Source organism: Ochotona curzoniae, unplaced genomic scaffold, assembly GCF_017591425.1.
Source record: "Ochotona curzoniae isolate NIBS_2020 unplaced genomic scaffold, NIBS_Ocur_1.0 scaffold_2587, whole genome shotgun sequence".
Lineage (NCBI taxonomy): Eukaryota > Metazoa > Chordata > Mammalia > Lagomorpha > Ochotonidae > Ochotona > Ochotona curzoniae.
This window is the reverse complement of record NW_024467096.1, coordinates 27766021-27824832: the sequence shown is the minus strand read 5'-3', so window position 1 is coordinate 27824832 and position 58812 is coordinate 27766021. Positions and strand designations below refer to the sequence as shown.

Sequence of the window (58812 nt, the reverse complement as noted above, 5' to 3'; positions counted from 1 at the left end):
GGGGAGTGGCCGGCTGCCCCGGCCTGACGCAAGGAAGGAAAGGAAGGCGGGAAGGGACCAGCGGGCCCGGGCCGGAGCCCTGCGGAACCTGTCCGCGCGCCTACCTGCAGGGCGAGGGGACCCCGGGCACCTGCGCGCCGACGGCCGGCTCTGGGGCGCAGCTGGCACAGCTGGAGGTTCGGGAACGGAGAGGGCGGGCCGCGACGCCGGCGCCCGGAACCGTGGCGCGGATTCGCCCGGGGCTGCGCGGGGGTGGAGCGAAGCGGTGCCGGGAGCCGGAGCTGGCTGGTTCGCTAGCTGGCGGGCGCACTCGGCCGCTGCGCCTCCCGCCTCGTTTCTCTGCCTTCCCTTGAGCTTCGTGGCTTAGTGGCTGCAAGCCCGGAGAAGGCTCTCCAGGCTGTGGGGGCTCCCGGCACTCTTGAGTCTCCGAGGGCCAGGCTTCTGCCCGGGGCTTTGGCTAAGGCTCGCCCAGGATGCCTTAGCTAAGTAGACGCCGTTCTCACCGGATTTCCAGAATCCTTAAAACTTTCTCTGGTGGGTGTTAACTGCCACGTTACAGGTGGGGAAATAAGCTCACAGCCGCCATCCCGGGGCGGCAGAGAAGGGAATACGCGTTTTGATATTGCCATAACTGGGTATAATTCAGACGTCTAAGCATCAGTTTTTTTAATCGGATTAAAAAATGGAAAAGTCCCATAGACGCCCATCGGGTTGTCCAAACGTTCATAGGTTCGTCCACTGGAAGTGTTAAGGGGAACGAGCCTCAGGTTACACAATCTTGCTTCGTGCCAAAGCCTCCCCGTGCACCGCGTGGGGCCCCAGCCAGCGGCCTGTGGGCGTCACCCCGCCTGGCCTGCTGACATAACGTCTTCCTGCACCCCTGGCGCGACATTAAACGAAAAATGCAGTATTCCCGGGCCAGAGGAGGGAGCGAGGGAGGAGTGAAATTACAGCCTGGAACTCTGCTTTCCTGTAACCTGCAGGTCGCGCAAGCTAGGTCGCACAAGCTCTCCCCAGATGGCATTTTTCTGCCCTGAACACGTCTTTGCCTCACGATGGGAGAGTCCCACAGCCGTCACTCTTTCCTTGCTGACAGGATCGAAGTCTTTGGAATCCTGGAAAACTGACAGATTTTGACCATTAAGCACACGGCCCTGTGTGCGCTCGGTCTTGCCCAAGAGGAGTTTGGCAAGTTCACCACAAGCGTGTCGTTACTGAAAGGCTGAATAATACTGTTCCTCCCCTTCTTTCTCAAGTTTTATTAGTCACAGATGATTTGGTACGTTTTATGCACACCAGTAACTGCACTCTTCCAGGCTTGTCCCAAGAAATTATTGCACTTCCAGTCTGAGAAGCAGCAGGCTGTACAGCTACATCCCCCACTCAGAAGTGATTGTGAAATCATTTGGCACGAGCTGCGACTGTGGGTCTTTCTATTAAGGATAATTAGGAGTGAGATTATGGAAGCGGCCTCACAATAGCGTCACGTCTGATTCCCTGGGATCACAGGGAAATGCCATCTTGGTGAATGCCTTATGGACCGCAAAACATGAATTCTAAAAGTGGAATAATTCAGATGCAATTATTTCTTTCACCGGAGAGACTATGATTGCTGTGCTTTTGTTTTGCCTAAGTCTTTCCACAATGACAAGAAATGTTATTTTACAACACCTCAATATGCTTTTAACCAGGTTACTAAATAATCTTGATTTTTTTATCATTTCCCTTGAATGACATACGTTCATTTTTTAAATTATTATATTAATAATTTGGACAGATACAAAGCTCTGGGGAAAACAGAAAAAAGCCCTCTATTTAAAGTTTCCTGAAGTTCCCACAAACACATGCAGTTAATTTTTGTATATATTTTTTAATTTTTTTCTTCTGTGCATAAAAGATTGCTACAAAGATTACATACTAAACAAACAGTTTAGACTTCTGCTCCTCTCACAAAATATGTACAGATTTGTTTTTATGTTAAATTTCATCTAAAATATAACTGTAGTGACTGAAGAATATTCCAGTTATTTCTCATTCACCTGTCGTGGACTTCTGGCTGTCTCCAGGCTTTTCTGCAGTTTTCACATCACGCTGTAATAAGCACAGTAGATACACCTTCTTTGTCGTGATCTGTGAATTCCTGTGATTGATTCCTAAAAGTGGGAATAGTGGATCAGCCTTTAATAAATATTTTAGAGGCTTTGTGTAGTACTGAAAGAAAACAACATTCATTTTTATCTTGCTTTTCATTTGAAAATGTAAAGGATTACTATCACACTTGTTTCAAGCAGCATCTCCTTGATAATCAGTAATGCTGTATCCTAATCTTCATCTTTGTTGCTTATTGATGCCATTTACTCAAAATAGCCTCCTCCTGCCCGCTACCTGCTTTCTGGTGGTGAAACTTGCGACCCTGTTTATTCCTTTACAGTAACACTTCCAGGAGCAACAGCCTTCTCAGCACATACATACCAGTGGATGCCCAGGGAATCTTCATGGTTCATTGTATCCATGCACTGCCATGCAACGCACCCCGATTACATCCGCCATTATTTGTGACAGTTTAATTTTCTTCTAGAAAATTGCCTCTGCCTCATGGGCATAGTCCCGGCAAGAGGACAGTCTCAGGTAGCACCTTTCGAAGCAGACGCTGGCTGTATGTTCTCATGGCCGCTCCATCTACCCTATACACCAGGTGGGCCAAATGGCAAGGAAGGAGGCAGCTACGGGTATAGGAGGTTGGTCTCAGTTGTGCCCCAGCAACAGCTCTGTGCTGACCAGGGTTACCAATCAGGGACTGTTCCCTTCTGTGTGGTTTTATTTTTTCCTAGTCTTTTGGTGGGCCCTTAGTTCCTGCTGTTTCCCTGCTACAGCTTGATTCTGTGAGCTCTGGCACCCTTCTCCTCTAGTGAGAGGCTGCGTGGATGCATCCCTCCTGGCTCCATCACTTTCCCACTTAGCCACCATTCATTTCATCCCTTCATTCACAAACAGCTGATTCTCAATGCCCTAATAAGTATTGAGTAGTGGTTCACTAATTATTTAGTGTCCTGATTAGCCACCATTCATTTCATGCATTTATTCACAACCACCCAATTATGAATGCTAATGCAATAACTGCCCCTGCCCCATGTTTCTTGGGTGACGTGGAATATAGGACATAGTTTTTTTCTTCAGCCAGCATAACAATGATCAGAACAGTGTAGCTAGTGAACCCACCATTTAAGAAAAAAGAAAAATGACACTGGCTGAGATAAAATTATGAAGGGGGGGGATGAGGAATAGAGTGTAATTGTATCCTCACCTCTTGCTTCTTTTGGACCTTTCATAAGTTTCTTAACTTCTCCCTCCAGTCAGTTTTTGGACTGCCTACCATGTGACAAGAAGACCCACTCTAATGCCAACACACCCAACTACAGCACCACAGGAGGCCTGGAGGGCCCCAAGAGCTGTTCCCAAGGAAGAATTTATATATCCATAGGTTCAAAGGCAACTGACTCTCCTTACCTGATCACTTATTTAAAATACCTCTACGTAGTGTCTTCTCTTTTATCAAACATTTTTATTTCAATCTACTTGGAAGGCAGAGTCATTGAAGAGAGAGGGAGAGAGATATCTTCTGCTGGTTCTTTCCTTGAATGTCCCCCGACAGCCAGGGCTGGGTCATGGCAAATCTGGGAACCTGAGATTCCAGCTGGGTGTCCCACATGGGTAGCAGGGACTGAAGCACTTGAGCCATCATCTGCCACCTCCTAGGATGCACTAATAGGAAGCTGTATGGAAAGTGAAATAGCCAGGACTCAGATTGGCACTCCAACATGGGATGTAGTATCTCCCGAAGCAGGTTCACTCACTGTGCTGTAGCACGTATTTCTATGGAGTATTTCAATGTTTACATGCCTTTTAGAATTGTACTCAATTTTAAGGATTTGAGCATTTGTACAAATCCAGTATAATCATTAAAAGAGCAAACATGCAAGCAAGTATTTTTAAAACGTATATTTGTTTAGAATAATCCAATTATAGTCTAATTGGTTGCTGTAGTTGTGTTAAAGGAACTGTAAAAGCAATTGCATTCAGTTTCCAAAGGAATCTGTAAAGTTGCTCTTTCAGCTGGAATCATCATCTTCCAGTAACTCACTAAGAAAATGATCACAAAGGAAAACAATACATGTTCTCCAGGCATATTAACAAACGTGGAGTTGCTGATGTGGCCCCACGCTTGTATATCTACAATGAAGTTGATATTGTAGACATCAAGGGCATGTATGATTTAAGAAATGCCCCATATGAATTACCAGGGCAAAAAGGGATGGGTCTACAGAGTTACCCAGCATGCTGTTGGTACTACTATAAACAAACTACGGGCAAGTTTTCTGTCAAACACATCAATATGCATATTGGGCCTGTTATCACTCTAAGGTCCAGGACTGAATCCTGAATGCTAAGAAGGAAAATGATCAGAAGGAAGCCAAGTAACAAGTCCTTGCATTCAACTGACGTGCCAGCCACCCAGAGAAGCCCACCTGCCAGAATCCATGCAGGGCAGCCCGAGCAGCTGGAAACCATTCCCTGTAAGTTCATGGCATTATTTTACAAGTCTAATTTAAAAATAATTTTTTAAAGGATCTGTAAATTATCCAGTAAAAAAAGCTACCTTCAAGGAAAGTTATTTGGCATGGTGATTAAGAAGCTGCTAGGGACACCTGCCTCCCACATCAAGACTGTCTGCTTCAAGACCCTGCTCTCCATTCCCGCTTCCTGGCCACGTGTATCCGGGAGGCAGCAGGTAATGGCAGAGTTGGGACCTTGCCTCCCATCCAGGCTGAGTTCACTGCTTCTGGCTTTGACCTTGTCCAACTCTAGCCTTTGTGGGCATTTGGGAGAGTGATCTGCAGGTAGGCTAGGGCTCGCTCACTCACTCTGTCTACTCTCTCAAACATTTTTAAAGACAGATTTAAACATCTGCTGATTCACCCCGCACCCTAAAAACCACAAGACCAGAGCTGGGACCATCCAGAGCCAAGAGCCAGGAGCTTCTTCCTCATCTCCAATGTGGGTACAGGGACCCAAGCTCATGAGCCATCTTTCCCTGTTTTCCCAGGTGTAATAGCCAGGAGTTGAATTGGAAGTGAAGGGGTCAGGACTCAAACTAGCATCTAGATGGGATGCTGGTAACACAGAAGCCTGTTTTACCCACTATGCATAGTACTGATTCTGCAAACAAATTTGTTTAAAGTTATCTCAAGAAAGCAATAATTCTATACTTCTCAAAATTTTTAAAAAACTTTTTCAGAGAAAATATTTTATATAAGCAGGGATATTGGTATTTTGTTTCAATTATTTTTTTAATTTAACATTTACAAATTTATACATATTGATGGACTACATATGCACACATACTATATAATATCCAGTCACAGTAAATATACTTGTTTCAGGCATTTAACATTTCTTTATAGTAAAAACATCCAGAATTCTATCTTCTATTTTCTTATTAATAGAGAAATATATAGTTAACTGCTACTACCTATGTTTTTTATATCCTAAATTACTTTAGTTATATAAGATGACCCAAGTTCGTGTGTTTCACAGTACATACTTAGAAGCAAGGTGATACTTGTCAACCCTACCACCCCCCTTTCTTCTTCTTTTGTAGATTTTTACAGTTGTACTTACTTCAAAATGTCACACTTAACACTCCATTAGGTATAGAACTTTCCATTAAGTAAAAAAACAAACAAACGAACAAACACACTGTGCCTCAAGAATAAAGGTAAAAGATGGGCCTGGCGCAGTGGCGCAAGTGGTTAAGTCCTCGCCTTGCACGCCCGGGATCCCATATGGGCGCCAGTTCTATCCCAGCAGCCCCGCTTCCCTTCCAGCTCCCTGCCTGTGGCCTGGGAAAGCAGTCAAGGACGGCCCAAAGCTTTGGGACCCTGCACCCGCATGGGAGACCCGGAAGAGGCTCCTGGCTTCAGATCGGCATAGCATTGGCCGTTGCTCTCACTTGGGGAGTGAATCATCGGACGGAAGATCTTCCTCTCTGTCTCTCCTCTCTGTATATCCGCCTTTCCAATAAAAACATAATAAAAATAAATCTTTTTTTAAAAAAAAGGAATAAAGGTAAAAGTTGTAAACAATAACCACATCTCCAAACATTAATTTTGCAAATATAAATTGCATCTTTTTATGTCTACCTGACTGGATAACACAACCCCCGATCTTTTTACTCCTTTTCAGCTGTAGCTTTGTACCGTTATGTTATCTACTCCATTCCCTCTATTTCTTCCCCAGCCACCATTAACCACCATAGCATTTTTAATTTCCGTGAGATTACGTGCTTTTCAAGACTTTGTATATGAATAAGAACGCTTAGCATTGGTCTTTCAATTGCCTTGTTTTATATGGCCTTATTATGTTGTGGTGTGTTCCTTCTGTACCTAATGGGATCAGAATTTTTATCATGAAGGGATGTTGTTTGCTATCAAATGGCATTTCTGAGTCTTTTGAGATGATCCTATGATTTCTATCTTTCCGTCTATCAATGTGGTATATCACATTTATTGATTTGTGTTGTTAAAACATTCTTTGCATTCCTGGGAATAATCACACCTCATAATATAACTGATCTCTTTAATGTGCAGTTGGATTTCCAGGCATTTGGGCATGTATGTGCCTCACTGTTTGGGCCTATATCTTCGTATTTTGCTGTGCTTGTTGTTGAGTCCTTGTCTGGTTTGGGCATCAAGATGATCTTCATAATATGAATTACGAAGAACATTCTCCTATTTTTTGAAATAATTTAGAATTGATTTTAATTCTTTTTTAGATATTTGATTGGATTCAACAGTAAAACCATCTTGTTCGGAGGAAGGGATGAAGTGAAAGTGATCTTCCTCTGTGGGTTCATTCTCCAAACAGCCAGAACAGCCAGGAAGCCAGGGGTTAGCCAAGTCAAAGCCAGCAGCCAAGAACTCCATTTTGGTCTCTGTCATGGATGGCAGGGTAGAGTACTTAAGCTGTCTCCTGATGCCTTTCCAGGCTGTGTTAGTAAGGGACTTCAAAAACCCCACTGTAATGATAGGGGACTCAAGCCAGCACTCTGATATGGGATACTAACATTGCAAGAGTGAGTTTAATCCTTTGTGCCACAATTCTGGCCCCTATTATTTTCTGCCTTCTATCTATTTTGGATTTATTTGCTCTTGGTTTTCTAGTTCCTTAAGGTACAGCAATTGTTGTTTATTTTTTTTTAAATCTTTCTTTTTTGTTTATTTTTTATGCAAGCACTGTTTGTTGCCAGCCACTGTCTTACCATTGCTTTCTCTGTATCCAAAAGGTTTGGGTATGCCTGTGGGAGACCCAGAAGAAGCTCCTGGCTTCTGACTACAGACCTGCTCAGCTCCAGCCATTGCAGTCAGATGATAAGTAAATCAGTAGATGGAAGATCTTTCTGTCTCGTTCTTCTTTCTGTAAATCTGATCTGTCTTTCCAATAAAAATAAATAAAATAATAAAAAGAACAAAGAAAAGGTTTTGGGTATGTTGTGATTTCATTTTTCATTTTCATTTGCTTCAAAAAATGTTCTATTCACTTCCTTGGTTTCTTCAACCTTTGATAGTTCAAGAATAAATGTTTAATTTCCTATATTTGTATACTTTGTTTTTTCTTGTTGATTTCAATGCTTACTACATTGTGGTCAGGAAAGATACTTGATATGATTTCTGTTGTTTGAAGTGTGTTGTGACTTTCAGTTGACCTCCCATATGATCTGTCCTGGAAAGTGTACCAAATGCTATTGAGAAGAATTTGTATTCTGCAGCCGTTGGCCAGTAAGTTCTTTGGATGCCTGTCAGATCCCACTGATCTAGGATGCAATTTATTTGTGCTGTTTTGGGGGGAACTTTCTCTTTGCATTATCTCTCTGTTGTAAACATCCCATACTTGTATAACATTATAGTTTGTCTCTCTGTTTAGGTCTGCTGCTATTTGTTTCCTGTATCTATGGGCTTTAGTATTATATGCCTATATATTTGTAAATGTTATTTCTTCTTATCAGGATGAACCCTCTTATCAGTACACAATGATTTTCTTGGTTTCTTTTTAAATCTATGGTACAATTACTCCCACTTTCTTTTGATTTCCCATTTGCATGGAATATCATGTTGCATCATTTTCCTCAGAAATAAGTGATTGTCGGCCCGGCGCGGTGGCGCAAGTGGTTAAAGGTCCTCGCCTTGCATGCCCAGGATCCCATATGGGCGCCGGTTCTAATCCCGGCAGCCCCGCTTCCCTTCCAGCTCCCTGCCTGTGGCCCAGGAAGGCAGTCGAGGAAAGCCCAATGCTTTGGGACCCTGCACCCGCGTGGGAGACCCCGAAGAGGCCCCTGGCTTCGGATCGGCATAGCATCGGCCGTTGCACTCACTTGGGGAGTGAATCATCGGACGGAAGATCTTCCTCTCTGTCTCTCCTCTCTGTATATCCGCCTTTCCAATAGAAAAATAATAAAAATAAATCTTTAAAAAAAAAGAAATAAGTGATTGTCTTGGAAGAATCATAGATCCGTGCTTTATAATCCATCTGATCCCTCCAAGGTTTTTGTTAGGAGAATATAGCCCACTGACATTTAAGGCAGTTATTGTAGGAAGTGTCTTAGTACTGCCATTCTGATACTTGCCTAATGTAGTTCCTTTCTTACCCATTTTCTTACAGGGAAAGAACTTAATTATGGTTAAGCGATTTTCTCCAGATGATTGCTTGCTTATTTCTGGTAAGTCTAAGTATAGGTTTTATTTTGTGATTTCCTTGAGGCTGAAAAAATACTTCTTTTGGCTATAGGCTCCATCTAGAGATGTTAACAACTTAACATTAAAAAGAAAAGAAACAAATAACAAAATGGAGAGGTAAGAAATCCTAGTATATTACTCTGCATTTGTGCTCCATTCCTCTCCACTTCTTAACTTCTGGAGTTACATCTGACCTCTTTCTATATTGCCTGTCTCTTAACATTTTAGTGTAGTAGTTATAGTTTTCTTTAGTCTCCACAGTAAAGATATAAATGATTTATTCACCTTGGTCATAATTGCTGTTCATTACTCAAACCAGTGAGTGTTCTACCTGGTGACGCTGTCTCTTTGTAAGCATCGTTGTTTCAATTTGAAGCATTTCTTGAACACTTCTTTTAAGACAGGTCTGATGGTGATAAATTGTCTCAGCTTTTATGTTTATGCAAACATTTATCTTTCTCCTTTACCTATGGGATAGCTTTGCTGGTTACTGCATTCTTACCTCAAAAGCAGAAACCCTCCCACTATTATTAAAATAACATTTTTATTTGAAAGGGATAACATTAATTTTTAAAAGTAATTTTACCATAGAACTAATCATGAAGAAGACAGAACATGGAACACTAGTTTTTTAATTAAACAGCAAAATGCAATTCCTTTAATTCTGAAAATTCTGGCACATTCGCAGTACATTCACACACTATGTAACAATGATACAAAGTATTTTCACAAAATCTCATCATTTCTGCAAAAACAGCCAAAAGTTTAAACATCTTGACTTTCTGGGACTGGTGAAATGGCTCAATTGGCTAAACCCCCCTTTTGTAAACACCAGCTTCCTCAGTGGGTGCCAGGATCCCATTTGGGCACTGGTTCATGTCCTGGCTGAATGTCCTTCTCATTCAGCTCCCTGCGTGTGGCCTGGAAAAACTGGAGGCTGAGCCTTGAGATCTGGCACCTCTGTGAGGGACTCAGAAAAAGCTCCTGGCTCTTAGCTGCAGATAAGATCAGCTCAGGTCTGGCCACTGATGCCATCGGGAAGTGAACCGTTGGATGGAAGATCTTACAGAAAGATCTTATCTCTGTAAATCTGCATTCCCAATAAAATAAATATATTTTTAAAATCTGAATTTTTTAATGCTGTCTATGTTCATTGATGTTCCATAAAGAAGCCAAACAAACTGGCTGATGCAATTATGTAGGCTGAGAGGTCCCATGATGTGGTGTGTGCAAGCCCAGGAAAGTTGGTCGTGTAGTTCCAGTCCATGTCAGATGGCTGGAGAACCCAGCCAACCAGTGGTTTACGTCCCACCCGAGGGCCAAGGTCTGAGCACGAGGAACACAGCTGACACAGCTGGTTAACAGTGGGAGAGGACGGCTATCCCAACTAAGAGCAAGTGCATGTCTCCTCGGCCATTTTGTACTTTTCAGGTCTGTTGTGGAGTGGGTGGTGCTCAAGTTGGTGAGAGTGACTTTTTTCTTCAGTCTACAGATTCAAGTGCTAATCTCATCCAGAACCAGCCTCACAGGCATGCCTGAGTGCAGTGGTTTATAGAGCATCGTGGTATCCTTTGGCCCAGTCCCGTTGACATCTGGAACGAAGCCTCACATTTTATCAGTGAGATCCTGTGGCAATAGGTCTACCTCTGGCTTCAATTTATTTGATTCAAGGTTTCTTGCTTTTAATAAAAACAATCTCTCTGCCTTTTTTGTTTTATTCTAGTCTAAGCAGCTGTTATAATAAAGTATTACAGGGACACAAATTTCCCATGCAGTGCTGTTTCATTATAGAAATTATCTTCCCTGGAATATGTTTTTCTTCCCTTTAGACCTGTCCTCACTCTATCAAGGCAATATACCCTTTTGATTGCTGTAAAACCCCCTTCATTCTCTTGAAATGAAATGAACTCAAAATTTCAAAAGTAAACAATAAATTAAGGAGAAATGAAAGTAAGCTACAATTAAATGGAACATCTTTCTCCGTACAAAAAATGTGTTAATAAGCCACAACATCAATAATAAGTGAATGCTTTTATTCAAGACAGGAAGTTTTATTTAATTATTGTGCATACTCTTTCTTCTCAGAGTCTGCTGGGCATATAAGTCACCCATATTTGGAACAGGGGTGATTCTAGCAAGATTGTGACTGATTACAGGGTTCTGGTCTGTGGGATACATTTTTAAGAGGGAAGGTAAGCACCATGTTCTGATTCATTTGCATGTGCCGATTACAACTATAGATCGTTGAAAGTATTGATGTGGGTAACATGATTCTCCAAAAAGCTTCAAATCAACTCAGACTTAGTTTTGTTGCCAAACCAGTTGTAAACAATCAGTTAGGACTGTTGATACCCAAGAGCTGGAGATGGGCATCTCTTAGCAGAACTCCAAACAAATAGCTTCCCTTCAGTTTGTATACTGGCTACCATTCTCCAAAAGTATAACATATATGATGAGTATACAAGCAATACTTCAGGTTTATATGTAAAGTGGAGTTAGGTTCTACGCCCAGAGAACTTGCAAGGTTTCCACTTGCAGGAATGTTTGGCAAGATGTTGGAAATTATGTGGGACAAGGGACAGTCATTCATTATGCAAGAGCTTCCCCCACTCAGTAGGACATCTAGCATTCCCTGTCTGCACTCACTAAATGCCAGCAAACTGCTCCCCAGTCGCTATGTAGATGGAGAAACTTTCCATTTTCAAAACATTCCCAAGGGGGCAGTATGGCCCCTGCTGATTGCCACTGCCTGAGTGAAATGTAAAAATTACTTCTAGGATATAATTAAAGTAGAGTGTAGCATTTGCACGGGCATTATTGAAACCTTTATTCTTACCAGCTGTGCAATGAGAGTTCCTCCCTGGGTAGTTTGTTCTACCACGTGTTTCTAAACCTGTCAGGTGATGGACACACCCAGAGTTTTCGTGTTTTCTTTTTTATTTATTTATTTTTTTATTATTTTTTTTTATTGGAAAGGCAGATATACAGAGAGGAGAGACAGAGAGAAGATCTTCCGTCCGATGATTCACTCCCCAAGTGAGAGCAACAGCCAGGCAATGCTATGCCGAGCTGAAGTCAGGAGCCTCTTCCACATGGGTGCAGGGTCCCAAAGCTTTGGGTCGTTCTGGACTGCTTTCCCAGGCCACAGGCAGGGAGCTGGAAGGGAAGCGGGGCTGCCGGGATAGAACCGGCGCCCATATGAGATCCCGGGCGTGCAAGGCGAGGACCTTAACCACTTGCGCCACTGCGCCAGGCCCAGTTTTTGTGTTTTCTTCCCACACTATTGTCCTTGCATTGATTGAATTGTTTTTAGTTCAGTAAGGAAAGCCTGAGGGAGGCTACCTGTGTCCATCAACATGTTTTATTAAAAATTCTTTCTTGTTTTTAAAAGTAGAAACAGTATTTTCACTCTGCAGACAACTGTGAGGTCGGTCTCTTTAATATTGGCTTCTAGACATTCTGATTTTATGAGTAACAAAGAAACAAGTTCTAATTAAAAAGCATATTGTTTGGTTGCTATAAAATTCCGTTAGAGCCAAGTCCTGTGAAAATAGATTCATTTAATATATGATGTATAGAATCTAGGAAATGGCTTCCTATACATTTGTTTTATTAAAAATGTCAGACCACCTTTAGGAGAAATCGACTTTTGCAGTGCAGAATGCGATTCAGGTTCACGCATCCATCTCCTTCTCCCCTTTGCCTTTTATCTGCACCCAGTTCGTCTGGCAGCACCCTACTTAGAGTGTGTGTGATAAGCAATGTAAGCTTGTAGCTTCACATCGATTCTGTGTATATCACCACAACCTGCATATAAATATTGAAGGCATCATATAAATAATGAGTTCCATGTGTTTAAAAATACAAAGAGGATAGAAGGGATGACCCTTGAACTGTCAAAGAAATCGTGTACCTATAGAGAAGATGTGAAGCTAGGGGGGTAGATAAGAGTGAAAAGAAAGAAAGATTAGAAAACAACTGTTGTTTTAGGAATCAGTTATAAACTACCTAGCCGGCTCCAGGCTGTGGATGATGCCTGGCCTGACAGCGTGACCGCATCCCCAGAACGTGCCTTGGGGCTCATTGGTGTGCTGTCCACCTCCCTGCAGTGAACACGCCTGCAAACTGCTCTTGGGGATTTCATTCTGATCCACAAGGAGGTCGGGTTGGTAAGACTGGAATGAGGAGAATCTTGGCAGAAGTGTAGATTTTTTTCTTAGTATTTACAGCTGCCCTTCAGCACCTGAGACGGAGAATGGCCGCTGCATTGGAATGTGGGGAGCTGGCATTGGGTGACTGAGTAATAAGTCAGCAGTTAATTGGCTTGAAGTGTTAATAAACAGCTCTGTGATGTGGAGTCATTTCCATACGGGACTAACTGTGCTTTGTGCTCTGTTACAAGCCTTGGTAGGCTGTGAGTTTCAGACCATAATCAAATTCCTTTTCCTTTTCTGTTTTGTTTTGTTCAATTCCAAACCAAGGGAGGGATGAGCATTAAAAGGGGTAGAGAAACTAAGCAGAGAAACTAAGCGAATCTAGATGATGGATCTCTCGGAGAGAAATAGGAAGAGAAAGGATGAAGTCGGTGTGCTCAGGCCTTTGCATGGGAGGGGAACTTGAACCTCCATTGGTGGGGTTCTTCAGCCTTCAAGCTAGGATTGCACCTGCACTGCTGGCATGGTACCCAAGAGGGCGTGTTGTGACTTGGAAGAACTTACACCATGTATTTACAAATTGGATCTCATTTTGTGGTCATTGTGATATACAAATATAATTACAAATTATGAATTGCAAATACATTGAAGTGACCACTTCCCGCTGTTGAACTGTGATTTAGTTATTTTATTGCTAAGGCAGATTTACAGAGAGAAGAGACAGAGAGAAAATTCTTCCACCCAATGGTTCACTCCCAAGTGACTGCAATGGCAAGAGCTGAACCGATCCGGAGCCAGGAGCCAGGAGTTTCTTCCAGATCTTCCACATGCAGGGTGCAGGGTCCCAAGGCTTTGGGCCGTCTTCGACTGCTTTCCCAGGCCACACAAGCAGGGAGCTGAATGGGAAGCAGAGCAGCCAGGAAAAGAATTGGTGCCCAAATATGATGCCAGCACTTGGAGGTAGTGGGTTAAACAGTTGAGTCATCCTGCTGGCCCCTGGACTGTGATTTTTTTTTTTCACCATGATTATGCAAAGCGAGCTTTGGCAGCCCTAAGATTGAAAGTGAGCCACTAACACCTGGAAAGCAGGTGCTAGGTACCATCCCGTCTCCCAGACTCCCTTCCTGGACTGACAGTGCTTTTGTCCTGCTTTTTAATTGCGGATCACCACTTGCTAAAAGAACCACACGGATGAAAGGAATGCTGCAGCTGGCCTACAAGGTCTCTAATTTGTTATCACAAGGTGATGCATTTCTCCAATATTTCTTTTCCAGGAACCCCAGGTACAGAGCTAACCACCTGTAGCCCACAAATAGAAGCTCACTTCACTATCATAAATTCCTTTAAGAATACAATATCAGGGCCCAGCAGTGTGGCCTAGCGGCTAAAGTCCTCACCTTGAATGCGCCAGGATCCCATATGGGCGCTGGTTCTAATCCCGGCGGCTCTACTTCCCATCCAGCTCCCTGCTTGTGGCCTGGGAAAGCAGTCAAGGATGGCCCAAAGTTTTGGGACCCTGAACCCGTGTGGGAGACCCTGAAGAATTTCCTGGCTCCTGGCTTTGGATTGGCATAGCATCAGCCATTGCACTCACTTGGGGAGTGAATTATCAGATGGAATATCTTTCTCTCTGTCTCTCCTCCTCTTTGTATATCTGATTTTCCAATAAATAAATAAATCTTTTTTAAAAAAATACAATATCACCAACCAATCTAAAGAGAGTCGTAAGCACTGTAGACCAACTAAGAACCTAGGCAAGACCTGACCATTCACATCTTGGTCCCAATTTCTAGCTCTAGGAACCCATCCCCTAGCCCCTGGGAAACCCCAAGAATTCAATGGCAGCTGTCCAGCTTTTTGCTCTATGCTTTCAAATAAATACCTCTTTAATCACTGCCATGGCAGTGACGGGCTTTTACCCATTAGAGGAGTCTACCCAATTTTGGACATTCCATGGTGATTCCTTCAGTGTTGGGAATGTTCTGTATAAATATTTATAAGAGTTGCATAATTTTGGTGAACAATCCACTCCAGTGGGGATTTCCACAAGAAATAAGGGGAAGACATGGCTGACTTAGTCATGCAAGTACCTCAAAAAGTGTAGAAAAATGGAATGAAAACTATGACTGCATTTTGATGTAGAAAATGAAATCCACTTTTCATTTGCACATTTTTACATTGAAATAAACTCATAGTTTTCATTCCATCTTTCCATAAACTTTTTGAAGCATGCATATAGTTTGTTGTTTAATTTTACAAAGGTATTAGAAAGGCTGTTGAGTGACTTTAGACGTTCTGACCTAGCATTTCTCGTCTAGTTGAAATAAAGCTTTGCTTACAACTTGCAGGAACAACGAAGAAAACCAATGAGCTATACAGCATTTCGGTTTTAAAAAAATGACAAATAAATAAAAGTGTGCCTCACTAGAAATTTTAAATTATAACAATAAAGCATAATCACTTTTTTTTACCAGTTAAATCTGAAACTTTTTTTACTTTTATGATAATGCCTGTGTTAGAAGTGATGAGGAAGGGGTAAGCAAGAAGCCATATTTACTGTCAGAGTTGGCAATATGTCCAAAAAATTTTTCTTCCCTTTGGTTTAAAATGATCAATTGTGAGGCTTTTTCACTGTAGGGCAATAATTTATTGATTAATAAAATAATTAAGAGTTTAGATATTATAGTAGTATTTGTATTATTCCCAAAATAGAAACCACATAGAATCCTATAATTATGTGATAAAAAAAGATGCTCAAAGTAATAAAATATTGCTAAAATGATATTTTTGAAAGATATTTACAAATGTGAAAAATAATCAAAATTTAAACTTGAACTTAGGATACAGCTGGGGGTTGCAAATCATTGTGTAAAATTAAAACTCTTCCTGAGAGAGATAGAAGTAGCTTTCTGAGAAAAAAATTTTTCTACCACATATCCATTAGGGACTCAAACACATAATGGATGTGTCCAGCAGACTTACAGGAGATCAAATGAAAGGGACAGCAGGAGGCCTATGGAAGAGAGCTGTGGAACCATGAGTGGATAATACATCAGAGAATGAAGAGGAGACATTGAGCTGGGCTTAGCAGCAGTTCAAGACACAGCTGGTGTTAGGATCCAGTTCGACATAACTACAACCATCTTGAACATAATTACTGTTCTGCCCTATAGGTCATGTTAATAGCCACGCCAAACCTTATGGTATAAACCAACTAATGCATCTGGGAAAGCTGCCCAAGATGGGCCAAGTGCTTCCCATGTGGGCCACTCAGAAGAAGCTCTAGTCTTAATGACTTCGGAGTGGCCCACCTCTGGCCATTGTGGCACTCTGGGAAGTGAACTAACAGATGGAAGATTCTTTCTCTCTCTGATTCTGCCTTTCAAATAAATAAGTATATGTTTTTTAAGCCATTAAGATAACCTGCAGGGCCTGTGTTACCAGGCAGGTTCCTGGAATGTCCCTCATCTCTTGCCTCTGATATTGTTTCTTCAGAAACTCCAGGCGTACTCAGATTAGTGGCAGGCCAACTTTGTCTAACTCACCATAGAAAACTCTGCCTGCTACCCAGAGGCATGGGGTCTGTTGTTCTTGGTCAACTAAGACCACCCTTCTATCAACTCCTCCCCACCCCACTATAGTATGTGGAAATATGTGCACCTGTTTCTTTGATCTCTGTACCTTCTTCCTTGTAGCCGGTTCTCATACACTAAGTTTTACTGATATATCATGAAAAGGTGATTCTATCTTTTAATCCTTAGTACTTCAGAGTACTAAGTACCAAGGACAATAAAAATCCACGGCAGCCTGGTGGCAAAGGTAGTGACATTGCAATCAAATGGTTTTTAAGCTTAGTGATTTTTTTCTTGGTAAGATTGATTGATTGATTGATTGATTGATTTTACTTGAAAGATTTCACAAAGAGAAAAGGAAAGATAGAGAGAGAAGGTGTGCCATCCCACGGGTTCACTGCCCCAAAAGCAACAATGGCCAGAGCTGAACTGATCCAAAGCCAAAAGCCAGGAGTTTCCTTTGGGTCTCCCACGTGGGTACAGGGCCCCAAAGTCTCAGGCTGTTCTCTGCTACTTTCCTAGGCCGTAAGTCGGATTGCAAGTGGAGCAGCTGGGACATGACTGGTGCTCGTATAAGGTGCCAGCACCACAGGGCTGAAGCTTGGCCTGCAGTGCCATTCTATTAGCCCTGATTTTTTTAAAAAGTCTTTTATTTATATAAAAGGAACAAATTTTATGCATTTTTTACTTAAAGTGTTAAGAGCATAGTAGTACTGCCCTCCCTAAGTTTGGTATGTTGTCTTAAATTTCAATTGCTATTTTACATTCAAATCTTTACTACATCTTAAATTCTTTTATTAGAAAGCTATTGCTGGGGCTTAAACTATGGCTTAGTACACTAAGCCTCAGCCTGCAGTGCCAGCATCCCATATAGGCGCTGGTTTGTGTCCCAGCTGCTTTGCTTCCAATCCAGATCCCAGCTTATGGCAGGGGAAAGCAGCAGAAGATGACTTAAGTTCTCGGGCTCGGTACCCACGGGGGAGACATAGAAGAGGCAGCTTGCTTACAACCATTTGAAGAATAAATCAGACCAAGGAAGATCTCTATCTCTCCTCCTCCCTGCAACTTTGCCTTTCAAATATAAATTAAAAATAAATACACCATTTTTTAAAAGCTTATAATTTTTTTTTAAGATTTATTTTTTTTTATTGGAAAGTCAGATATACAGAGAGGAGGAGAGACAGAGAGAAAGATCTTCCATCTGATGATTCACTCCCCAAGCAGCGGCAACAGCTGGAGCTGAGCCAATCCGAAGCCAGGAACCAGGAGCTTTCTCCAGGTTCCCCCACAGGTGCAGGGTCCCAAGGCTTTGGGCCATCATCAACTGCTTTCCCAGGCCACAAGCAGGGAGCTGGAAGGGAAGTAGAGCCGCTGGGATTAGAATCTGTGCCCATATGGGATCAGGCCGCATACAAGGCGAGGACTTTATCCGCTAGGCCACACTGCCAGGCCCAATAAATACACCTTTAACAAAGGATGCTATCATTTTTTTTACAAAGGAAGGAAGAAAGAAGGGAGGAAGGGAGGGAAGGAAGGAAGGAAGCTAATACTCCAGGCAGGCACCATGGTGTAGTAGGCTAAGCGTCCACCTATGGCACCAGTGCTCCATTGAGCGCTGGTTTGTGACCTGGCTGCTCTACTTCCAATCCAGCTCCCTGTTGACGTCCTGGGAAAGCAGCAGAGGATGGGTCAAGTCCTTGGGCCCCGGTATCCTCATGCGATACCCAGTGAAAGCTCCTGGCTCCTGCCTTTGGCTTGACCCAGTTCTGGCTATTACATCCACATCAGAGGGTGAAGCAGTGCGTGGAAGATCTCTCTTTGTAACTCTGCCTTTCAAATAAAAAAATCTTAAAAAAAAAATGAAAGCCAACGCTCCTCCTTTCCTTACTCTTACAGTAATTTGATGCACTGAGGGCCTCTCCTATCACATGTATCCAATTAGGGAAAACATTATGGTGAGTGAGTGCCAGCCTGAGTGTACTCAGGGTGGGAAGCTATGCGGCAGCCAGCAGAGCCCGCTGCTGCTGGGAGGCTGTGGGTTCAGACACTGAGCGACCAGCCTCCAGGGGGCTCAGTGCTTGAAGACCGAGAGTTGTGCCAGAGTGATTTCGCAGGTGAAGCCTTGGCAAGGCTGCGCAGATGGCCTGCCTTTGGAAGCGCCGGGAGCCACTCACGTTGGTAGAAACCACACAGCTGCCTTGGCAGAGCTTCAGGTGCTGGAATCAGAAAGCCTCCCCAGTGTTGGAACGGAGATGAGAGTAACTTCTCAGGGGTCTCAATCAAGTCAGTATACCACAGCTTTGATCTCAAGTTGATTCAGCTCTTCTTATGATGGTATTTAAGTCTGATAAAGAGAGAACTAGGTCAAGTAGAGACAAAACCTTGGTCATAGGGGTACATTTTTTTTCTTTTTCTTTTAAGACTTATTTATTTTTGTAGGAAAGGGAGATATACAGAGAAGAGACAGAGAGGAAGGAATTTCCATCTGCTGATTTACTCTCCCAAGTGGCCACAACACCCAGAGCTGAGCCAATCCGAAGCCAGGAGCCAGGAGCTTCTTCCAGGTCTCCCACGTGGGCGCAGGGGCCCAAGGATTTGGGCCATCCTGTATTGCTTTCCCAGGCCATTAAGCAGGGAGCAGGATGGGAAGTGGAACAGCCAGGACATGAACTATACATAGCCCATATGGGATCCTGGCACATGCAAGGTGAACATTGAGCCACTGAGCCATTGACTAGGCCCAGGGGTAGATTTTTGACTATTTTGATTATTTTGATTATTTTGCAGAAATAATGACTCAAGTACTTGGATATTATTGCCCAGGTGGGAAACTGGGTGGAGTTCTAGGCTCCTGGCGTCAGCCTGACCAGCCCTCGCTGTTGTGGGCAGTCACCTGTGTGTTTCTGTGTGTGTACCTATCAACTAAATGAAAGCAAAATAAACATTAAGAAAAAAATCTTGGCTTTCTAAGGAAGATGGTGTCATGCCCACTGGGCAGCCTAGACTGCTCTTGCTCCTGGCTCAATGCTGTTTGCTCTCACACAGGGAACTAGTCAGGATGCCATGCCACAATCATGTCTTTTAAGGACACTGGTAAGACTGCCATGGAGCCTGAGGTGGCCATTCACTGCATCAGGATAACCGTGGCCTGTCGCAATGTCAAGTCGCTGGAGAAGGTGTGTGCTGACTTGATCAGAGGAGTAAAGGAGAAGAATCTATCTGAAGCTGGAAGAACCAGTTCAAATGCCTACCAAGACATTGCAAATCACTACAAGAAAAACACTATATGGGGAAGGGTCTAAGACCTGGGATCACTTCCAGCTGAGAATCCACAAGCATCCTGTTGACCTGCACAGTCCTTCTGAGATTGTTAAGCAGACCACTTCCATCAGCATTGAACTGGGAGCAGAAGCTGAAGTCACCATTGCAGATGTCTAGGCCAACCAAGTATTTTAACAAACTGACTGTCAATTGTTAGAGAAAGAGGAAGGAAGAAAAAAAGAAAGAAAAAGAAAAAGAAATTTGGCCACAGAAGACAATTGGCTGGATGCTGTTGTCTGCTAGCTTCCATTGGAGACCAGCAACCCCCGGGGGTTGGGAGGCGGGGCTGCCTTGACAGCCGCCTCGTTACCTGGTGCAGGTGACAGCTGTGTTCCCCTCCTCTTGGGCTGCTCTTGGCTGTGTCAACTCTGGAGTTCACATCTCAGCCATCCTTGACTTCCTCTGACTGTTTCAAGAATAGTCACTCTACAAGCATACCCACAATGCATTTCTGTTTAACAATTAATTCTGCTGTGCTTAACCCTAATGTGTTAAAATTCTCCAACTTTTTTCTGGGGGAGAGGAAGACTGAGAATGAATAGTTGAGAGGATTACATAGTGACTACGGGGAGCTGGGACTGGGGTCAGGGTGGAGCAGACATGGAGAGAAAGCCAGCTAAACAGAAGTAAATAAAAGTTTTTATGTCGAGCCTTGGTGACAGTTTACATGATTAATTTTTACTTATATATGCATTTAAAATTTTATTGACAAATAGCTATGTATTACTTTCATAAACAAAACAAAGAGGAAAAATCACAATAAGACAGCAATCATTTAAGCCTGACAGACTGCTTCCATAGAGCCGGAGGGTTGCTCAGTCAGAAGAATGTGCCATGATGCTTCTGATGGTTTAATGATGTGGAACCCAAAATAACTGTATAAACAGAGCCAAAAGCTGCTTCTCATAGCATTCGCGTATCTACCTGGAACAAGGCCTTTCACAAGTGACCACAGAACCCCATGCAACCTCCCCCAAAATTAAACATTTGTATTAGTTATATTTGCAAATGGAAAATGGAGGAAAGTATGTGAATCAAGATTTAGAATAATTATGATAGAATTGAAAAGCAGCTTAAAACAGGACGCGGCACAGTACCCTAGTGGCTAAAGTCCTCACCTTGCACGTGCCAGGATCCCGGTGGGTGCCAGTTCTAATCCCAGCGGCCCCGCTTCCCATCCAGCTCTCTGCTGGTAGCCTGGGAAAACAGTTGGGAACAGATCAAAGCCTTGCAACCCTGCACCCAAGTGGGAGTCCTGGAAGACGTTCCTGGCTCCTGGCTTCGGATCAACATAGCTCTGGTCGTTGTGGCCGCTTGGGGAGTGAATCAGCAGAAAGAAGAATCTTCCTTTCTGTTTCTCTTCTCTGTATATCTGATTTTCCAATAAAAATAAAAGCAACTACCTTTGAAAGTAGGTTAAAATTACCAAGAAATTGAACAATAGCAAGCCTAAGTTTTGACAACTCTCCTTCACCTATACGCGATGGGATACGAGTTGGCTTAACAGAACATGACATAAAGGAAGACCCAACAGCAGTAGTTGATTACAAATTCAGCAGCATCTAAGGAGCGTGACTTGCCCCAGGCCATGTTATTTTCCTTTATTAATCTAGTTTGTGTTTTGTTTTCAAGATAACGAAAGAGAAAGAAATCTTAACATCTGCTGGTTCACACCCCGAATGCTCACAATAGCCAGGACGAGACCAGGCCAAAACTAAGAGCCCAGAACTCAACACAGGACTCCCTCGTGAGTGCAAAGACCCGAGGACGGGAGCCATCGTCTGTTGCCTCCCAGAGTACACCTTAGCAGGAAGCTGTACCTGCAGTGAAGGGGTCAGCACTGGAATCAGGTACAGCCACGGTTATTCAGGCCTTTCAAACAGGGACATGACCACTGTGCCCAACACCCACCTGCTAGCAGTATTAAGATGATCACACCTAGAACATATTAAATGATAATTTCTCATTCTCTAATGGCTTCATTGTTTGTATATTTGCACCTTCATTGGCCCTATTGGCAACAGTGTGTGGAGTGCCTCATCTGAGATTTTGGGACCACCTCTCAGTGCTGTGGCTAATGGCTTCCTTTGTGCTCAGAGGCTTGTCTAGACCCAATCTAGTACTTAGAGCCAAAGAATAGACCTTTAATGCATTTTTCCTATCCTGTAACTTCTTTCTTCCATTTGTGAAAAACATACCTCATAGAGGCTTTTAAAATTTGTTAGAATTGTACTGTTTTTCAGAAGTCTGCTCCACATTGATTTGACATGGAAGGATAAACATTTGCTATTTTCATTTTCTGAAATACAAATATGCTTGAGAGTATCTGAACATTTTCTGAAACATAAACAAGGATTTGAGAATATTCCTGTCATGACAGCGCCTCTAAGAGAGGTACGCTGGCCTACCAGGTTGCTCTGGTTTGACTGCTAAGGATCTCAAGATTCTTTCCCTGGTTTAGTCATCTCAAGAAATTTGCATTCTTTAGCTCTGAGTAATTATAAGCAAGAAGATGATAACAAATTTCTTCAAAGCAGAAAAACTGTGTTTTTGGATTCTTATTGTCTGCTCCCTTCCTCTCTACATTCTGTCCCTCTCTCCCTGCTCTTCTTTCTTTCCCTGTTCCCCACCCTCTTTCCTTCCTTCCTTCCTTCCTTCCATCTTTCTGTAATGTCAAGGGATGCTCAGTACATAGCTGGAGAGGTGACTGATAGTGATAATGCAAATCTTTCTGTAAGGGAAGGCCTCCAGGACAGCCTAAACTGTTGACGGTTGAGACAAATCTACAGCGTTTCCAGGGCCAGCTGATTTGAAGGAGGTTGAGGAGTCCCTCGGGGGAAGAAAACATCTCCCAAGGATGGAGAGTCAAGGCCAGTGGCTTTGTCCAGAGATAATGCACTAGACCATACTGGGACCCCCTGCCAAGGACAAGCAGCAGGAAGACAGTCACCTTGGCAGCGGTAGGAAGGCCTGTGCAGCTGGAAGATCCCAGGCCCCTGGGGGAGGCAGGAGACCTTGCATGTGACTAGGAAGGAGTCCGCACTTGCATACTTAGAGCGGATGAGAATGGTGCTACCTGGAGACCTAATGTTTTCAGATATTCTCCACTTTGGAGAATACCGACGTGCTTCCAAAGGGTATATTCCTCTGTCATTACTCATGAAGGCCTGCCAGTAGGAGGTAGCGCCCACCTTGTGTTTTGGAGCCTGTGTTTCCCGTGGTAACATTTGTTGCTGCCCAATGCTCTTTGCAGTTACTCCAATGTGAGTCTTAACAAGGAAAGTGTCTGCTCCCAGAAAGTACTTCAGACGTAAGGCTGCCACTCTCTCTTCTCTCTTTCTTTCTTTTTTTTTTTTTTTGTAAGATTTATTTATTAACCGGAAAGTCAGATATACAGAGAAGTGGAGAGACAGTGAGGAAGATCTTCCGCCCCATGATTCACTCCCCAAGTTACCGCAATAGCTGGTGCTGTGCCGGAGCCAGGAGCCAAGAATTTCCTCCAGGTCTCCCATGTGGGTGCAGGGTCCCAAGGCTTTGGGCTGTCCTCAACTGCTTTCCCAGGCCACAAGCAGGGAGCTGGATGGGAAATGGAGCTGCCAGGATACGAACTGGCACCCATATGCGATCCTGGCACATTCAAGGTTAGGACTTCAGCCGCTAGGCCACACCGCCAGGCCCGCCACTCTCTCTTCTAAGGAAACAGAGTACAAGCTGAAACAACTGTGTCTCCTAACAAACACAGTCACATCCCTGTTAGAAATACCATTTTTATTGGACAAAAAATACATGTACCCCTAGTAATGACTTGTCTAAGGCCATACCACTGTGAATGCGCCCAATCTTGTCTGATCTAGGAAGGTAATTGGGGTTGGGTCTGGTTAGCACTTGGATGAAAGAAACGTCTAATCTTGGGACCAGCATGGTGGGGAATCAGACTAGTCTGCCACCTGTGGTGCTGGCATCTTATATGGGTGCAAGTTCATGTTCTGCGGTTCCACTTCCCATCCAGCTCTGTGTTCACGGCCTGAGAAGGCAGCAGAGGATGGCCCAAGTCCCTGCGCTCCTGCTCCTGGCTTCAGATCAGTCTAGCTCTGGCCATTGCAGCTGTTTTAGGGAGTGAACCAGCACATACAAGAGCTATCTGTGTCCCCCCCTGTATTTCTACAACTCTGCCAAGTAAAATGAGTATTTTTAAAATGAGAAAACATTTTCCTTTTAAAAAAATTTTTATGCATTTTATTAGAGAGCATGTGTGCACATGCAAGCCTACTGGTTCACTCCTCAAATTGCTGGGAGCTGGGAAGACACCCCAACTTTCCCACCTGGGTGGCTGGGATCCAACCACTGGCGCATGACTGCTGCCTCCCAGCATGCACGTTAGCAGAAAGCTGGAGTTAGGAGCAGAGTCAGGGCTCAATCTCCTGCACTTGGTTATGGGACGTGGGCATCCCGAGCGGTGTCTGCCCCTGGAGCCGAACAGCCGCACCTGAAACAAACTCCAAGCAAGCATCTTCTCTAGCCTGGGATGGACAAGGAAAAGTTAAGCATGTTTTTAGAACATTGCTAGTAGCATAGATAAACACAAAATAAGTTCTATGTACCTTGTGAAGTCTAACATTTCTGGTTCTTTCATAGTGTGAGACTATCAGAGTTTCATTGGTGATCTGTAAGAATGCTGACAGCGCTCATCACTGGGTTTGTTGCTGTCACATCTGCACATATCTGTGCATATCTGTCACATATCCACGTGCATCTCAGGCCTCTTCTATTCTGACCCTGAAGTGGGAACTAAAAGTACAATTGAACATGGCTGTAAAATGCGTCGAGTTGCCTTTGCACGTTTTCTGGTTTTGCTCTTGGTTTTTTCGTTTTTTTTTTTTCCCCTAGTTCAAGGAAAAAGGAGAAAAGCTGAATTATTTGTGGTCTGGAATGACTGTGCTCTGGGGATGGCCACCTATGTGAAATGGGCACAGCCTTGCTTCTGCTACACAGAACAAGTTCCCAATGCAATATTTCCAAACTTTGTGATTGGGAAACACAGGATATTCAACATGTAGTGAGGCAAAGGGGGAGAATTTTGGCATTTATTTTGCCTTTGGCAAAAGAGTTTTGTCTCCCTGTTGGAATGACTTCGAAAAATGAGCTTTATTAAACTGTACTGGGAGTGATGTTTAAGTAGGGACAGGACCCATGTTTACCTCTGTGGAATTATGTAAAATATTCCACCAGGGAGACGGAACCAGACAGAAGAAGTTAGTAAAAAAAAAAATCTCCATGTAACCATACTTTTTTTAGTGCTTAATTTAGTGCAATGAAAAACAAGATGGCTAGTAGTCTAGGTATGCATGTACGCATGTCCATGCATATTCACGTGAGTGCGTGAGTGTGTGTGTGTGTGTGTGTGTGTGTGTGTGTGTGTGTGTGTGTGAATGCTAACTCGACTTTCCTAGTTCTTGCTTTTGCCTCTGCCCCTGGTCGAGAAGGAAGTGGCTTTGACCATGACTGCAGAAACTTCCTTAATGTTCACTAAATTTTTCTCCCTCTGTCATTCACCAATGTTTATTTACAAAATGAATTCTCTTTTAAAAAATAATCCCCCTACCCTGCTAGAAAACCCTGAAGTCGCTGGCATCCTACCCCTCAGCTGCAGCTCCAAGGACCTGCAGCAGCTTGAGCTGTTGCCCGTTGGAAAGCAGCGGGAAGTGTTATCCTGTTGAGGAAGAGACAACTGGGAGGAAAGGTGACGTGCACCTTGTTTTCACACTTGATCTTAGCCAAAAGGCCGAGAAACGATGTGCACCTTGTTTTTAAATTTCCTGGGTGAGTATGGAATGGAACATCTCAAAGGATGCTAAGCGGAAAGAATCTTCAGAAAAGATTAGTGCTGGAGAGAGAGCCTGGAAGAGCATTTTGCAAGAAAGTCAAACTTCAGTCAAATGCTTAGTTCTTTCCACCAGAGGCCAAAACTATCAAAACTGGAACTCTTTCATTAGGACAAGACTGAGGGGCTTTTGTGAAGGGGCTGGCAGCCAATTCTGCAAGAACTAGCTTTTCCCTTACACTTTGAGCTCTGTGATAGGATTAAGATGCTTCCACACGGGGCGTATTCATCCATTGGTCTTCCTGCAAAGCAAAAACAAAACAAACAGTACTGTTGCTGCTATCCTGGTCTCTTTACTGCTACTTTAAATAGTTACTGATAAATAACCAGAACTTCATAAGAAAAATAACTTATTAAACAACAAAACACTAAATATGCTTTCATTACATCCATCCAAAAAGATTGTGAACTCAGCATCAGATGGGCACAGCATATGCGACCTGTGGAACCTGGACACTTGTGTTTAGTTTTTACCAAATATATCCCGTTTTAAGGTGTCACACTTAATAGCTGAAATGCTTAACCTTTAAATCTCATGGGTTCATTGAAAATCTGTCTTCTTCCTAAATGATGTCTTGAAAGATGACCTCTTTCTCCCAGTAGTATCACTGCTCAAAACTTTGAACGACAGATCTAACTGAGGACTCATCTGTCACTAGATGGGGTCAAAGCATTTCTGTTGCCGGTTAACTTGGGAAAAGAAAAGTTCCAGAAGGTTTGCCTTTCTCCCTCGTGTATGTGGGAGTGTTAAACCCCAAATAGAACAGTGTTCAACTTTTTTCCCCCCATATTTTGTTTTTCCATAAACAAACTTTATCTGTGGCCTTGTAGCAGACGGTCATTTCCAGGAAACACACAGCTAACAGTGTCATTCCCCTTGTTTTGCACATCATATAAAAACAAAGTTTAAGTAAATATTTGAATGAGTACAATTTGAAACATTTAACTTTGCAGCAGCCTTTGCCGACCGTGGATCGATCACTGTTCTGGGGTTCTGTGACAGGACTCTGGGTTTTCCCTGCACTGTTTCCATGAAGCCAGTTCTGTGCAACGCCCAATGCATGAGTGAAGCATGCTCAGACAACTGGCGTGTACAGAATGGAACTCAAATTGGGAGGTTAAGCGCCTGTTGCTGCTTAAAGCTAGGCTATAAATAGCAGGACAGCAACACCTAGTGCTAAACACAGATATAGCACAAGGGTTGGTTGCATACAGCTTCTTAAATTTGAAGCAACCCTCCCACTGGATCGCTCTTCTGCCTGGTTCATCAACCATAGGGCTATTCTGTGACATGACTGGCTTGGACTAGCTGAGCTCTAAGGTCTTTTCTGGCTCTTTCTGCAATGCTCCAGTTGTACTAGCACTCTGTGCTTTTTCATTGTTGTCACACAGTCCTTTCAGTGAACTTGTCCTTTAGATAAAGGGGCCTTGCTTAGGCCCAGCTTTTATCTGTTGTGTCAATGATCTTTGTGTGGACTGTAAGGAAGAAATATGAGAGCTCAGGCACTGGGACCATGTGATATAGAAGCCCCACAACGTCATTTTTGCCCCTCTTGCCTCTCTAAAAGCAGCAAGATAAGAGCAAGGTCAATCTGCATACTAGAAAAAAGAAGAGAAGGTATGAGAGTTTATGTGCAAAAATAATACCACCTGTCTGCCATTCCTGGGTGGTGGGTACAATGGGTGGGCCGCCTCTGTCCTAAGGCTGTAGCTAGTTTTTCAGTTTTCCTCTGGCAGAGAATATCATGATAGCATCTGTATAAAAGTACAGCAGAGCCATAAGTTTGCATAGCCACATTCCCTCCAAGTAACAAATTTAGTATCTTTGCTATTTCCCTATTTTTTTTCTCTTACAGAATGGTAAGCATTTATTAACTATGGAAAGTAGTCAGATGAAGCAGACAAAACCTTTCACTTTGTAGAGAAGCATAAGGCGAGAAGAGAGATGGATGATTACAAACATAAATGGCTACACCAGTGGGTTTGGAAGGTGCCCATCAGTGGCTGGCATTTAACCTAGTGGCTGAGATGCTGATGAAGAGACTTACCATTCACATCAGGAATGTGTGGGTTCAGTATTCAGCACTCATTCCTGACTCGTCCTCCTGCCAGTACAATCCCTTGGAGACAGCAGGGGATGGGACAAGCAATTGGGTTCCTGGTACCCACCGGAGACCTGGATTCCAGGTTCCTGGCCTCAACCTGGCCCAGCCCTGGTCTGTGAACATCTGGAGAGGGAATCAACGAATAGCAGAGCATCTATCTGTTTCCTTTAAAAACTACACATATTGAAATGAAATCAGCATATTGAAGTTATCTATGCCCCCATGTTTACAGCAGCTTAATTCACAATAACCGAGACATGGAATCCGCCTAGATGCCCATCCATGGGTGACTGGCATAAGAAAGGGCAGCAGATATACACCATTCAATACTACTCAGCCATAAAAATATAGCAAAATCTCATTTGCAACTAAATGGATGCAATGCAATAGGAAAACATTAGGCTTAGTGAAATAAGCCAGTTCCACAAAGAAAAAGATCATATGTTTTCCCTAAACTGTGATAGTTAATACACAGAGCAAAAAATATAATCTATATGTGTGAGAGTAACATTCTAGAATGTCACTTTTGTGTACCGTCTTTGTTTTATACTCCAGAAAGAGTCGATTTTTTGCTTTTTTTTTTTTGTTTGCTTGGGCTTTTGTTGTTTGTTATTATTCTTTCCTACTTTCCAAGTATTGATACTGTTGCCTAGGAGTGTTAAACCTGTGAATAAATGAATGAATGATTAAATTTTCAAAATCTTATTTTTAGAAAACGTGCATATTAGTGCTCCCTCTGAGAGTCAGAAGTTCTCGCTGGACTCCCAGTGGGAATTTGTGACTTGTGTCTTCCCCTGTTTACCACAGTCATGTGGAGGGTGTCATGTGCCAGGATATCCGGCCACGATTATCCTAGCCACGGGTCACTTAAGTGCGCCTTTCTTGTCCAAAGCAGAGAGCTCAGAGTTAAATCTCTCCATGCTCTAGCTAATACTAGGTAATATGTATCTTTCTGAATCAATGTCTGACTGCTCAGGAAAAAAAAAAGAAAGGAAACTCTATTGTCTGTGTTTTCCAAGCAGCACTAGAAATACCAGCACCTGGTTTTTAACACATATAAAAAATCAAGTGAACCAAAGGTGGTTCAAACAATGTGGCTTATTTTCTGCCTGCACCACAGCTCTAAGTCCCTCCTCCCAGCCTGCTTCCCTCTCTCCTTCGCTTTAGCTTTTTTTGTTCATCGTGTTCTGACTTGATTCTTCATGGGTCTTAACTTACTTACTCTGGTGTATTCCCAGGTGTAGGCAAGTGCTTTATTCTGTTCACAGCTGCTTCCCAGAGCGAAAAACAACGCCAGGTCTATAGATGATGCTGAAATAGGGATGGATGAGCCACAAATGAATCAATGAGTGAGTTCAAGTTGCAGATGCACTCATGAGGTCACTGCTCATCCCCAACCCTAAACCATGTAGACTGTTACTTGAAATCCAATGCCTCAGGTCTTTTGTCAGAGCTATGGGCTAACTTGGTACCTTGAATCCCTCCAGTCTTCAATGGCATCCTAGTGAGATTTCCCAAGCTTGCTTACCCGGCTGTTACCTTGCCTTGTAACTATACCAGGTAGGGATGCCTGTCCAAGGAGCTAGGAAAGAAGAGCCATTCCGTTTTATGCGCCTTAATACCTTGGCTATTTTAGTATCTACTGTGCTTGTTAGTAGGTTTTAAACAGTTTAGGACACAAAGAGGAGTTGGGCTGGGATCACCAGTTGGCTGTTCCTAGGCTGCGCATGATGGAGCTGGTAGAGGCTGGTTTCCAGTTAATGTCTTGTGTGTGTGTGTGTGTGTGTGTGTGTGTTCCACAGGGATCACAGACAAGCCTCCTTCAGAAACACTGGTGACAACACTTGAGCAAGAGTTCAGTTGGCTAAATCGCTGGATGCACAGTTTCTGTGCTCATTGCTTGCACCAGAGAGAAGCTCTTAGCTTTCAAGGAGATCACATGCTCACACACAAAGGCTTCTTAGCTCCAATCTGGTCAAACAGGTACTTTTATTCCATTGGAATTATTTTTTTTTAAGATTTATTTATTTTTATTACAAAGTCAGATATACAGAGAGGAGAGATAGAGAGAAATATCTTCTGTCCGATAATTCACTCCCCAAGTGAACGCAATGGCTGGTTCTGTGCCAATCTGGAACCAGGAGCCAGGAACTTCCTCCAGGTCTCCCACACGGGTGCAGGATCCCAAAGCTTTGGGCCATCCTGGACTGCTTTCTCAGGCCACACGCAGGGAACGGGATGGGAAGTGGAGCTTCCGGGATTGGAACCAGCACCCATATGGGATCCCGGCGTGTTCAAGGCGAGGACTTTAGAAGCTAGGCCACACCCCTAGACTCTCCCATTGGAATTATTTTAAATCATAGAATCTTGGGTATAGAGGGAACCTCAGAAATTATCCAGTCTAGGGGCCAGCACTGTGGTGTATATAAAACTACCACCTGTGACGCCAACATCTCATATGGACACAGATTTGAGACCTAGCTTCTCCACTTCCCTGTGAATGCACCTCGGAAAGCAGCAGAAAATGGCCCCTTGGGTCTCTGCACTCCTTAGGAGACCTGGCTGAGGTTACAGGCTCCTGGCTTCAGCCTGGCACAGTCCTAGCCATTAAAGCTATTTGATGAATCAACCAGCGGATGGAAGAGCCCTGGCCCTTCCTCATCGAGTGCAGCACCTTGCACATGATAACTGCTTCACTCCACCTGCCCATTGAAGAGGAGAGCCCACACACAAAGCGCTGGGATTATTTTATCAATTCATGCCAACAAAGGTTTGGTTTTAACCTCTGTCCTTTCTTCTAATTTTTTTAAGACGAAGAAATAACAAGAAATGTCTTTGTTGGGTTCTCCTTTAGACCCCTGTGAAAGGAACCTGCGGGCCTGACACAGTGTCCTTCCCAACCTTTCAGCACCCTCCCCGTTTCTCTGAGATCCTTGGTTCGAGTCCAGCCTCATATGCTTTCATAGGTTTCCTGGTAAAAGTTTCAGATGTGCAAATGCTTTTAAACAGCCCCAGTACACACGTATACTGACCTAACAGGAGAAAAGTAAAAATTACAGACCATGGAATCACTTGTTCTCTGGTGCAAAACCAGCACTTTATAGATACTAATTGTATCGGATTTGTTATTTAACATCTCAGAACCTCAGTTATATCAGTTGGAAATGGAAATTGCAATGGTGAATGCTGAGGGCTTAGCCATGGATTTTCACCATTCCCATCTTCTTATTTCCATGAGCTTAACAGAACCTGAAAGTGGGCTTTGGCCTGGTGCGATAGCGTAGCGGCTGAAGTCCTCACCTTGAACGTGCCAGGATCCCATATGGGCGCCGGTTCTAATCCCGGCAGCTCCACTTCCCATCCACCTCCCTGCTTGTGGCCTTGGAAAGCAGTCGAGGACGGCCCAAAGCCTTGGGACCCTGCACCCATGTGGGAGACATGGAAGAAGCTCCTGATTCCTGGCTTCAGATTGGCTCAGCTCCAGCCATTGTGGCTGCTTGGGGAGTGAACCATTGGATGGAAAATCTTTCTCTTGTCTCTCCTCCTCTCTGTATATCTGCCTTTCCAATAAAAATAAATAAATCTTAGAAAAAAAGAAAGTGGGCTTATTATCTCATCGTAGATTTTGATTCTTTTTCTTTTTCAAGGATGCCAAGGAAAGAAACTAAAAGAATATCCATTTCCTATTTAAGACTTAACTTTCTCCCTGGCTCCTAACATAAAGAATAGCTAAGGACTTGGAAATGCTAAGTGCCTGCTTTGATCAGATTATATATATTTGACCTGTTTATATTATTGAGATACTGCACAGAGCCACATAAAAAAAATGATGAAGTAATACACGACAATCAAATATTTCTAATTGGAAAAATTGAAAGCTAAAAAGCAATTTTACAGAGGAGAAGACAAATGTTATCATAAATGTTTTCTAGAAAAGAGGCATCATATAAGACTATCTCAAGGTATTTCCCTTCTTGTCTTTTTTTCTGTTTTTCATTTTGTAGGTGGTGGTGGTAGTGGGTTTTTTTTTTTTTGTTTACTCCTTTCCTCTATTTCTTTTCCACTTGTGTTCCCAACACAACTCGTTGGTAAAACGTTCAGGAACAACCCAAATCTGTCCCCAAATCAACTCTGTCCAGAACCGAGCTTTGGATCAGTGAGTGACGCAAGAAGCTGTTTTTGGCTTTAGAAATGTTTTCCTCTCCTGCTGTCCTTCTGTCCTCTCCATCTTTTCTCCACCTCTCCTCCGCAGGCGCCCCCCTGTTTCTCTCTTCCTGTTTTCTTAGTTTCTTTCCCTCTCCTTGGTGGCCAAAGCACTGATCCATCAGGGCTGCTGTCACAATCATTGGGCCTATCTGTGGCTCTTCTATCATCATGATAAAACAAGATAGGGGTAGCCTTGCCAAAATCAGACTCTCTCCACAGTAGCCCGTGTCAGGCTGCCTGGTGCGGACAGGGCTGCCAATAAGAGCATTTCCTTGCAGCTGCAAGGCCTGGGACAGCGAGCCTATAACTACTAACTGCTTAACGAGTTTGCTGCTGACATAATTAAATTGTTTTGCTTTGCAAAAATATGGGAAAATGCTGATAAATTCCAGATGATTTCAAAACACATTTGAGGGTCAGATATACAAAAGGCAGATAAAATCTGAATTAGGTAAGTACAAGCTGATGCACAAATCTCTCCTGAGCTCCAAACATCTTGCAGATTAGAAAGCTTTAAATTTGACAAGTCCCAGTTAGAGATGACAAAAAAAAAATTGAACTTTGCTCTCCTTCATCTCCGAGGCATTATAAAAACAGAGGGTTCACTCAAAGTTGAAGTCAGCTAGGGAAAAGCAAAAGGGAGTGAATGTTATAGATGCACACTGGGGAGATTTCCATCCACTTTGAAAACCTGACTATGTAGCAGGCACACCCTTGGCCTGTCTGCCTGGGTGGAGCATCTTCATAGCGTGCCCAACACACCTGCTCCATACTCCCGTCTCTGTTTCAGTGCTCAAAGACCTTAGCAGGAAGCCCCACACCACGACCCACATCTATCCATCATCATTCAGGGTTACAGAGCCCGCAAGGCTGTATGCCAGAGCGAACTAGACCTTTTGTTACACACAGTTAATGAGCCTACATCTTTTGTTCCCAGCTCTGAAATTTCAATTTGAGATGCTTAAACTTACCAAAAGCTGGAAAAAGGACACCAAATGCAAGTATCACCTAATTTCATCAATCGGACATCCCTTTGTCTAAATATAACACTTTTCATTCTTCCAAGATACTTCACCCTGATTCTAGTATTATCTTACCCCAGTGCCATAGTACTGCAATTTCTCCCAATTGGTCCAGTAACCTTTTCCTTTGTCTTTTCAGACTTGGACAATTTCGAACAGTCTAGACCAGTGCTTTTCAAAATTATCTCTGTAACCTGAGGGTGTCTGTTTGTTTCTTTATGCTTAACTCCAGGCTAAACATTGGTCAAAAACATCACCTCCACACACTGATAGCCTTTGTACTGTATCCCCCCACCAGACAAAGATGCTGGTTTGTCCCCATGTTGGTGATGAAGTGTGACCTCCTGGTTAAACAGCAATAGACATATTTCCATATTGTACAGGTTCTTTTTATCATTTTAGATTTTCCTTCTTTCATCCAGTGGTTTTACATTTCTTGATGTTCCTTTCCTAAATTAATTAATGTATTGGTGTTTGCAAACTGTTAGTTTTATTTTCCAATCACTTAGTACGTGTCAGATTTAATCTACAGTGTCAGATTCACTTCTTCCGACACTGAAGCTCATGATTTTCCTCCCCACATGAGCTACTTCTTCAACATGTCAGCACATGAGACTTAAATTGCTAAGAAAATAAACTATTTCAACCTCATCTCTCGTTTAAAACTGCATTTTTAAAGAAGATTTCTTTATTAGAAAGTCATAAGGATACTGGAGCAGAAACACAGAGAAAGATGCCTTCACTCCCACATGACTGAAACAGGCCTGGTCAAACTGAAATCAGGAGCCAGGAGTGTCTTCTGGGTCTCCCTTACGGATGTAGAGGCCCAAACTCTTGGGCCATTATCCTACTGCCTTCCCTGCTGCATTATTAGTGAGCTGAATCAAAAGTAGAACAGCTGAGATTTGAACTGGCACCATTATGGGATGCCAGCATTTCAGGAGGCAGCTTTACGTGCTGTTCCACAATGCCATCCCAAGAGCTCCATCTTATTTTACTTGGCAAATAGGGGCTTCTTTTGAAGTTTTGAACTTTACTTTAATACCCTGTGGCTAGATCCTGGCATAATAGCCTGGTGGCTAATGTCTTCACCTTGCAACTGCTAGGATCCCATTAGGGCACTGGTTCGTGTCTTGGCTGCTCCACTTCCCATCCAGCTCCCTGCTTGTGGCCTGGGAAAGCAATCGAAGATGGCCGAAAGCCTTGGGATGCTGCACCTGCATGGGAGACCCAGAGGAGGCTCCTGGCTCCTAGCTTTGGATCGGCTTAGCTCTGGTTGTTGCAGCTACTTGGGAAAATGAAAGAATGGACAGAAGATCTCTGTCTCTCCTTCTCTCTCTGTAAATCTGACTTTCCAATAGAAAATTAACAAATAAATAAATAAAATATTTTTTTTAAAAAAATGGCTAGAACCCCTACACAGCTGTTGTTTTAAGGGTCACATGTGAACTGATGTCAAGCCAAGTTTCCCTCTTCGGCATCACTGACTTTCTCCCACTTCTTCAGGGGTCCAGGTTTTATTGAATGGATGGGGGGGATGGGTGGGTGGATAGATGAATGGGTGCATGGATGGGTTGATTTTTGTGTGATGAGGTATTTGAATCTAAATGTCAATTCTGGGTGTTTTTCTGTTTGCTGTCTAAGATTTTTAAAAAGTTTTCTTTGAAATGCAAAATCACAGAGCGCAGGAGAGACCAAAAGAGAGGTCTTCCTTCCAATGGTTTACTCTCCCAATAACTATAACACCCAGAGCTGGTCTAGACAGAAGCCAGGAACTTCTTCCAGGACGCCCATGTGAGTGCATTGGTGCAGGGTCCTGAGCCATTCTCTCTTGCTTTCCCAGACCATAAGCAGAGAGCTGGATCAAAAGTAGAGCATATGACAGAGCCGGGGGAGGGGGGACCCCAGAACAGAGCAGGAGGTCCGGAGGAGGCTTGTATCCCAACCCAAGAGACTCCTGGATCCTCACCAAGGACTATCAGTACGGGCACTAAGGAGTTTATCCCAACTGCCAAGGAGACCACGGGCAATTGGAGTACCCTCCCAGGTCAAGAACTCTGAGGTCATCCAGTCCCTATTGGATCTCCCACACAGCATGGAAAAAGCCTGGATCCCTCCCCATAGGCTCTAATGTCAATCTGAATAACAGCCAGGAGCCCTGAGTGGTCCTCAGAAACAGACGTACAGTAAACTTCCTTTGGGACTAGAGAGAGGAGCTTTCTCTAGTTCTTACCTAGTTCCAACTTTGCAATGAGCATCAGGGTCACTCTGGAGCTGCCCCCCCCAAAAAAATAGATCAGATAGACAGAGACCAATAAGGAAAGCTTAGATTGGACAAGAAACAGTCAGCTTGAACTCCCATATACCTTACTAGGTAGGACACAAAAATTAGTTACCCCTCACTACGGTATTAAAGATTTCTCTGCACACCCCTCCTAAAACTGTTCTGCGCCTCAATTGCTAGCATATGGCTTGTTTGAGGTATAAGCCTTTTTGGACTATCCTAAAATTTGCATAGTTCAGTAGAAACCACACTTGAATACTATAAGCTGCTAAATAATAAAAATGAAAATAGACACAAGACAGCTGAATAGTACCCTAAAACTGTTTAAGGTGTATAGCAGCCGGTTGTGTGTATAAACTAAAATTGAGATGTCAATGAGGTAGTTACAGAATGTGGTTAAGCACTTGCATTTTCTAACATATTGGAGACTCAATACCATGTCAATTAACTTCATGATGTTGTAAATTGTTGTCGAAGTTGTGTAGTGGCTTTTCATTGGAGGGGATGATATTCTGCCAACTCTACTATCAGATCAGGGATGGTTTCCCAATGAAACTCTTGAATTTATCTGGACAATAAGACGCCAGACACTCTACATGGTCCATGCGCGCAATGAAGGAATCATGACTGGTTATGAGCTGTACTACTGTAGCAATATGGAGGAATTCAATATGGGGGAAGGGTTGGGGGATGGGTTGGGGGAATCCCAGAGCCTATGAAACTGTGTCATAAGATAAAATTTTAACAAAAAAGTAGAGCCTATGTAACACAAACTGGCACCCATATGGGATGCTGGCACGACAGGCATAACCTAATACGCCATGATGTCGACCTTTGGTTGGTTTTCTTGTTTTTTTTGTTTGTTTATTTGTTTTTGTTTTTTAACAAAGGCTTATCAGATTTTTAAAAATTTATTTATTTTTATTGCAAAGTCAGATATATACAGAGAGGAGGAGAGACAAAGAGAAATATCTTCTGTCCGATGAATCAGTCCCCAAGCGACTGCAACAGGTGCTGAGTTGATCCAAAGCCAGGAGCCCAGATCCTCTTCCAGGTCTCCCACATGGGTGCAGGGTCCCAAGGCTTTGGGCCATCCTCGACTGCCTTCCCAGGCCACAAGCAGGGAGCATCCAGGGAAGCAGGGCTGCCAGGATTAGAACCGGCGCCCGTGTGGGACCTCAGTGTTTTCAAGGTGAGGACTTTAGCCACCAGGGCACAGCGCTGGGCCCTTGGTTGGTTTTAATGGCAAGTTGGATTGAAGAGTTTGGCTGTGCCTCCACCATGCTTTTCTGAAGTAAGATATTGGGAGCCGCTGGCTTGGGTCTGCAAAGCTCTCATGCAAAGGCCCAGTTGGCATCCCCTCCAAGGAGCATTCAGACTCACCTTCCCTTAAGTTGGTGCCCAAGGGCAGTGCTAGTGCCTGATATCCCTGCTGGCTATAAGGATCCTGAGACATGAAGAGTGAGAGCATATTGACCCTGTAGCCCAGCCCAGGGCAGGGGTAGAATTCCACTTTCTGTTCTTTGCCAGGCTCTGCTCTCATTAAACAAACCTCTGCTTTGAAGAAACTCGCATGATTTTGAAGGGAAATGTGCAGGGCATCCCCTGGCTCTATCCCTGGTCCTGGTCTTTGTGACCTTAAGTGACAACAACTCTTCGTATCACTAATACATTTACATTTACAAGTCACATCGACAGTATCATGGTTTGCCTGCATGTGTTATTAGTGCGTAAAAGGGTCCCCCAAATTAAAACAAAATATCCTCTTCGTTTGTCATCTTGGTACTGTTTAACATGAGGGTTTCAACAGCCTTTATTTTCCAAACATGCAAACAGGGGAGAGTGATCTGACCCACAGTATATTGACATACCATGTAGCTTTAACCTTGAGATAAAAAGTAAAGGAAAAAGTCAAAACAGCCCAAACCAAATACCAACAGAAACAGGCCTTTCTTCACTCCAGACCCTTCACCCCAGAATCAAGGGAAAAAAACGGGTGAACACACACTGGCAATGATGAACTCCAAGAGATCTGTACTGCACAACTCTACAGGGTCTCCAGAACACGGCCAGGAAGCCCAGTGAGTTCATTCACTAATTGAACAAATGCATCTTACTAAGAGTGTCCGTGTGTGCCAGACACATGTCTAGGTGTTGGGGATGTTTTGTGTCTATAGACGATGCTTAAGATTTGCAAGCCCCCTGCCCTTTTAGAATGTATCCAGTGGTATTGAAAAAAATTAGAGAATATAGTATACTATGTTGAGATCAGAACATAACACCTTTTTTTTTTTAAAGATTTATTTTTATTATTTTTTTATTGGAAAGGCAGATATACAGAGAGGAGAGACAGAGAGGAAGATCTTCCATCCGATGATTCACTCCCCAAGTGAGCGCAACGGGCCGATACTATGCCGGTCCAAAGCCAGGAGCCTCTTCCGGGTCTCCCACGCGGGTGCAGGTTCCCAAAGCCTTGGGCCGTCCTCGACTGTCTTCCCGGGCCACAGGCAGGGAGCTGGATGGGAAGCGGGGCTGCCGGGATTAGAACCGGCGTCCATATGGGATCCCGGGCGTACAAGGCGAGGACCTTTAACCACTTGCGCCACCGCGCCGGGCCCAGAACATAACACCTTTTACCAAAAAGCCTTGAGTTGGTTTCCTGGAATTTGTAGGTTTACGAATACAGCTGCTTCAAAATCCGGGTCCAACTATAGAGTGGTTATTGAAGATGGAAAGATCAAAAGACAGAGAGGCTCCTCACTACTGCACATGGGAGAGTCCGTTGGAATTTCTGCCAAAATGAGCAGGAAAAGTCTAAGCTAATGTTTGCAAGCTGGCCAATAAAAGAAGCACGAATGAGTGTGTCTTTGTGCTAGACTGAAAGAACTCCAAAGAGCAGACATCACAACAGGTGATTTCCTGAATGTCTAGGCTATGCTGAGCCCAGTGCTAACCACTGACACGAGCCAGTAACAACTCACTGATTCCCCTCAACCCAGCACCTGGTGAGATAAGCTATAACCTTACCTCTGTTATCCATATGAAGAAACAGACCTAGAAAATTTAAATAACTTGATCTTGCCATAGGACACCGCTTGGTAGCAACTCAGACTCTGGCTATATCTAACTTGAGAACCATCTTCTAAACAACCATTACCTCTCCATTCGTAAAATTAGTTTTCATCATTTCATTACCGTGAAGAGTAAATATGAACACTGAATTAAAAAATCATTCCGATAACTTGAAAAGGTGGCCCATGTTTTCAAAATGTTAACTTGGAAGAAATATTCAAATATAGCAAGCAAAAACAAAAACATACCACTTTCTCAAATGTGTGAAAAAAATTAGAGGATAAACTGTTGCAAATGCATAAATGTAAACAAACTCAGAATTTCAAAAACATTACCATTCAGGAATGAATACATATCAGTATTTTCTGCAATTGATTGATTATTGTTCATTGTTCATTCCATTCAATGACTTCTTGCTCCTTACTTGAAGACTGCAATAACAATGATTTAATCATAATTAGTGAAAACTATGCAAAATCCAAAATGTCAATTCACGGATGATTCATATAAAAAATCCTTATCAAAAATTCAAGAGAATTGTGCTGGACTTAAATTTTGGAAAGAGATGAAGGTCTTGCTTTTGCTTTAAGTAATTTAAATTAAATGCAATGAGAAGTGGTCTGAATGCTTATTTTTACTTTGGTGGGAAATCATGCTGGGAATGTGGCTCCATTGTGCACAAAGGATGTTGGCTTTATGCTGCAAGCACCAGGCAGGTTGAGTGGAGAAACAATTAGCTCAGTCAGCAAGCCTTTGAATCTGATTAAGCCAGGAAGGGGTCACTCCCCAGGACAGGGCAGAATGAAGCAAATCTGGGTGGCAACTCCAAAACAAGAAACAATCTCTCTCTCTTTCTTTTTCCTCTCTCTCAACTTCTCTCTTCCTCTTCCCCAACTAAAATAAACTGGTACTGAAATTTATTGTGTCACATTCATGTCCGGGAGTGTCCTTATTACATTTCACCTTTGGTGAAACAAATAGCATCTGGTTTGCAAGTCGATCCACAGTTCATATGTGTCATAGCTACCGTCTCTAAGAACTTGTGTTTACTGAAGTCTGTCATACCTTCATGTTTTGGTAACAAAACATCTTTGAGACCAAGGGCTCAAGTCATAGAAGAACATGAAGGACTTGTACCAGCTTGCTGGCCGGATTCTCGTTGCCCTTGGGAGTCTCAGTGTGCTCTCTGGAATTCTTGGGTTCTTCCCTGTGTTTTCTTACAAGCTTTGGTTCACAGGATGGAGTGTACGGATTGCTTGCCCCATCTGGAATGGAACACTGGTAGGAAAATATTTTACTAAATATACTCACATGATAAGGGACAGGGGGTCAAGAAGGGGAAAATAGAAAAGTAAGCTATTTTCAAATTGTCCAACAACACAAAGAAACCAAAATTCTTTAGAAAATCAGAATCTACCTTAGGACATTTATTTCTATCCATTACAATGTAAAGGCAGATTTTTCTTTAATATTATTTTGTCATATAAGCATGTATATCCTAGATTCTAGTAGTATAATGAAATGCTGTAAAAGAAAGTCTTGAAAAGCTATTTTAATTCTTTCTGAACCGGTCTGTTGAAATTTCACTTTTGACTTTAGAAAAAAAAAAGACATAAATCATAAAACATACCTTAAAAATCAGGAAGAAAAAACATAATCTAAAATGAATGGTTTCATTAGAAAGACAAAGGTAGTCTGCGTGATTCCAACAATTATAAACTCCAAATCTTCGCGCTCTCACCTTTTCCTTGGCATGTACCTGGTCGGACTGGGAACAGTTGTAGAAGTAGGGCAATAGGATTCGCTAGGAAGGTGTCCAGGTGCCAAATATGGTGTCTGGTACTCAATGTAACTTCATTGAATAACTGCACAGATAAAACAACCGACCCAGCACCATAGTTCCCAGACCAAAGACGCATCTGGCCTTGGGAGTAAGTGGTTCCCAAGGTGGTATGATGTCAGAGGCATTAGAGGCAGTGCTGTCCAACAAATCCTTTTCTCATTTTCTGTCACACCTGACAATCACTATCAGAGACTAGAAAACTCAATTTTGAAGTTTTTTGACCTTAAGGAATTTCTCATTAAAATGTAGCCACCCTTAGGTGGGATGACATCTTAAATCCTTGAGTGATTGAAATGCTGACTTAAAAGCAAGGTTCTAAGAAGTATGCTTTTATAAACATTTATTTCTTATCTTTATTTGAAAGGCAGATTTTATAGAGGGAGAGGAAAAAACAGGGAGAGGTTTTCCATTTGCTGGTTCACTCTCTAAATGTCTGTAATGGCCAGAGCTGATCTAAGGTGATGATCTGAAACCATAAGCCTGGGTCTTCTACAAGAATGCAGTGTCCCAAGGACTTGAGCCATCAACTGCTGTTTCTCTAGGTCATGAGCCGGGAGCTGGATCAGAAGTGGAGCAGCAGGGACTCAAACAGATGCCCATACCAAATACTGGTGCCACAAGCTGAGGATTAACTTGTATATGTTTTTAGCTACTTGTTAAATAATTGCTTTCTATAAACCTAATAGATTACTGGGTTGCAATGGAAGACAAAAGAAATCTTATTTTTAAAGGGACTGTGTTCTTTTAAATGTTCCAGCATTGTGGTACAGCGGGACATGGAAGCCATAATCTATTACAAGCTCCAGGTCAAGTTGCAAGTGCTCCCCTTCTGCCCCAGCGCCTTGCTAATATGCCTGGATAAGCAGTGGAAGATGGCCCAAGTGCTGGGGCCTTTCTGTCACTTACGTGGGCTTCTGGCTTCAGCCTGATCCAGTCCAGGCTGCCGTGATTATTTGGTAAAAACGAAGCAGCTAATTAAATGAGTAAAAAACCAGAAAAACAAGAAAACTGAGTTGAGTGGGTCTAAGGGAAGACTGAATGAAAAAATCATCAGGTGGTATTGTTTTTCTTTTTTTGGCATTTATTCTTTATGCTGAAAGTCAGTCTTAACCTTGACATATAAAGTATGTTCTAATATTTTGTCTCATTTACTGTTTTAAAATTTTGACTTCATACTGAGCTAAAGTCAAAACTTCTATTACATTCTAACCATACATCATTTTCTTATAGTTCTTTGCCTACTGCTGGAAAAATCTTTCCTAATGCATTGAACAAATATTGATTTTGATTAATATTTCATATAACTGGGTATAGGTTTGTTCTACTCCTACTTTCTCTTCATCACACAGAGAAATAATATGATGAAATTTCTAACCGTCTGCTAGTTGGGAACTGTTTGGTTTCAGGAACAGCAACACAGGGAAGTGGAATCAGAGATCTGGGATTTGGAAAGGCAAGCCTATGTTCACGTCCTGACTTCTGAGTTTCTGCGTATGTGACCAAAACAATCCTCCAGCAGCTGTGTCTCACCGTCTTTACTGTTCAAGTGGGCTGGTTTACAAGTAAAGAAAGTGCACCTGTGAAACCATCTGACTCAGTGAGCAGAGTCTGAACAAGGATTGTATGATAAAGAGCTCTGCCAGTTGTAAAGCCCTACTTAAATGCTAGCTAATGCCTTGCCTTTCATTGGTGTCCTACTCTCTGTCCAAACCCTTTGTTCTTAATCCTTTGCCATTGGGCTCACTCCTCTGTCCTGGTCCCTAAATCCCTGCTGAGTTTCTATCCTGTTGCCTCTAGACCTCACTTACCATGCTTTCCTTAGCTCATTTCTTGGCTGTCACGTTGGATCCTGGGCTGGTTTCAAAAAAAGCTGAAATGTGTTCCTGCCTCGGGGGTTTGCTCTACCTGTTCTCTGTTCTGATGGCTATCTCCTTCTAACCTTGACTTTTCCCCTAAACCCTTTAACTTCTTGATCAAATATCACTTCCGTACTGACATCTTCCCTCATTATCCTATTTACAATTTCAGCCCCTGTCCTCAAATGGTATATCTAGTCTTTCACATCAGCTTTATTTTTTCCTCTTAGCCCTTGACACCACCTAACATGCTTATATTTACTACTTATATTGATTTCCTACTGCCACCTGATGTGTATTATACAAGCGCAACAATTATTGTCCCCCTATTTTGCTTACTCTTGTAGTAGCTTTAGAATCTGAGTCACATAGAAAATATTCAGTAAATATCATTAGATAAGTATTATTTAATGAGTGGATGAATTCCTTGCTCTTCATTCTGGGGACACAGAACTTCCTACATAGCTGAACTCTGACTAGGTTATAGGACAAAGTTCAAGCTGATATTTCTACTAAATCAAGAAAAACTCCCCATGAGAAGCAAAGTGTTCCGAATGCTTACTCTTTCCATAATGTCTCTATTGAGAACAATGTGATTTTTTTTCCCCCCACTGAGTTTCCTGCCGAACCACACTTCTGTCTAACCAAGGTCAACTTCAAAGGGTCGCTGCTTCATTCCACGACTTCCCTCACCAATCACTTCTTTGCTTGCCTGCTAAATGTGTCTTCCTTGGGTGAACAGATAATTTGTAGATTTTAATAATATTGACATTTCCATCTGCAAATGGCTCCACAGTACTTCTGAGACCCATACGAGATAGATTTTTCCATGTGATGCAATAGTTTGTATCTGTTCAATGTTTTTCATTCAAGGCTTTCCAAGCACTTCACAAATATTGGTCCTCAGACTGTCCAACCTCTATTCTTACCTCTTTGTGACAAACAGTGTTCCCAGGATTTCTGAGTTAGGTTGTCTAATGGCGTCAGCTATGAGAAGGAATGCAGCAAGAAGATCATGCTATCTTGAGGACTGAATTGTTTTAATCCTGGAGAACGTCATGGCCTGTAAGGCAAATCTCTGATGAACAGTCTGATGTACAGCGAATGCAAGCTGAATGAATCTAAAGACTAGTGGGTCCAATGTCCTTGGTAATGTGAAGAAGCCACACTGTATCCAGAACCTGAGAACTTGGGAGAAAGGTTATGGCAAGGGCCATGCAGCTCTCAGTTTCCTCAACGGCTAGACAGACAAGAGGCTTGACTCCAGGATCACCAAGTCTCTTACAGCCTCAAGAGTCATGTGACCAACAACGCCCAGGAGACATTAAAGAGGGGAAAAAAACCTAGAAAGTCATTAAAGCAATCAAAACTGGTATCACTGAGGACTGCTTCAATGCCAGAAAGAGACCTCAATAGAGAACTGGGCTCAATTCCAAACACAGTTTGGACAAGAGAGAATTTGTAACCAGTGGGAAGGGTGGGTGTCAGTGGATGGAAGCTGAGTAAAAGCCACTGTGAGGGAGCTTCTAGCTAAACTGACCCTATGGAGTCCTGATGAAGGGGCCAGGGTGGTCAGAAAACATCTGGAGTGGAGGATGGAAGCTGAGAAATTAGTTATTGGTCAGATACCAAGGACTTGCAGATAGCTGGTACGGAAGATTCTTGTTGACCTGACTTAGCAGGGATCATGCTATAGCAAGATTATATAAGGAACTACAGACAGGCTTAGGAGAAGGTTCAGAAGCCTGTCAAATGTTTGATCAAGCAAAGGATCTTTGTCAATGATTGTTTAACATCAGTTTGTGTTAAAAACAAATGAATCATCTCGTCACCAATATGAAATCTTTTCTTCTCTGGCTTTCTTGTCACGGTCTTGGAAGCTAAATTGTAAACCTTCAAGTGACTTTGATTGGATCCTTTCATTTACACTAGCTCTTCTACATCACTGTGGAATGTAGGTTCCTTTCTAAAAAAATGATTATTCGTTTGAAATATAGAGTGTTAGAGGCAGGGAAGGAGTCAGAGAGCATCATTCTCTGTTTTCCCAGGCACACAAGCCAGAGGCTGGATTGGAAGCATAACAACTAAGTGTTGAACTTGCAATCTGGTGTCACAAGTGGTGACTTACTGTGCCACAGTGCCGGCCACAGCCTTTGGGTCTACATGTCTAATAAGGTCTCAGCAGATGACCATGTTGCTGAGCCTTGGAGTAGTTTGGGCACTAATGGCCTATACCAGCCAGTCCAGGCCATTCCCCCTTCCCTACCAATCTGTTGCCATGTAATTTCATATCTTTATGCGGTCCTACCTCTTCTCACTATACACTACCCTTCCAACACATACACCTTACCACTTCCCAATTTTGTTCAGATTGGATACCTAAAATAAATCTGAATCTACCCATTAGCGTATTTAAAAAGGCAATCTATTGAGTGGCTAGAAGCATCTACCATGGATAAAATAGAGTAACACTTTAGCGCATCACTGAAAACAAAGGGTAATCATTGTTTTATATAGATATTACAATATTTACAACTAGGCTTTAACACAAAATGCTTTACTTACTATGGGTAGAATAATAAAAAACCGTCTCAGGGTCTTGTTGAGATCTCTACGCCTTGCACCATTCCAATTTGGCATGCATTCAGGAGTTCACCTCTCTGAACCACTTTGTGATCAGGCTAGTGAGTAAGCTGTTTGCAGCACACACCACAGATGGCCGTCTATTCAAAATCTCGACTCCTCCACTTCTGATCCATCACCCTGTCAACACTCAGGAAGGGAGCAGAGTGTGATTCAGGTGCTTGGGCCCCTGCCACACAGATGGAAATCCAGATGGAGTTCCAAGTTTCTGATTGGAGCCTGTCCCAGCCCAGTTTGGCTGTATAACCAGTAGATGGAAGAACCCTGTCTCTCCCTTTCTCTCTATAAAGCTATCTTTCAAATTAAACAACAACATCTTAGGCTGTTTTTTAGCTTAGGCTATTTCTTTTTTTTGTTCCTAAACCAAGTCTAGATGGATTTTGAGGCCTTCTTCAATATGGCTTTACAGAGCTTCAGTCCCAATTGTCTCTCCTTTTCTACCAAGAATTGGCCCTGCAGCCAATGTAGGCTGATCCACCAGTGCCCTGCAGAGCTATTGCATCTGCACCTCTGCATGGGTTATTCCAGTGGCTTACACTGCCCTCCTTCCGTCACCTTCCATTGAAATCACAGCTGACATTCAAACTCACTTCAGATCTTATTTCCCCCGATACTTTCTTCAAATATATTTCCCCTCAGTAGGGTGTCTTATCCTCCAGCTCCCCTCCTACAAGAAGTCTTCTATCTTCTTGCTCAATTTTGTGAGCATTCTAACATGTTCATTTACTTTTCACACCCGAATTGTAAATTTCAGTATGACTTGGAGCCATCATTTGTACATTATTATTTGATGGTCCTGCATATCTCATTTAACCTCTGTGCTGCATCTAAAGAGTTGGAGAACATAATAATGAGGTCATTTTAAGAGCTAAATGAGTTAATTCATGCATGGGTAGCTTAGATCCTTGGCATATATTAAGCATTCAATAAATGTTATCAGTTTATTGTTATTTTACCTGCATCGTTCCTACCACCTTCCTGGTTTACTATGGATGCAAAGCAGATGCTTACATGTGCATGAATTACCCTATAATTGATATGACGCCTCTAAAAGTTTCTATTTCTGTTGCAACTACTGCCTGCTTCCTCCAATTCATTTGCTTCTGGGAACTGCATCCCTTACTGCAATTTAAACATTTAGAAGGAAGGCTCAAAATTATTCCGCAATCAAAGCATCCACAGCAATTGTAAAACCCAAGTGATGCTCCCTGGCATGCCTGGAGAGCGGCTCAATTGCCAAAGTCATCAAGACTCAGAACCTAGAGAGCAGGCAGTATGAGACTTGGCCATTTCCTTTGCACTCATTGCTTGGGATGCCCTCCACCCTCGCCATGCCCTCAAACTGGCTGCCCTGTGGTGGACTGGCAGACAACTTTTTTACCTTCATGACATCTCCTCTCTCATGTTTTCTCTTTCTTTCTTTCTTTCTTTCTTTCTTTCTTTCTTTCTTTCTTTCTTTCTTTCTTTCTTTCTTTCTTTCTTTCTTTTTTCTTTCTTTCTTTCTTTCTTTCTTTCTTTCTTTCTTTCTTTCTTTCTTTCTTTCTTTCTTTCTTTCTTTCTTTCTTTCTTCTGCTTATTTGTCTTCCTTAACCACAAGTATCTTCTTTTGTAATTTCAGAAATAAGTTTTTAAAAACACAAGGCCAGCATGGTAACATAGGTTAAACATCACCTATAATGCCAGCATCCCATATCCAAGTGTTGTTTCAAGTCCCAGATGCCATTCACCTCTGATCTACCTCCCTGCTTGTGTACCTGGAAAGGCAGCAGAAGATGGCCCAAATACCTGGGGCCCTGCCACCCACATAGGAGATTCAGCTGGAGTTCCAGGATTTGGGCTTCTGTTTGGCCTAATCTTATCCTTTAGGCCTTATGGAGACCATAACAACAAATGGAAAATCTGCTTCTCTCCCCCTCTCTCGGTAACTCTGCCTTTCAAATAAACATATCAATAGATCAATCTTTTTAAAAAATGTTTTCTTTTATTTGATAAGTTGAGTTATGGAGAGGAGGAGAGAGAGATTATTTATATGCTGTTTCACTCCCCAGACAACCCTGATGGCCAAAAATGAGCTGATCCAAGTTGGAAGTAAGCAACTTCTTCCTGGTCTCCCCTGCTGTGGATGCAGGGGCCCAAGGACTTGACCAATTGTACTGCTTTCCCTGCCTTCCCAGTCTATAAGCTGCGAACTGGATGAGCAGTGGAGCAGCCAGGACATGAACTGGTGTCCATATGGGATGCCTGCACGCTCCAGGGGAAGGATTATTCAGCTTTTTAAAGAAACAAATAAAGGTTTAAAAACCACAACAGAGGGAAGAAGAGATAAATGCTGTGGCTTTCATGGGAGAGGAAATACCAGGCGTACTGCCCCTCCTATCCCACCTCCCGTCTGGTTGGGGACAGCAGTAAAGATGGGAGTGCTTAGCCCTCCAGCCACCATCATAACCATCACATCCATGGAGAAGGCTAAACACGTTACTAAACTGCATTCACACTCAGCCTATTCCATGAAAGACCTGTTTTAAAGCTTTGTGTGAACGATGTAAAATTCAAGCTGGCAGCTACAACAGAAATAGCAGGCAACTGCCATTTTGCACGGTTGTTTTTCTCTCTTTCTTTCTTTTTTCAACCTTTCAAAAGAAAGAAACAGCTCAGGCCAAGGTAAATAAGGCAACCTGGACTCTAAGCCTCTGATAGTGTCCTCATCTGTCTGCAGGTAAACCCTCCAGAGGCATCAGGGCAACCCCTTCGCTTGCCGTTTTATCTTGCTTCCACCTTTCCCTCTCTGATGGATGGCAGGGGAGGGATGTGTTCCTGTAGCAGAACACAGTGCTGCATGCCCCCACAACAGTGGTGACAGATGCTCTTAACCACTCTTCTGTTAGGTTGCACTATTTATGCTGGCTCAACCTTCATGGGGTTCCTTGGAAATTTTCCCTTGTACAATCAAGCCAGGATCAAACCTCTTTGGATTACAGATGGCTCTGTTTTTGTCCATGGGAGTTTTATGGTATGGCCATGCCAAGTCTGGAATTTTCAGCTCAGCTACACGAGAAGTTTTGTTTGAGCTTTTGTGTGTGACTGTGTGTATCCCCCTCCCTCTCTCAAATTATCCAGATCCAGCATCTTACAATCACATATGCCAGGAAAATAAAGAGCTCAGTCTCTAAACAACAAATACGCCAGGCGCGGAGCTACAAAAGCCACGTACCACAATGCCATATTGGTAGAAATGCTATTTTTTCTGTATTATACATACAGCCCTTTTTATTCCTTTGTGAAAAACCAGGATTGTACTATTTTTACACTTGTCCACATCCGATATCTTATTTTAAGCTCATCTCTTTCTGGTGTTCTCTCCCAAGCTCAAAATATTCTTTAACCAAGAACAAACAATTTCGATGCATTGAGAATAAGCGATTTCAGTCTCAACCACCACAGATATCTTGGTTCCTCAGACTTAGTGTTGAATCAAAGCTGAGCCCACAGACTTGATTTTGAATTGTCTGTTGCTCATCCTGGCGACACCATTTCATTCTTTCACTACTCTCACCCTGCAGGTCGGATCTTTTATCCACAATTGTAGCCTATTTAAGCAGAAACTGTGTTTTGAAAGGCTGAACATCACTGCACCCAGAACAATAAATGTCACAACAGGTGTTGAGTTTAGAGGCAATCTTTACAACTCGAGAAACAGGATCTGTGCTTCTACCACACCAGCGGAGGGAGGTTACAGAATCTCAAAAGAAAACCAATAGAAAAAGTAATGCTGCCCCTGGGAGGCATTATCTCAGAGCAGGTTCCCTTCTGGTTCACCCCAATTCCAATTTCAGTCATTTGTGAGAAAGCTACAAAAAATAATTAATCAAAATAAAACATATGGCAAGGGTTATAAAGCCAAACTTGTGTTGTGGTGCTGCCTTACAGTGGCAGAGGTTATGATTGTGACGGCAAAGGGAGCATGGGGGATCAGACAATGAACCGCCATGAATCGTGACTTTCTGACACTAAGGGCTTGTTGTTCTCATTGTCATCACCGCTTCTTCCACTGATGAAGAAGAGCGCAGAGCCATAAATCCATTTAGCCATTTGCCGTTCTTCTAGATCATGATGAAGTTGTCAAACTGAGACTAATTGAGCCCTTTCCGGAAGTACTTTCTATTGCCAATGTTATTTTTTCATTTTCTTTTCACAGGCCCTCACGGCAGGCGTGCTGCTACTGTTGGCTTACAAAGAATGGACCCAGAGATCCCTGGTAAGTATATAGATGACAAAGAGGGTAGCAGAGTGGGAGTGAAGGTCAAGAAGCTACTAGGATGGAAAAAAAAGAACATGATTTCCAATTACAGTAATATTCAATCCCATAGAGACCTTACTATTATGGATTTCATTAAGCAATCATGTTTAAATCAATAATTTGTATCTGATTTTTTTCTCTAAACATTTCCTACACATTGTGGTGATTCCCATACTTGAGGAAGACAACACCAGTGTTAGTTTTCTGAATTTTATTTTGAATCAATGGGCTTATAGATGCCTGTGATTTTAATAATATACACTGAAGTCTCAGCTTTTCACTTCCTGGTCTCCTTCCAATTTTTCTGCTACTGTTACCTCTGAAAAAGAATGAAAAATTTATAATAGCTTGTGTTTTACAATCTAGTGCCAGGCAATACCGTGATACAGAATGGCTGCCTTATCTGTTGATCAGTTCCATTCTCACGGCCAAGGCAGTACTCAGAATTGAGTGTATGTGGAAATCAACTGGAGATCAAGTTCAAATGCAGACTGATTCAGCAGATCGAGATAGAGCCCAAGAGAGTGTGTTTCTGGAAGGCTCCCACTGGAATTCGGTGTTAGTAGACCATGGAATGCATCCAGGGAAGCAAGGTCTTACAGTAGGCATTCTATTTATTCATCTTTATTTTGCCAATCCACACTGATTCTGTATATATGATAGAAGATGTATAAATAAATGGATGTTGACGTGAATTTCATTATCAGTTGGCTGATAACATCATTCTCCCATACATTAGCAGTGAGAATTCAGGGCTGAAAAGGAATGCTATGTCCCCTTTTTGCTGCCTTTCCCAGCAGGAGGGATTAATCCCTTGGAATCTCATCACATTGCTAAGAAGCTTTTTTGAAATAGCTAATCTCCCAAATCACCATTTGTTTTTGTTTTATTTCCAGTGGGAAGCTAGCTTCACCTTTGTGACTCTGAGCATTATGGGATGTCCACTTCATTTTGCAATTGCCTTCGAATCAGCTCTTCTTGGACCCTACTGCTTCTACTCATTTTCAGGGATTGCAGGGACCAATTATCTTGGTTATGCAGTTGCCTTCCCTTTTCCTTATACAAAATTCCCATCCATTTGTGTGGACCCACCACACTATGAAGAGTACCACTTGATACTTCAAGCTGTTGACCTGTGTTTGAGCTTTTTCCTACTCTGTGTATCCCTGACAGTGTTCATAAAGCTTTCCATAAGATTTATCCAAAATGGACATGTAGATGCAAGTTCCAGCAAAGGAGGAGCCCATTCTTGTTGCACTTGAATGTTAAAAAAGCAAGGTCTGGTATAGAAGCACTTAATCCTCCTCTTTGTCTCTCTTCTTCATCACTGTATCATACATGACCATGTTATTCAGTGTCTGGCACGTAATAAGTATTCAATGACTACTTTTGAATAAATAATTAAAAATTCATTAATGTGACAACTAAAGCTATGTGTACAGATAACATCAGTCGGTTTTTATCCTAACCCACAACCTTAAAGATTTACTCATAAGAGCAAGACAATGATGTCAACTTTCATGACTTCTTTTCAGTATAGTGCCAAAAGTGGTAGCCAGAGCAACAAGGCAAGAAAAAGAATTAGAAGGAATCAAATAATGGAAGAAGTTTACTCATCTCTGTAATAGAGGACATTATCTTACCTGGAGGAAATCATAAAAATTCCACCAAAACCCTGCTAGAACTGATAACAAATTGATTCAAATTACAGGATATAATGTCAGTTTCACTTTAGCAATCTGAAAAATAAATTAAGCATTCCATTTAGAAAATCATAAAAATAAAAGACACTGAAGAGTAAATTTAGCCACGATGAAGTATATATGTCCTGAAAGCTATGGAATATTGATTTTAAAAACGATATTGAAAACACAAATGAATGCAAAGATATCCTATGTCTTTATTTATGAGAAGTGTTAACATTGGAGCTCAGACATAGAAAATTAATTTGAAATGTGTTAAAGACTTAGGAACTGGGCCCGGCGTGATAGCGTAGTGGCTGAAGTCCTCGCCTTGAACACACCAGGAGCATATATAGTCACTGGTTCTAATACCAGCAGCCCCGCTTCCCATCCAGCTCCCTGCTTGTGGCCTGGGAAAGCTGTCGAGGATAGCCCAAAGCTTTGGGACCCTGCACTCAATCAAGTAGGAGACCCAGAAGTGCTCCTGGCTTCGGACTGGCTCAGCTCCAGCCATTGCGGCCGCTTGAGGAATGAATTATCAGACGGAAGATCTTCCTCTCTGTCTCTCCTCCTCCTCTCTGTATATCTGCCTTTCCAATAAAAATAAATAAATCTTAAAAGCAAAAACAAAACAAAACAAAAAAAACTTAGGAACTGAAACTCTTAAGTATTTGGAGAAGAGACAGGATAAAATCTCTTCATTGATCTTAATGATCATTTCTTGAGTATAACACTAAAATTATGGACAACAAAAGCAAAATGCAAAAATGCAAAAATAACCAAACAGTTTGCCATACAATAAGGGAATCTATGACAGAAGCAAAAGCGTTGTCTATGGAGTGGGAAAACACACCTGTGAATGATGTAACCAATAAGGAGTTAGCATTCAAGATAACCAAGAACTCACATCACTCAGTAACAAAAGCACTAATAAACCAATTTAAAAATGGATAAGGGACCTGGATAGAAGACAAATAACCTAGAATGTTCAATATCATTCACTGATTATCAAGAAAATGCAAATCAAGGTCTATTGGAATAGCTATTATCAAACAGAAGGAAAAAGAGCAAACGGTGAGAATGTGGAGAGAAGAGAGTTCTGATTAGTGGGATTACAAATTAGCACAGCCATTACAGGAAGCAGTAGGAGTGCTCCTAAAACGAAATTGAAAGATAAGCACTACATGATCTTGCAACCCCGCTTTTGATTGTATAGCCAAAGGAAACAAAAGTATGTCTTGAAAAGTTATGCACAGGTTCACATTCATTCCAACACTCTTCATAACAGCCAAGACACGGAAACAACCCAAGTGTCACTCAATAGAGGAGCAGATTTTTTAAAAAAAATGGTATTTAGAAGCACAATGAAGTATGACTCAGCTTTTGGAAAGGAGGAAATCATGTCATCTGCAACAATTTGCATAAGCCAGGAAGACATTATCCTTAGTGAACTAAGACAAAGACAAAGACCGTGATCTCACTTAGATGTGAACTCTAAAAACGTCAGACTTATCCAAGAGTAGAACAGTTGTTGCCACGGGCTGGATTTGAGAATAGTAAGAAGATTTTGGTAAGGGAGTAAACTTTCTGTTTTAGTATGAGTAATTTCTGGAGATCTAGGTGCCGCATGATGACTGTAGTTAAAAACATTATATTGTATACTTGAAATCTGTTAAGAGGAATCCTAAACATCTTGCTACATGCACAGACAAAATAATGCTCTGACTTGATTATGATAAGAACTTCAAATCAGCACAATACACGTCTTAAATCATACAATATTATTTGGTAATGATACCTCAATGAAATTGGAAAAGTGAAATAAATTATTTTTTTAAATAAAGTAAGAAACATATGACTTTTAATGGTTAATGAATGTGAATGCTTTAATTCGGTTCTGCATTTAAGAGGTCATAAGAATACAGTATTTCCTGGGGAAAACTTACCAATTAATGTTGAATTTTAAATCTAAAATGTGTGTATGACTTGGTAATCTTATAAGTTTACATTGTTACCCTGGATGATTTGCTCTATTATATCGAGTTTAATTTTACACAATAAAAAAGTTATTAAAAGAGACAAATATTTAAGAGTTTTCCCTTTTTGGTAGAGATTTCCTATGGAAACATCTCTAACATTTCTAACTTCAACATAAATACTTTTGTTTCTATCTCATGAATTCTGAATTGTATTCATTCTGTGTGACTAAAATAAAGTAAAAGAAACTTTCCCACTATTTTTCTCCCTGCCTCAAAAGAGATGCTCTAAAGAGATGCTCAAGTACTTCAACCTCTAGTTCAGCTTTCTCGATTCTTCCAGGAGGGAGAGTAACACTAATGACAAGATGTGATTGTGTGCTCACTACCTGTCAGTATAGTCCTTCATTTTATGGACAATATACTGAAGCTAAAAATCAATGTAACTTTCCCAAGGTCACACAGTTAGTAAACAGTAAGGCCAGATCGCCAACTCAGAACTGTTTCTGCTAAATGGGTGTTCATCCTGGCCCTCCTCATCAGCTCCCTCCATGCTGATTGGTTAGCATGGGTGCCTCTGGCGGGCGGGGGGCGGAGGGGTGGGGATGAAGACATGGTCTCTAAAAGAAGATTGCACATGATCTTGGGTTCCAAATGCATGTGGCTGACGCTGATAATGATCCTCTGTGATTAAACAGCCTCCTCTGGAGAGAGATGCTTCCCCTACAAACGCTCATGCGGGCTTTATGATTCAGATTAGCATCATATTAGGATCAAGTGTATTAGGGTAACGTCAGCCAATTTTTTCCAAGCTGATCCTATTGCGCCAACCAGCAGAGCTGAAATTCAATCATTTGGCACCCTTGATGTCTTTTGTGGTCAGCCTTGTCCTCTTCAACTTTACATAAGTTTACAAAGGAAATCCTGTCCATTCAGAGGACCCAAGTCTCATTTTGCAAGGTTCGCCAGGAGTTGAGACAAGCAAACCAAAATGTTCCCTCCCACCCCACTGGACTTTGAGGGCATCTGGGAGTCTGGTATTTGAGATTTCTCCCTCGTGGTGAACATCCTGTACTTTCTAAAGCCCTTTGTTGAAACGAATGCTTGTTTGTAATGAATATGTTACCTTCCCATCTAGATTCTTGCCTCCCACAGAGGTAGAAACACTATGGGGAGACTAGTATCACTTGGAAATAGCAAGGGAATTTATTTAAGAGTCAGGGAGTACGCACACATTCATACACAAATGTGGACCATCCCACACTGAGAAATACCTATCAGGAGTGGACCAAAGTGTTACCGTACTACAAGCAACGGAAGAAGAAAAATTGAAAATGGTACCTCCAAGTGAATTTTGGAGAGCATCATTCTTAACCGTTCCACAGCAGAAAAAGAGCAAATGAGAGTGGTACACCATGAGCAGAAAGCTCTTGACAGTATTCCACATGTTTTAGTTACAGATGATGGTAGTCCAACCATCTATATAACTAGAGTGTGGGCTAAGCCTGCACCCTGGTCCTGGAAGCCATAGGCGTGTCTGGGGAAGGTGGGTGTATCCAACCAGCCATTTAAAAAGCAATGTTCTATTTCAGGGGATAACCTCCAGTTCATATGAACTACCTAGCCACACTTTATCAGCGGCAGTGCTGGTGGTCACAACCTGTCAGTGTGGGTGGTTCATCAGACAACTGGCTAGCCCCACAGGCATGGCCCTAGGAATAGCCAAGTTTTATCTGAATCGGAGGGTAGGAATGGGGACTGGGGACAGGATAAGGGCCCCCTGTTCAGGAGGCTCAATGCAAGGATCATACAAAAGGTTCATGTGAAAATGGAATGAAAAGATAACTTCCTTTTGCTGCCAAGAAAATCCCAATTTATGCATAGATTGTCATCATAGCATTTCTCATGTGCTTTTGGAACACTCCTTGTATATGCAGAACTTGTTGAGTCAACTCCATGGAGACTGAACAGTGAAGCCACCTAAGGTGCCATGGTGGAGAAAGGGAGAGAGAAAATGAGTTGAAAACATAGGCAAATTGAGGCCATATACAAAGTCCTCTGACTGTGAGATCTGCCCTTGTCCATATTGTCTGGACAGACCTGCTTGGTGTGTGACTTCGCAGCCCCATTTCCCGAAGTAGACATGTTGACATCAGTAAACCAGGGTTCTTGTTAGACCAGCCTTCTGAATCCCACCTGAGCCCTACTGTGATGGACACTCTGGGGCTGCAGGTGGAGAACATGCATTTTTATTTTATTTTTTTTTTTTTTAAAGATTTATTTTTATTATTTTTTCATTGGAAAGGCGGATATACAGAGAGGAGAGACAGAGAGGAAGATCTTCCGTCCGATGATTCACTCCCCAAGTGAGCGCAACGGGCCGATGCTATGCCGATCCGAAGCCAGGAGCCTCTTCCGGGTCTCCCACGCGGGTGCAGGTTCCCAAAGCTTTGGGCCGTCCTCGACTGCTTTCCCAGGCCACAGGCAGGGAGCTGGAAGGGAAGCGGGGCTGCCGGGATTAGAACCGGCGCCCATATGGGATCCCGGGGGTGCAAGGCGAGGACCTTTAACCACTTGCGCCACCGCGCCGGGCCCAGAACATGCATTTTTAACACCATGTCCCCAGGAAATTGTCATTACCCCAGAAGTTTAAGAATCAGATTGATGCTTGCATATTTGTTTGTTTCTTTTATATTCTCTCTCTTTTTTCAATAATCTTACTTAGTTGATTAGGGTACAAAGGGTCAAGGATTACAGGATGAAAGTGGGTAATACCATTGTTTCCACACTAATATCATTTTTTTCCCTGTATCTGGGGTCAGAGGAGAAACAAAGGGAAAAGCCACACCCTGGCTCCCACCCATCCCAGATCCCCAATGTGAGGTGTGCTCCGAGGGTCCTGCTCAAGCAGTTTTGGTAGTGCAACAGTTCTGGATTGCTGCCAGTCTCACTGTTCCAATCGCGATGAAACCTATTCCGAATCCACTGGCTGACAGTCCTCTCATGGTTGGGGTTCTGAGATCAGCAGTTCAGTTGGTGGGATCGCCAAAGAAACTTCATCTGAGATGATCCCAAGCCCGATTCTTGAGTGAGTTTGCTAGTACAGGGTCCGACACCATCCGGTTGTTTCTTTTATAATCTCTTTTCTGGGAGCAGATGCTGTAGCATTGTGAATCAAGTTGCTACTTAGGGCACCCTTATTCCATATAAGAGTGTCAGCTCAAGTCCTAGCTACTCCACTTCCAAACAAGTTTCTTGCTAATGCCTATGAGAGGCAGTAGATAATGGTCCAAGTACTTGCGTTCCTGCCACCCATGAGAGAGACCTGGATGCAGTTCCTGGCTCCTCGATCCCGGCAGATGGGAGATCTCACTTAGTCTCCCTTCCCGTCTCTCTGTTATTCTGCTTTGCAGACCAGTGGAAAATACTTTTAAAAATCAAGAATTTGATGGAAATTTTCTTCCTAGTGCTACCTTCTTTCCAAATTGCATTTCCATAAGGTCTCAGTTTCCCCAGTAGCATAAAATGCAGCACTGATTTGAGTAACTGTTCTGGATAAAGTTAGCGGTATTTCCTTGGTGAATTACTGGACACATCTTAATTCATCATCGTGGTGGCAGGTCATGTTTCATTAGGGAGGATGAGTGGCTGACAAAATGGGACATGATGGACTGCGTTAATCAATATGTGGCTGTTGCCCGCAAACCTGGGCAAACCATTACTATCATGGATGGGGCTATATGGGAAGTGTATTATTTATCAGTCTCAGCAAATGCACAGCTCTCTTAAAAGGAAAAGTTGATCGATTGTCCAGCTATAGAATGCTTTTCTAGTGATTCCCCACTTAACGAACCTGCGCAGTTATGTCGTTAGAGTTCCTACATGTTGAAAATGACAAGCAGTTTTAGATTTTTATAGAAGTGACAAAAAGCATTTCGATGTAGGCTACTATTTCACACCTCTCCTTTTTCTTGTAAACGAAAACACTGACAGCACTTTAAAAACTGCAATTTTAAGCGTCACACTGAAAATTAATGTTATTTTGTGAAAAAATACTACATATCAAGGAAACACAAGAATTGTAAAGATTTGCTTTTGAGAAGGCGCTGTTTGAAGAAAGATGTGGAGAGATCATAGATTTTCTCCTTATATAACAATCCATATACTAGTGAAGGAAATTACTGCAAGTTTTTTTTTTTTTCCTGAGAAGTTCAAAAGCGTTTTCAGAAGTGAATTAAGCACTCTTTAAGCAATCACCACGTGCATTGTTTCTTAGAATTGAAGTCTTCTTGTTAAAGGTCAAACAGTGAAAGGTGTGTGAATGTTTTGTCAGTTGGTACCCAAATAAACCACACTGAGGAATGCTTGTAAGAGGTAGGAAGGGTTTGATGGCTTTGATAAACACAAAGGTTTGTGTGAGTCCTGGCTGGAGGCAGGTGGAGGAGACTGATGGGAGGGAAGAGGACTGGGGACACCACCTGCTTAGAAGATGCAGAAGTGACCCCGTTCGTTTACAGAATCTTGCACAGGAAGCACACAGGCATGACGCAGAATTTAAGCCAAGTAACGAAAACACAAAATGATCCTATCAGGCATTGTCTGCATTCCTGGTCCAGTAAGTGATAAAGCGATAGGAAAGGGGAGAAGTGGGACACCAGTCACAGCACAGCTGTCCCCTGCAGCTACGCTGCCCCTCCTCTGAGAACTGGAATGGCTCCGTGTTTTCCTTTCATTATTCATTGTTGTGTTTTGTGGGTTTTTTTTTTTTAATGAAAAGGGGAAGGAAAATATTTTCTTCTTGTTATTTGATACAGTGTTTTACTTTTTCCAATGAGCTGAAAGAGGTCTGCTTTATATGAAAGATATAGGTAAACCCTTTAAATGCAATTCGAAAACATGGTAGGGCAGAACACACTTATTGCTGTGTGACCTTCTTCCTTTCAACAGGAGATAAATACCAGCAATACACAGACCCCAAACCTTCCAGCAGAAGTACTTGAAACTAAGTCTTCTACAACATCTATCCTACAGGTCTGAGGCCCCTGATGGGGGCTACAGTAAGAACTTCGCCGTGCTTCTAGAACCCAATTCTCCTTGGATAGTTCCAAGTAGAACTCATGCAGACCCACTGCACCATAAAAACCCAATGTATTTCTGCTTCAAAAAGGTATTACGTGGTCTCCACCAAGGAGTCAGCAGAGATCAGCCTGTAGGATACAGTCCTGGAGCTGGCGTTCCCAGTGCTGCTGTCTTGGTCATTCCTGTAGTAATAGAGGTGACATTGTTGAGGGTGATACAAGGATCAGCTTAGATGTTATTTATCGCACACTCGGGATTCGTCAGGTGTTTTATTGCTCACAGGACTCTGAAGCTTGTTAGACCCTTTTCACAGATGAGAACATGGACCCAGCTCTGGAGTGCCAAGAACTCAGCCACAGGTCTCCCGAGCCTGGGAGCAGGGTCCAGCCGTCGAGCTGTATCACCTCGCCTCGACGCTGCGTCACCAGTTCTGCCCACGCCTCGTGACCTTGCATGGCTGCCCGTCTCTTGGCCAATTTTTCCTTTGCTTCTCACAGATGATGAAAATTAACTCGATATCCTAGAAGTGGAAATTATTTTCTCAGAATATTTTCGTGTCATTTAATCAGTGAGACCACAGGAAGGGTGACAAAAACGGAGAGGAAAGGAGGCTAAAGTGTTCGTTGTCACGTGTTCAGGGAGGTGTGGCATTTGGTCGAGAGGGAGCAGCCGCTGGGGAGGCGCTGGTACACGGAGATTCCTTCCAGTCACATTCATTATATTATACATGAAATTACTGTGAACATCAACAAAATTTCCTCATGCTATGCAGTCAGTTTCACCTTTCAGGGTAAAATATCTTCGATTATTTTCCTTGCTTTTTAATTACAATCCGTTATGTTATTAATGAATACATTTGGCAGATATCAATTAGCTTCTATTTAAAACAAATAAATACATTTTAAAAAGAAACCTTTGTTTCCTAAAAGAAGTTTAAGAACTTCCTCCCTTCTTTCTCACCATGATTAGAATGCCAAGAAAGTTGTGCTTGTTCTTGCTGACCGATTATAATCATGTGGATAATAACACC

At 42.6% G+C, this 58812-nt stretch overlaps 1 protein-coding gene and 1 pseudogene across 1 annotated transcript; both read left to right on the top strand.

Annotated features, from left to right (window-relative positions):
• Positions 1 to 19589: 19589 nt before the first annotated feature.
• On the top strand, positions 19590 to 19953 carry LOC121171123 (annotated as a pseudogene).
• A 19575-nt stretch (positions 19954 to 39528) lies between these two features.
• Positions 39529 to 50307, top strand: TMEM212 (transmembrane protein 212). Its single transcript, XM_041002592.1, has 3 exons — positions 39529 to 39687; positions 48944 to 49003; positions 49942 to 50307. The coding sequence occupies exons 1-3, from the start codon at positions 39529 to 39531 to the stop codon at positions 50305 to 50307; spliced, it is 585 nt and encodes a 194-aa protein (XP_040858526.1).
• Positions 50308 to 58812: the final 8505 nt, after the last annotated feature.

What these genes read in the sequence shown, in the direction of transcription:
- TMEM212 (XM_041002592.1), top strand. Translation starts at nt 39,529, where the DNA reads ATGAAGGACTTGTACCAGCTTGCTGGCCGGATTCTCGTTGCCCTTGGG. An exon ending in CCATCTGGAATGGAACACTG is followed by an intron (nt 39,688 to 48,943) that starts GTAGGAAAATAT and finishes TTCTTTTCACAG; the next exon opens with GCCCTCACGGCAGGCGTGCT. An exon ending in AATGGACCCAGAGATCCCTG is followed by an intron (nt 49,004 to 49,941) that starts GTAAGTATATAG and finishes TTTTATTTCCAG; the next exon opens with TGGGAAGCTAGCTTCACCTT.